Here is a 64822-nt window from a genome sequence, read left to right on the forward strand (position 1 = left end):
AAAAATCAGCATCCAAGCTAACTGGCCCACCCAGAAGCTTGACTCCATCCCTGGGGCGGCCAATACTAGGAAGGAAAAGTGTGGAATCGTAGCTCCTCGGATCAGGAGTAGGCAAAAAGATTTCTGTTTTCTCAACATTTAAATGCAAACCCATTGCCGGACCCTCAGTAGTGATCACCTGCAAAGCCGAAGAAACCAAAGCAGTGTCCCCAATAATGGTACCATCGTCGAGGTACCAAGCCATGAAATCAAGATTGCATTTTTCGTGGATCAGATGGACAAGTGGATGCAAGGTGAGTGCAAACAACAAAGGCCCCAAAGGATCACCCTGCTGAACCCCCTGGGAAGATAACAAGATAAAACCCTCATAATACAACCTAGCAGGACGTGCATAACAGAATTCAACCCAGGGATCGAGCGAAGGACACCGACGTCGGACTTCTCTAAGCATAGTACTACGGTCTATCATGTTAAAGGCATTGCTAAAATCAACCAGAAGCATAGACATGCCGCTCACATCCCCCTTGGCCTCGACCAACCTGTTGACAGCGTGGAGAATAGCCTCACTCCCGTGAGGCACACCTACACCTAACTGAAAATCCTCAAGATAACTGCCAACCTCCTTCCCGACCACGACAGCAGCAACCTTAGAGACAAGTCTCCTCCAGACCGTCCCAACAACAATGGGCCGAATACCTCCCTCAGGCTTAAGTAAAGGCGTAAGTGGGGCGCTAGCAATGAACTCACCCAAAGAAGCGGGATACTTACCAGCGAGTAACAGATTAACCACCGCTGTAATAGAGGTAGCTAAATCATCAGCCACTGCAACGGAAGCCTTCCCAAGCGCATCAACAATATGTTGGGCCCGTAAACCATCACGTCCACATGAAGTCCCCTTGGGGAAACTACGAACCCTACTCAAAACAACTTATTATTATTATTATTATTATTATTATTATTATTATTATTATTATTATTATTATTATTATTATTAAGGTCCAATCAGTTCCAACAAGTTTAGATAAGTTTAATTAGTTCTAATAAATTCCAATAAATTTAGATAAATTCAGATCAGATAAGTTGAATATAACGCACCTTATTCCAGAAAGCCTGCATAAATTATTTTGTTGATGTTGTTTCCATATGTTTTGCAGGTTCCATGAACGGAACCACTCAAAGAGAAATGAATTAGGTGGTTTTTTTTTTCTTGACATAAGAAATTAGGTGGCTTTTAGATGTCACAAAAGAGGTACTTAAAATAATGGCTCTTATCACAACCATGAAGTAACAAATTTATACGCCAAAATATTAAATGAAACAATAATTATGATAACTAGGGCGGAAAATGAGCCGAGTCAAATTAGGTATTAATTAACGTGCTTTGAACTAAGTTTGTTAGACATATTGTTGTTTGAGCATCCTCGAGCTTGAATGAGCTTTTAATTTCTTTGTTCTAGTTGATCGAGCTCGTTTAGTAAAATATCTAGCTACTCGGGTTTAACTTAGATTGCTTAATTGTATTTCGAGCTTGAGCTTCCAATCGAACGAGTTTTAGAAAATAAGCGCTTATGGCGATAAAGATTTGACGATAGATGGGAAGTCCGATAAGAATCGAAAATACTTGTTTTTGAGAAGAAGAAATCAAAATATGATTACGGACTTCAACTTCGTTAATAGAAAAAAAAAAAAAAATTAACAAATTTTTCTTAACTTTTGCGATTGTTAAATCATAATTGCTGAATTTTATTCTTGTAAAATTTAGACTTCTATTCTGGACGATATACTTCGTATTCTATGTACAATTGAATTATAAATATTTTTCTAAGGAATCACATACTCTATATTATTCTATCAAAATATATACGTGATATTAACTAGATGTGTGCAAATACTAACGAGTCAAATGCAGTGTTATTCAGGTAAAACTTGTTGAGTAAACGAACCTTAAATATTTATTCAACTCGTAAAATATTCATAAGCGAGATTTGACCGACCTTGTCACAAATGTATTGGCTCATTTGCTATTAAAAGGCGTTTGGGAAAACGTATGTGTCACGTAGGTAGCAAGGATCGAACATCAAACCTCATGGATTAAAAGTTTCACTTCCTACCATCTCAACTAGCTACAATGTTTGTCATATTTTCACATATAAATGTAAAATACAATATTTTAAAATTGGGCACATTTTTCAAAAACGTAAACCCGACTAAAAGTGAAACCCGGAGCAACGCTCGGGCCACACACTAGTTAATAAATAAATTTGGTTCTAATAAAGTTGATCAAATTGCCAAGTTCCTTTCCCCTACGTACGTCCACGCAACCAAGAGACGGCTAAAAAGATGCTAAAATAATTGAAACATGATCATAATTTTCATTTTGGGCGGTTTTGATTAGGTTTCTTTTGTTGTTATGCACTACTTTATTTGCATCAACCTGGTTAGTGACAGATACCAACACTCAAATCTTAATCAATATCGACTCATGCTTACATGGAAAATCAAATACTTATACGGAGTACTATGATTTTAATCTCAAAAGAAAAAAAAAATAACTTATCCAATAATCAAGTTTTGAATTTTTATTTATTTATAAAATTGACTGTAATTTTTTCATCTCTCTAATTATAAACACAAATTCTTATTTACAAGTGGTGTACAATAAATATTGTAAGCCGGAGTAAAAGTTAATTCAAAATCCTTAAAAGTTACTCTTATTATATGTAAAAGGTATCTATTTTTAACCAAAGTATAGTACAAGTTATCTATTTTATAGTGATAAAAAAAATTCATTTTAACAAAAATTATTTCTTCAAAATTACTACTAATGTATAAAATCATTTAAATGATAATCGATTTAGTAAAAGCATAGTTAAATACATATGGTTTTGCTGTAAATAAAGAGAATATTCGATGGTGGAAAAATCTGAGAAAAACTGCATGAATGATTCTGAACTATTTCTCAAGGAGCAGAAACATAGTACTCTGTAGGACAATTAAATATTCTGTTGGAATTTAGTGTGAACCATCATAATTATTTGTTGAAGCAAGCAGAAAGAGAATCACATTTTTAATCATCTCTAACTCTTTTGTTTACAAAGACAGTAGCCTCAACATGTCTGATATGAGTTCCTGAATCCGAGTCTTAATACTTAAAACACATAATCTGAGTTCCTGAATCCGAGTAACGGAGGTGATTACTGATTAGTATGTTACCTTCAGTTATAAAGTGGCCAGCAACATCATAAAACTGCAGTCTTAAAAGAAATATAGTCAGCAGAAACAATTGAAACAGCAAATAAAGGATTTTTTTGGATAAAACCACCTTTTAAAGTTCAACTTTTTGAAATAACCACCTTATATGTTTTTTTTTTTTAAAAACCACCTTAAATTTCCAAAGTTTAAGAAATCACCACCTTCTGTTAACTTCCGTCAAATGTTCCGCCAGTGGGGCCCACATCCAACAGTAGAGCTGGCAAAAGCTGACCCAACCCACCAACCCGACCCGAACCCAACCCGTTATTATTGGGTTGGGTCAAGATTTTTCAACCCGTTTAACTAAATAGGTCGACCTAACCCAACCCGTTTAATAAATGGGTTGGGTCAGGTTGAAAACTCCAACCCGAAAGCAACCCGCCTAACCCGTTTAATTATTGGGTCACAGGTCAACCCGCCAACCCGTCAACCTGTCAACCCGCTAACCCAACCCGCTAACCCGTTTAGATGTTTTTTTAAAAAATTACTAAAAATCTTTAATTATTTCGGGCTTCTTTTGTTTGGGCTTTAGCCTTTAGGTCTAAGAAAACCCTAGAATTTCTCACGCCTATCTCTCAATCTCTCAGTCTCTCTCTCACACACTGTCTCTCTCTCTAAACTGAAACGGTGAAACCCTAATCTCTCACACGGCGCCTCCTCCACTCACCACTGCGCCGCTCGTCGATCCCCGACGACGCTAGTCGATCACCCGCTCTGATCCAACATCCAAGTAAGTTTTTTTAAAACTTTCATTCGATTTTTTTGTATGATTAATAATTTATGTTGTTTATATTTGTTGTTAAGATGATTAGAGTTAGATGTTATATAATTGCTGAGAAATCTTCGTATTCCATTGTGATTTGTCTGAGTTTCATAATCAAACCAATTTTTCTTAGGGTTTTCGATTTTTTAGGGTTTTTGTCTGAGAATAAATTTTTTAATTAGATCAAATTTGACAAAACAGTGATGATGATGATTATTCGATTTGGTTGTGATATCCAAATTGGTTGCATATTTTTTATGTTAGTCTTTTTGTGTTTACAAAAATTAGTCCACCAATGATAAATCCTCTGTTGATGGAAATGGAATATCAACGTCATTGCCAATTAGGAGTTGAGATGTTACTATCTCAACTTCATTTGCTTTTTTAAAATTCTTTTCCATTATAAGGTGGAGTTGTAAGTTAATAGAGATTGCAAAGCCCATTAGACCGAAGGGGAGTAAGGCTAGCTTTTTTTTTGTTGCTTGAAATTTTCAAAACATTGATTTCATTTCTGACCAGCTTAAAGTTAAGCATTGTCATGTATATTACCAAAAAATTATGTGCTCAAAACTGTTTGTTGTAGTTGAACATGTGAAGGTTAAAAATTCAGATAATTGGAGGAGCTATATGGAGCCATCATGAAGTTGAAGGTGGAAGAACAAGTTGACGCGGTCGTGAATGTGGATGGAGTCACCCATAGTTGCTTCACCATGAACTTAAGATTCCAACTAGCTTAATTTCTTAAGATTCCAACTAGCTTAATTTGAACAATATATTGATGCGTTGTAATCTACTTGAATTTTAGTTTTATGTTGGATTTGGCCATGTATTAAACTTTAATTTAAGATTTGGTGATGTATTAAGCCTTATGACTTGTGACAGGGCATTAATTAATGGCAAATATAGCCTGTTTGAGACTTATTATTTAGCAGATTGGAAAAACAGGTTATTAGGTTAGCAGATTTTTTTTAATAAAAAAAAATAAGTAAACAGGTCAGCAGGTCGAAAACAGGTTGACCTGTTTATTTCCAGGTTGGGTTGGGTTGAAAATTTCAACCCGTTTAACTAAACAGGTTGGGTTCAGGTCGGGGAAATCTCAACCCGTTTATAAACAGGTCGACCTGATTTCGACCCAACCCGACCCATTGCCAGCTCTATCCAACAGCCAAACATTCGGAAGTTAACGGAACATTTGACGGAAGTTAACAGAAGGTGGTGATTTCTTAAACTTTGGAAGTTTAAGGTGGTGATTATTTCAAAAAGTTGAACTTTAAAAGGTGGTTTTATCCAAAAAATCCGCAAATAAATGATGTCAGAAATTAGGTAATTTAAGAGTAGAAACATAATACTTGATTAAGCTGCTTGTGTCCAATTAGAATGTAACTAATCAATCAGTGGGACCAGCTAACCAGCCAGCTCATCAAAGATAACACCTCTAACAAGTGGCAAGAATATTGTCAATTTAACAAAGTTTATATAAATGCTACATAATCTCATCTATAATTATGTGTACTAAACATTCTAGCACTTAATCAAAAGTATGCAGTAGTTACTTTGCCAAGGCTCCACTGCTTGTGAAGATTAGAAAGGACTCCCAAAGTGTGTCTGCCGAGTGCCGTGCCTCGGAAAGTCCTGCATGAAAAATGACATCAGAAGCTTATACTCCAGAATCCTTAATTGTGCAAGTAAGAAGAAATTTATTCATTATCTCACACTAACTGGCATCTATTCATTTTCCTGCGCTGACACTTTTTAGTATACCAAAAATAATGTGTTTCTGCTTTATCGAAATATAATCTGTGTTCATGGGGAAAACATTTCGGTTGATGATTAACTTCTGATCATGTTTAGAGCTGACAATTTGTTAGTGTGACAAAAGTATCAATAAATTCATACTGTCTTGAGACATTTGTGCATAGGTTCTGACTTCTGAATCCACTTCTGAAGTCCTGGTTTTTATTTCATCTTCTGTTGAATAAAACATAAGCAATATTTTCTGTGAAAATAGTGTTACTTGGATAGTTGGATGTAGGAAGATATGTAAAAGTATCTTATGAATATAGCAACCCCAGCATAGCAACTTTGTCAAATTCGATTACTCTAACAAGTACCAAGGGTAGTTTAACTTGTGCAAAATCACCCAGAGGAATCAAGATTCTAAAAATCATTCTTCAATTGAAGTTTCTTGAACAAAAAAAGTAGAGAGAAATAATGGTCTAACTCTCAAGCTATAAATTAAGAGATGAAAGGAAAGATGAAATATTCCTGAAATAAGTTGTGAACGAATCATCTTCACATGAAACAAACAAAAAAGAACAACACAAAAAGAACAAAAAGACCAGGTTTTGGCATTCAGGAATTTCTTTCCAATAAAGAAACAAAAAGACCAGAACAATGGCAAAGGTCCAGTAATCTAGACTAGAGCATTATGCCTTCGGACTGTCCATTACTGCTTATTTCATTCATTGATATCCTGATAAGAGACATTTCTTATGCAGTGAAGGCTAACCTAACATAAGTAAGTGTGGCATCATACGACTCTTCATTCCACCTCAACTACCCTTGTTAGATAGATAATTGACCTTGATATTGATATGACACTTCGACGCTTTATTTTTAGAAAAAAAGTTCATGAAATGGTCTTGTGTAAACACATACTCGTATCTAACATTTCTAGTCGTGTCTGAGTAACCCAAGGTATAGAACAAAGAAGACTTGCATAAGCCTTAGTATTGCCTGTAAAAAAAGAAGTTTTAACTCAGACCTGAAAATCACTGTACAAACAGGTTTCAGTACCAAGGCCATGAAACAGAACTGGTAGAGACTTGTTCCATGTATAGTTTGCAATCTTATGGACCTGAAACTAACTTGGGTAGAGCACAGTTTATAATTTGTGACTACTTTCATCATAGGTCTATTTTGTTGGGAAAAGCAAGCCTAAGTGTACTAAATGAAAGCTACCATAAAACCCGTAAGCAAAGTAATAAGATCATTTAATGTAATTCAATTTTGAGGAGTAAATGTACAAATGTAAAATAATGTCCGGGTACCTGAAACTGGAATGGGTTCTCACGATTCTGGGTTCATTTCCTGTCTGCAATGTGAAATTCAAATTCTTGCTTTTGTTTGGTGGTTCACTTGATAGAGATTCACATTCCTCCATACAAAAATAATGTTAATCAGTTTCAAGTCAAATTCTGATAATTGCATATAAGAGATATCTGTAGGGTTTGATTAAATGCATAAAGAAAATTGTGTACAGTATACTAACAAAAGACTAGGGTAATTATGTATATTGCTAACAGTTGCATTCTCCTTGAGGAATCTTCTTGTTACAAAGGAAATAACGAAAAGACGGAGGTTCAACTATCATTTTCCTAAGAAGAATAAAGCAACAACATTCAGTGACTTTAGTCCCAGAATAGGACTTCTCAACTTCACGAGTACTTTTTTACTTTTGGCAAGAAAGAAAGGAACCTGCAGAATTTACACCCTAAAGAGAAGAGAAGTGGCAGAAAACCACTTAAACACTCCTAAACACCTATATTACAACCAGCAATACAAACTGCAAAAAAGAAAAGGAAAAAAACAACTTCAGCAAAAGAACACCAGATTGAAATCAGTTAAAGCGACTGAAACCCTTCTGTACTAATCTTATCTGACTGATTTTCTTCCTTAATATCCCTTGCAAGTTGCAACTCTTTGTTTTACACTATACTTAACATCCTGGGTCACTTTTTGGACTGTGCTAATCTTGCCATTCCAGAGAGCATTATTTCTTTATATCCATATCTTGTACACCAAAGCTACAACAGCAGCCACTAAGACCTGTTTCCAGAACTTAGAGCTTTTGTATCTCTTCTGTATCCATCTGATCAGAACAGGAAGCTCGTTAGACCTGACCTGTACTCCTAACCAGCTCTTAGTCACTTGTATGCATTGCATACTGTATGTGCAACAAAAAACAGGTGTTTATGTGACTCAATCTGTCTGAATCACACACTAATTTTTTCTGAAATTTCTGCCTAGTCTGCAATATTCCATGCATACTAACCAGGCAATGGACTTGTGTTCAGGACAACCAAAATGATTCCACACCATTTTACACCAATGTAGCCTCTGACCAGGCTCCACCAAATCTTTATACATCTTGGCTATGCAGAACTTAGGTTGACTTAACCATGCATCACCCAAAGAAACTCTCAGATCATCCTGGAGCATTATAATTCCATATCCTATCCTTAATATAAACACTGTGCACCCGTTTAACTCATAGGTTTTCCACCTTAATTGCAATTTTTCCTGCTTGCTTTCTAATGGCCACTTTATTCCAAGCCATCACATTTCTAACACCCAAGCCACCATATTTCTGAGGACAACAAACCTTTTGCCAACTGATAATTTCTGTTTTGAATACCAGTTAAGAGGAATGATCTAAAAATAGAATTGATCTTTTTAATAACAGCTTTTGGCGTTAAAAAAAATCTGTGCCCAATACACAGTAATACTGAGCAACACTGAATAACCAACTGTAAACGTCCTGCAAAAGATAGGTTGCTAGTCATGAGTTTTGTCGCGAAAGTGGATAATGTCGCATTCATCGGTTTTTCTTCTAAGCGCAATTTTACTTTAAACAAAGAAATTATATTAAACGATAACAAGAGAAAGTAAATCAGCAGGGGACAAGGATTCTGTTCTGTCCCTGAGATGAGACTTTCTGTTTTGGTACTAGCATTTATATTGACCATCTTAAATTTAATGTGTCCTAAAGCTTAAGCTTCTATCATCTAACAGGCAAGAGACGAGGATGATATTGATAAACAAAACAGACAATGCATCATAGGCATAAAAAAACACCAAAAGGAGCACACTGATTTTGAAGATGTGCAGCAAACACAATATGAGCCAAAAAGGGATACAAATGATGACGAGCAAAGGAAAAACAATTTCAATGTAGGAAACGAAAACAGTGAACACACAGATGATGAATGTTTCTTGTACTCACCAAGTATTGAAGAGGTTGCTCACGATGACATGATTAGACAGTCAAAAGATTTCCCAGAAGGATCAGATGTCACAAAAATCACAATCTCAGAGCCCGATTACCAGCTGCAAGACAGTAAGAAGGTGGCAACTGCAGAAGAGGCAGATGAGCAGCCAACTAAAAGAGCTGGCATAGATGCCGAAAAAAAAGAGACTTCGGATAATGTAATATCTGCTGATCAAGCACTCGAAAGTGGACAACATAATGAAGAAGAGGTGAGCAACATCAAAGAGGACAACAATGCTGATACTAAACATCTGAATAACTTAAATTTACTGGAAAAGAAAACAGTGGAACTTCCAGTTTGTGTACTTGATCAACAATTGGAAGGCTTCAAAATAGATGCGAAATCAGAAGACTTTGAGAAGGAATCCACTGCAGCAGTCATGGAACCAGGTATAGATGCCGAAAAAAAAGAGACTTCAGATAGTGTGATATCTGCTAATCAAGCACTCGAACGTGGACAACATAATGAAGAAGAGGTGAGCAACATCGAAAAGGACAACAATGCTGATACTAAACATCTGAATAACTTAAATTCACTGGAAAAGAAAACAGTGGAACTTCCAGTTTGTGTCCTTGATCAACAACTGGAAGGCTTCAAAATAGATGCGAAATCAGAAGACTTGGAGAAAGAATCCACTGCAGCAGTAATGGAGCCAGCCATGGCAAAAAAAGATGAAGAGGAGAAGACAGAATCCAGTGGACTTACAGATATTAGCATGTCACATACATCTAGTTCACCAATTGACAGTAACAAAGAGTCAATCTCAGGAACCGTGGAGGATATTAAGGAGGTAGGTCTCAGTTCTTGGGAGAGCATTGATGCAGTTGAGGGAAAAAACGGATTACATGAAGCTGGCAAAGATTACAATCTAGAAGAGGCCTCTAAGTCATTCTTTGAAAAAGAATTCGAAGATATGACTAGATCAAGCACATCATTGAAGGACAAAATAGAAACTGAAGACAAAAACATAGAAAGCAATACTGAGAGCCAAGGAAATGAAATGGGGGCAGATGAAGGGGATCAAAATGTAAAAGATACTATCTCGTCTAAAGCTGACTCAGAAATAATTGTCAAGGGGCCAATAGAAGGTGCCGTGGAAAATCCTGAAGAATTCATAGTGAAGGAAACGACGTGGCGGAAAGAGAGAGAAAATCTGGATGAAACATTCACAATGATCTCGGAAAACATTGAGGCAGTTGAAACAATGGAAGAAATTACAAACTCCAAGCAGGGTGAAGCCGAATTAGGCATGGCTTATTCAGAGGATCAAAGAAACGAAAACAACAAAGTGGGAGCAGGAAATTGTGACACAGTTAGAATTCCCCAAGATGTAAGCCATCCTCAATTTGTTCAAACAATTCACTTTAAAAAAAACTGAGAGTCATCCCTCACTCTAAATTAAACTATTATGTAACATTTACTTTTCTTGCAGAATACCACAGACTTCGGAGAGAGTATTATATCCCTGAATGAATATGATTTACACCTTGGCCATAATACAGTAGCTATAAGGAGAGGGGATGAAAAGCAAGATGTATGTACTAAAATTCAACCACAAGAACAAGAGAAACAAGATATTGAAGTTTCGAAAGTTGAGAATTTCCACAATGAACAAGCCTCTGGACTAAGCAAAAACGAGGGATTCACAAGCTTAGAAGGAAATTCTGGTGAAGTGACAAAAAGAAAAGGTGTTGGCTGTACTACAAGCATAACAATAGAGGAAAAGATGTCAGAGTTTGTGGAGCCTGATCCAGAGAAGAGACAAAAGATCGAAAGTGAGGAAGAATTAACAGAGGCTGAAACCACTTCTGAAAGTAATTTACAAGAAAGCAGAACAACTAGTAAGTGATGTTAAAGCTTCATTTCTTACTTCATTAATGCCTGATTATAGCACCACGAACTTGAGCTCAGACATAAATAAAGACGAATACAATAAGCTATTGTAATAATAACCAAAATGATAAGAGTATATATGCTTAAATCAAATTAAAGTCAAATGAATTTAAACATTGGACAAACTTTGAGGATTCGTTCCCTTTGTGACTTTTTAAGTACCTCAAATACACTTAACTCTTCTAGAACATATCAGTGTTTGCACAAAGAATTTTTCGAAGAACATTAGGTATACGTTGACAGAATAATTGCATGCTTAATAAATAAGGACATCAACATCAAAATGAAGTGGTCATATCACATGGTATAACTAAATGTAGACAATAACTTCGTTCATAACTGTCTTTCTACTATGTCTAGGTACATGCATTTCAAGTGTGTATATGCCAGGAGACTTGAAACTTTTTGAGCCCTATAAACCAGTCAACAATCATGATGACAGATAAAACCTTAAAGTCAAGCCTGAACAAGAATTTTCAGATTGTACAGATTATCCACAGTTTAGATTCTAGAAGTTGCACATTCTTGAACATTGCGTCACATCACAAGATACATCACAATAAGAGTAGGTACACAAACAAAAAAAGTTAGCGAACCCCTCTCGCAACTCAAATAGAAAAAGGCAAAAAGTAAGCTGTATTGAAATCATAGTCATGTAATGTGCAGGTGACGCAAAGGAGGAGGCAATCCGCAAAGATGATTTTGCCACAGTCAGTATTTCTCCACAAACACCCGCTGAGAGAATTAAACAATTGATTTTTGAGGTAATTGAAGCAAACATCAGCAGTGAGGACATTGGTCAGGATGACTACAAGAGTAAAAATCCGTCAACTGAAAAGGTATTAAAGAGATAATAGAACTTTCATTTAAATGGACAGCTATTCCGTTCTCATGATCAATTTATCTTATGTTGACCATCATCCATCATTAGGGTAAAACTGATACTACACTCCCGAAGGAGGAACATGCAGACGATATTTCGAAGAACATGCGAGATTCTGTTGCCAGAAATATGGTCGGCTGCTTTTGGGATGAGTTACAGAATCAAATATCTGAAGAGAGTATCTCTGGAAAAGGAGAAACAAACCAAGAGTTGGTCGAAATCTCTCCAAGCCAAAATGAAGTCTCCAAGATCTATACCGATAGTGTGCCAGTTTTTGAAGTTGAAGCAACAACAGACAGACAGCAAGAAAATCCAAAAGATGAGGATTTATACAACATAATCAACGGTGTTTCAGCAGAACAAGTAAGGAAATATTTTTCATTTTACATAAGTCATGTAAATACATCATAATCATACCTACCTCCCTGTCCCCTCTCAACTTGAAGGAAACACCTCATATAATTTCATCTAGAACAGATAAAAAGGCAGATAATTTTGCTTCGGATAATTATAATAATATATCGGGCAAACACATTTGAGCCTCGTAATTCTTAATTTCTAATAAACAAGTTACCAACTAACCAAGGAAATTTTCAGGGAATAAATGCAGAAAACACTGAAGTAAATGAAAAGACACATGAACATATTGCTTCCAATGAGATTCAAGAAACAGAAACAGACGCCAGTGAGGATATTGTGAATCAAAGCTCCGAAGAGAGTGACTCTTGCAATGGAAAAGAAGGTCAAGAGATCCCTGAAACATATACATCAGTTATTGAACTTGAAGATCTTGTTCCAATGAATGATGAATGCACTAGGATCAATAATGAAGAAATTGAAGTCAGGGAGGTCCAGAGAGAAGCAGCAATTGATACACAGCAAAGTAGCGGAGAGACTAAGGATCCATATAATATAACAAGTGGTGTTCTAAACGTAGTGGAAAATGAGGATCAGGTAACATTATTTGCTAGTCTTCATTTACACTTCCTATTCACATTTCAAACTTCTCCCACGCACAGAAAGAGAAGGATAATATCTTCCTCACAATTCTATATTTTTTACGGAACAACTGACCAGCGGATATTTCAGGAAATAAATACTGAATCAGACAACATTGAAGAACTACAGGACAAAAAACCACATAAACAAACTGGTTGCAATCATGATCAAAGCCCAGAAGAAGTCAAGAATGAGGAGAATCAACGCTCTGAAGAAAGCAAGTTTTCCAACGGAAAACAAGATCAAGAGAAGGCTAAAGCATCCACACCAATTATAGAAGCTAAAATACCCATTTCAAGCAGAGATGAATGCACTAGTATCTCTAGCGAAGAAGTTCAAGTAAGTGAAATTGGGGAAGAAGCAGCCATTGACAAACAGCCATGTCCATCAGAAACGCGTAATTTACACGAGGTCGAAGTGGAGCTTTTACTAGAAAATGAGAATTCCAAGAGCATATTGGAAGGTGTAAATCAGGTAACTTTTATCATGCTTAACCTATTCAATCAGAGAGCTTAGCCACGTTCAACACTAGAAAAAGGATATTTTCTCCCTAAGTTTTAGTTTCTAAATTTTACAAAACAACTTTCAACGTATTTAAACCAGAAATTTTCAGGATATAAAAACTCAATCAGGCATCACTCAAGAAAAAAAGGATGAAAAAGAAAATGAAGAAACTTGCTCCAATGAGATTCATGAAACAGAAACAGACGCCAATGAGGAGATTGTGAATCAAAGCACCAAAGAGAGTGACTCTTCCAGTGGAAAAGAAGGTCAAGAGATCCCTGAAACATATACATCAGTTATCGAAGTTGAAGATCTTGTTCCAAGGAATGATGAATGCATTAGGATCAATAATGAAAAAATTGAAGTCAGTGAGGTTGAGAAAGAAGCAGCAATCGGTAAACAGCAAAGCCGCGGAGAGACTAAGGATTCATATAAGACAACAAGTAATGTTTCTAAACACATGGTGGAGATTGAACAAAAAAATGAAAACTCCATAGACGTAATGGAAAATGGGGATCAGGTAACACTTTTACTAGTCTTCCATGTAATCTTCCCAATCACATGTCAAGCTTCTCCCATGCACAGAAAGAAAAGGATAATATCTTCCTGATAATTTTTTTTTTTTTTTACGGAACAACTGACCAGCGGATATTTCAGGAAATAAATGCTGAATCAGACAACATTGAAGAACTACAGGATGAAAAACCACATAAACAAACTGGTTGCAATCAGAATCACAACCCAGAAGTAGTCAAGAATGAGGAGAACCAAAGCTCTGAAGAAAGCAACTTTTGCAACGGAAAACAAGATAAAGAGAAGGCTAAAGCATCCACACAAATTACAGAAGCTAAAATAAAGATTTCAAGCAAAGATGAATGCACTAACATCTGTAGCGAAGAAGTTCAAGAAAGTGAAATTGGGGAAGAAGCAGCAATTGACAAACAGCCGTGTACATTAGAGACTAGTAGTTTACACGAGGTCAAAGTGGAGCTTTTACTAGAAAATGAGAATTCCAAGAGCATATTGGAAGGTGTGAATCAGGTAACTTTTATAATGCTTCACCTAGTCAATCAGAGAGCTTAGTCACGCTCAACACTAGAAAAAGGATATTTTCTCCTTAAGAAGTTAAGTTACTAAATTTTACAAAACAACTGTCAACATATTTAAACCAGAGATTTTCAGGATATAAAAACTCAAACAGGCAGCATTGAAAAAGAAGAGGATGAAAAAGAAAATGAAGAAACTTGCTCCAATGAGATTTATGAAGCAGAAACAGTCAACAATGAGGAGATTGTGAATCAAATCTCCAAAGATAGCAACTCTTGCACTGGAACACGAGATGAAGAGATTGCTCAAGCATCAACACCAACACTAGAGGCCAAAATATTAGTTTTGAGCTATAATGAATGCAATATGATAGCTAGTAAAGAAATTCAAGTCAGAGAAGCACAGACTATGCAGGAGTGCACAGAAGAGAATCCAAATAAGATACAAAGTGGAATCTCTTCATGTGAGGTCACAGGGGTGGAGATTGTTCAAGAAAATGTGAATTACATGAACGAAATGAAAGATGTGAGTAAGGTAACTAATTAAAAAAAAAAAGTCATTCATGAACATTTCCTAGTCATACTTTGAGCTTTTTATTACAACAGTGAAAGAGGTAACTTTAGCCTCATAATCCTTAGAAATTGAACCTCACGGAACAATTGACCAAACTGGGCGCAATTTCAGGACATAAATAATGCTGAATCAGAAAGCATTGAAGTACAAATACATGAAGAAACTGGTTCCAATTACATTCACAAAAGAGAAGAGGTGAACAACGAAGAGGTTGTGAGTCAAAGATCTGAACAAAGAGAATATTGCACTGGAAAAGAAGATCAAGAGATTTCACACGCATTTACACCTCTTAGGAAAGATGAATGTAACAGGATCTTGAGTGAAGAAATTCAAGCCAGTGATGTAGAGGAAGAAGCAGCAATTGACCAACAACAATGTATGTCAGAGACTGAGACTCCGAATAAAACAAAAACAGATGCTTATTTACACGAGGAGAAAGGAGTGGAAGTTTTGCTAGAAAAAGAGAATCACACAAACATCCTACAAGATTTGAATCAGGTAACTTTATCAAGCATGATCTAGTACGTCAAAGAGCTTAGTCATTCGTAAACACCTGTTAGTCACGCTTAGTAATTCTCCACTTCTCCATTGCACACGTGAAAACGACATTGTTTGGCTCATTGTTGTTTCTATTTTCAATGGAACAATTGGCAATGTAACTAACATAACTAACCTGGTAAATTTCAGGACATAAATGCTCATTCAGGCAGCATTGAAGTACAGAATGACAAAACAAATGAACTATCTTGTTTAAATGAGATTCATGAAACAAAAACTTTCAATAATACGAATTTTGTGAAACAAAGCTCCTTCGAGAGCGGCTCTTGCAGCGAAAAAGAAGATAAAGATATTTCCCTAGAAACTAAACCACATCTAGAAGCTAAAGACCTTGATCCAAGAAATGATGAATGCATTCGGATATCCATCGCAGAAACTCAATACAGCGAAACAGAGGGAAAAGCAGCAATTGAGGAGCAAGACTGTTCCACAGAGAATGAACATACATATAAGGGAATAGAGGGTGTGCCTACAGATAAGCTCGTGATAGTGGAGATTGTACAAGAAAGTCCCAATTCTATGAACATAGCGGAAGTCATAGACCAGGTAACTTAATCAACATTAAGTCATCCATGCACAAGTCTTAGTCACATTTCGAGGGTTTCCACGCTGTGAAAGAACTTATCGTCTGCCTCCTAATTCTTAAATTCTAATCTTTACAAAACAATTCCCCAGCTAACTAACTTGGTTATTTCAGAACATAAACGCTGATACAGACAGCATAGAAGTACAACAGAATGATAACACATATGACCAAACCGGTTCCAAAGGTATTCATGAAACAGAAGCAGCCAATAATGCAGAGATAGTGAATCAAAGCACCACAAAGAGAAACTCTTACAGCGGAAAAGAAGAGAAACACTTTGCTCGAGCATCTACACCACTTCTAGAAGCCGAAAATCCTGTTCAAAGTAATGAAGAAATTAGTACAACCAGTGAAGAAACTGGAGTAAGTGAAGAAATGGGAAAAGCAGAAACTAAGAAGCAACAATGTAGCACAGAGAACGAGAATTCAAATAACACAAGTGGCTTGTATTCCAATGAGTTCATGAAAGTAGAGATTGTACAAGAAATTGAGGATTCCATGAACATAGTGGAAGGTGTAAATCAGGTAACTTTATCAACAAAATACTCGCATTTTGAGCCTCCCAACCTATAGGAAGAACATATAGTCTTCCTCTTGATTCATTAGGCTTATTTTTTACAAAACTACTTACCGTGTAATTAACTTGAGAAATTTCAGGACATAAATGCTAAATCCAACAACATTAAGGTACTTCAGGAAGAGAACACACACGAACAAACTTGTTCCAACAACATTCATGAAGCAGAAGAGGCCAACAATAAGGAGACTATGAATAAAATCACTGATGAAAAATACTCTTGCTGTGGGAAGCAAAATCAAGATACTGGTGATGCATCCACACCACTAATAGAAGCTGAAGACCTTGTCCAAAATAAAGATGAACGCCCTAAGGCCTGTTGTCAAAAAATTCAGGCCATTGCAGTAGATGAAGCAGCAATTGACATAATCCATTGTAGCTTAGAGACAGAGGATGCAAATAACACAAGAGAGGGTGTTTATTCAAACAAGGTTATAGGAGTGATGACTTTATTGGAAAATCAGAATTACAAGATCATAGGGGAAGATGAGAAACAGGTAAATTTAACTTTATCATGCCTGACCTAGTCATTCATTCATTATCATTACCCATCGCCTCAAAAAGGCTCCCGCAAGAAGCGGGGTAAGAGAGGGTCGGACGTACGCAACCTTACCCATGCAATTGCAGAGAGGTTGTTTCCAATTGACCCAAAAGCGATAATGGGACGACCATCTTCTACTTCATGGAAAGGAAGCGAAATCAGCAAAATTAATCATCATTAAAACAATACTTTGTCCCATTTAGTTATTCTCCACTGCCCATTATTCTTAATTTTTTGTGAGCATTGTTTACAAATGATAACCATGTAGCTAACAGAGGAGAAATATCAGGACATGAGTGCTCAATTAGGCTGCATTGAAGTACAAAAGGATGAGAAAACAAATGAAAAGAATTCCTTGAAAGAGATTCATGAATCGGAAGCGGTCAACAATGAGGAGATTGTGAGTCAAAGCTTCAAAGAGAATGACTCTTCCAGCGGAAAACAAGATCAAGAGATTGCTCCAAACTCTACACTGCTTTTTGAAATTGAAGACCAAATTTCTAGCAATGATGAGAATACTAGGATAACTAGTGAAGAAATACAAGTTAGTGAAGATGAGAAAGAAGCAGCGATTGTGGAACGGCAATTTAGTGCCCACAATGAGGATCCAAAAAAGATAGAAAAGGGCGTTTCTTCAATTGAGACGAGGGGAGTTGAGATCTCGCAAGACAATGGGAATGTCATTAACATAGTGGAAGATGTGGATCAGGTAACTTTATCATCGTTACCTTGTTATTCAGAAATTTCATCATCTGCCAATACTTCTAAATGACATTTGGACCTTGCACAATTAGGAATAATTTTCTTTTTTCCTTTTTAACTTTTACAAAACATGCCCATGTAACTGACCAATTATTGGACATTCCAGGATGTAAACGTTGAAGCGCAAAGGGATGCAAAAGCACATAAAGAAACAAGTTTATATGAAAATCATGACAGAAAAGTGGTCAACCATGAGGATATTGTGAATCAAAGCTCAGAATATCAAGGGAGCCCTGATGCATCTTCACCAGCAGAACAGGAAATTCGAAACAAAGATGAATGCACTAAAATAACTAGAGAAGAAATTCAAGTCAGTGAAGTAGAGGATGAAGTAGCATTTGAAAAGCAGCAACCTAACACAGGGACTAAGGATGAAAATAAGATAACAAATGATGTTTCTCCAAGCGAGGTCAAGAGAGTGCAGATTAACCATGAAAACAAGTGTTCCCTGAATATTAAACAATACATGGATCAGGTAACATTATAAAACCTACTCATCCATGAATACCTCCTAGTCACATTTCAAATTTATCCTTAGCAGTCATGGAAAGAGATAATATCCACCACATGATTCTCAGTTAATATGAAACTAAACAATAGACTATGTAAGTAACAAAGGGAAATTTCAGGAGATAAATGCTGAATCAGAAAACACTAGAATGCAAAAGGAAGAAGAAATACACGGACAAATTGGTTCCCATCAGATTCACAAAACAGAAGAAATCGACAACGAAGAGATTGTGACTCAAAATTCATATGGAAAACAAGATCAAGAGATTGTTGAAGCGTCTATACTACGAATAGAAGATGAAAACCTAGTTGTACACAAAAATGAATGTCTTGGGATCTCTAGTGAAGAAATTCAAGTCACTGCGGCCGAGGAAGAAGCCGCAGATCCAGATATGACAGAAAATGGCATTTCTTCATACGAGATCAGGGAAGTGGAGGTTGTACCCAGAAGTGAGAATTCCATGATCATAGTGGAAAATAATCAGGTAACTTTATCATTTAGATGTTCACCATAGGACATATGAGAAAAAGTAATTAATTCTTAGTTTTAATCTTTAACGAATTAATTGATCACGAAACTAATAAGAGGAACTTTCTGGACATAAATGTGCAGCAAGACATCATTGATGCACAAAAGGATGAAAAAACACATGAACAAAATGGTTTTAATGAGATTCATGAAACACAAGCGGTCAACAACGAAGAGTTTCTGAATGAATGCTCCGAAGAGAGCGACTATTGCAATAGGAAACAATATCAAGAGATTGCCAAAGCATCTTCACCTTTTATTGAAGCTAAAAACCCTGCTTCAAGCAAAGATGAATGCACTGGGATTTCTAGTGGAAAAGTTCAAGAAGTTGAAGAAGAACCAGCAATTGACAAACAACAATGTAGCTCAGAGAATAAGGATCCAAATGAGATGAAAAATGGTGTTTCATGCATGGTCAAAAGATTGGAGATTCTACCAGAAAATGAGAATAACATGAACATAATGGAAGATGAATTTCAAGTAAGTCCCTTTTACCTACCTGAGTCATGATAGTTAGCCATCCATTAGCAATTCCTCTCACAATTACAGTGTCTCCATTGTACATGTGAGCTTTATGGAAATACATATAGCGACAAGAAATAATGTACTAATGAAGTACTTTAGTACTCCATGTTATAGAAGAAGATAGGGAAAATGATAAGGTCGGTATAAAAAAAATTGTCTGGTGATCCTTAGTTTCTAAATTTTAGTAAACCAATTGACCATGTATTTAACCAGGGATCATTTCAGGACATAAATGTTCAACCATACACCACTGAAGTACAAAAGGATGAAAAAGTACATGAGAAAACGTGCAAAGCGGTTAACTATATGGAGATTGAGAATCAAAGCTCTAATAAAGGTGACCCTTTCAGCGATAAACAAGATGAAGGGATTGCTGAAGCATCTACACCAGGTATAGAAGCTCAGAACCCTATTCCAAGTAAAGATGAACGCACAGGAATCTCTAGTGAAGATTTTCATGTTAGTCAACTCGAGGAAGAAGAAACAATTAAGAAACAGCTACGCATCTCACAGTCTGAGGATCCAAAAAACATAAAAAATGACGTTTCTTCATATGAGGTCAGAATACAACTGTTCTCTCCTTTTGTTTCCTAAATTTAGAGCAATAAAACAGGATTTTTCAGAAGATGTGACAAAATTGAAACTGGTTTATGAAAAGCTCTTCAGATTATACAACAGAGTAAAGGAAGACCGATAGGAATCTTTCAAAATATCTATGCATGGAGTTTGAAAGCTTACATTCAGAAATTGATACTAATAAACCCTACCAAAGGTGGAATCTATAATTGTTGTAGATTTTTGATGTTTAGAAATTCCGTGCTCGATCTATATGTACAGTGAGTTGTTCCTTTTATTACTGCATAGTGCATACACCAAGTACGTTAAGGAAAATCATGCCTTGAAGAATGTACTAAGGACGATAATGTGTAGAATTTTTTTAAAGAGTAAGCACATAAAAGATACAGTACCTCTTGCGTTGTAGGGTACTGGGAGCAGGGGTTAAAAACTTTGCCTCCCCATAAGCTACTCAATCCGTCTAAGTTTAACATGAGACTATGTTCTACTACAGAGTACAGAGACATACCTTGGTAAGCTTAGCCAAGCGAACAAATATGAAAAAGGTCATGGACAACTCTACTGTGTTTTTTATTTACCTTAAAAATTAGTTTAAATTTTTAGTATGAATTTAATTTTGGTCTTACAAAATTTTATGCATTTCTAAAGAGTTGTGAGTTTTGAGTAATAGTATAGATTTGACAAAGCGCTCACAAGATCTCAAAGTGTTCGTAAAAAAAATATAACAATAAGAAAGTTGTAACTTGAATTAGGATTCAAGCCTGAGTCTAGAATTTTCAAACTCGCCAGGATTGAGCTTGAGCTAAGCTGGATATCAGTTATTTCAACCTGAACCAGAATTGAGCCAAGCATAGCTTGTTATCACCCCTACCAAAAGAATGGTTTGTTTGACTTTAGAAATGTCTGGGAGGATAAGTGGTGGACATGGCAAGATTTGAAAGAAAAAATCGGGAAAATTTTACGACGTTGAAAAAGGAAATTTAATTTTGGTTGAGGCATGGAGCATTGCGAACATCAAAAAAAAGTTCAGACAAAAAGTTCCATACAGCACAACTTATAACTTTGAATAACTGTTATTCACACAACTACACTACTAATACTGTTTCTAGTCTCTTACCCATCTATGTGTGAAACAGAATTTGGAGCAAGCTGCTACAATGGAAGTGCTTACATGGTGCTCAGAATTGATAGAGCTTAGAGAAGCAAACAGCAACGGCAATAATGCAATCAACAGGAATGTGGAGGATCATAATGCCAAATCTACTGGAAATATAATTGGGAATGGTTTCAGAGAGACAGAAACTGAAGAGATCTTTGAGGATAAGGGCACTACAAAGAAAGCAAATGACACTGATCAGGTAAAACCCAAAACTCATTGGTCATCTACCCGGAGCTAGATTTCTCAGCTATATACTACATTTAAGTCAAATGTCTTCTTAAGAGTTCACGGAATATCCAAGCATTGAATAAAAAATGTAAACATCTGGTGCCCAAGAATTTAAAGCACTAGAAAAAGCAAATGACAAGGTCAGCCTACAGAACAAAATTCTCATGTCCGTAGTTCAGTTATTTTCGAAGTAATTGACTTGTTGGGTAAATCAGGTGAAATCTACGCACACTCTGTATCCAGAGGATGAAAGAAATGTGTATGATACGCAGTTTCAAGAGGGGAACGAAACACCTGAATTGAGCAAGTCTTATAAGGTAGAAGAATCGCTTTCCTTTACACAGAACAAGACCATGTATCAGGAAATTCAGGCGGACAACTTCAGAGACAGAACATCTGATCAACATACGCTTGTTGGAACATCTGGAGAATATGGTAGTGCTGAGAATTTTGATCCAGGCCAGTCTGCTAAAATGTCTAATGACCATTCAAAATTAATAGAATTTAACAAAGCAGCAGGGTTTGAGTCAGAGCAGCACAAGCATGAAAATGAGGGCCCTGAGGACATGAACAGCTTGGGTAAAGAGGTAGATCCCCCTTTGTTTCAATACTCTTTTGGTTTACCACACAACAATAAAGAACTCATACGTCTACCAATAAGGAAAAAATGGTTTAGATCTAGTTAAGCTTCAGTACAGGCAACATTAGTTTTATTGGGAATCATAAGAAACTTCCTTTTTCATTAACAAGACAATACCACAGAGCAGGAAGTACCAATTCAATGTCAGACTCATCATTCTTTAAAAAGTTAATAATCTATCCATCATAAAAAGAAAAGGAAGTATCAGCAAATAGAGACAACTTACAGAGTCTAACTTATTTTCCAGTAGGGAATAGAATCCAGAACCAGCTTTGTTCGGAATACTTGAGGATTTTCAATTTCCACCTGTCAAAAAGCATTGAAAAAGCATTGAAAGCATAGAATCCAGAACCAAGTCAAGCTGGAAAACATTTCGGTCAGATTAGGGATGTCAATGGGGCGGGGCGGATGCGGATGTAGGTCCCTCCATCCCCATCCTCGCCCCATCACCCATGGCGGGTACAAAGTTCATCCCCATCCCCGCCCCAACGGGTGTAAGCTAAAATCCATCCCCGCCCCGCCACCCAACTGGGTATCCATCCCCGTCTTATCCCCGCTTCATACCCGCGCTAATACCCGCCTAATTTTTCTTATTTAGCAAACATTTGCCATATATACGGAGTAATCAAAGTTAACTATAGAAAAAAAATACCTTATGACTAAAGTAACTTATATAATCGAAAAAAATACTCGTCATAACAAAAAAAATCCAAACAAAAAATATAAAAATCTCACCTAAATTTATATTATCACCTAAAGATGCAAATAAATCCAAATTCACCCCATCACCCATTGCGGGTATGAAGCGGGGCGAGTGGGGATGGGGCGGGGAGAATGGGGATGGGGCGGGGCGGGGCGGGCGGGGATGGGGCGGGTTCAACACAAAATCCACACCCGCCCCATCACCCATGGCGGGTACGATTTTTATACCCATCCCCGCCCCATCACCCGCCAAACCTACCTCCATCCCCGCCTACTTGGGGCGGATGCGGGGCGGATCTCCCGCAAAACCCGCCCCACTGACATCCCTAGGTCAGATGCTATCGATAAATGGAACAGTGCCACCAGTCTGTTCTGTTCTGACTTCTACAAGTTTTAGGTGATACTACAAGTACAGAAGTAAAAATTCAAAACAAAAACAGGAGCTATATCATGTGATCCACCTATCAAAAAGCATAAAAGATGCAAGTGTGTCATAGTTTAGAAAGTTTTAGAATCTACATCGCTTCCTCTCCTTTTCTTCCTTCCCCACTACCACCATATTCCCCCAATTCCTCTACGAAACGGGGATTATTAATAACGATTATTACAGTTTTATTCATATTGCAAAATATTTCTTTGTATCAGTATTTTCTGACATTTTCCACCATATAGAGCTGAATGCTCAGTAAGCACTTGAATGTTATTTACTAGACCAGCAAAATTAGACCCTTTTGTACTAGTGACAATTTTCATTCCCTCAATAGCACACTCTCTAAAGATCTTACAGCCAGTAAATGCTTTGTCCATTTATTAGGTGCTTTTGAAGAATGATCCTACACTATCACAACAAAACCTACAGGAAAACGCGTCACTTGACAAAGAAGACAAAACAGTAATGCGGGAAGAACAAGAGAAGATTACTGAGTTAAGCGATTCATCTGCTGATGATGGAACAGATGTCAAGGCTACTAGAGAAGGATCACCTGAGCACAAGGTATACTCATTATCTTGTCTGTTTATATCTTACATTCTAATGAACAAAAAAGGGCAGAAAATAGGATTAACTACTGCTGCGCAGGACGCCAAAGAATTCAGCCAAATCCAGAATATAAGAGAATTTGACATTCCTCACATTCAAGAACATGAACAAGACCTCCAAGACAATTGCGATAAGCTTCCAGCCTCATCTCAGTTTCGAGGCTCGTGTAGTAATGTCTTAAAAGAGGAGGGCATTGGTAATAAAAGACAGCTACATACTGATACTGATTCTGATACTGATACTGATACTGACAGTAAAGAAGAACCTCAAGAGCACAATCAAATTGAAGCATGTGCACAAAAGGGCATAACTATAATCAACCCGAAAAGAAATGGAGTTTCCTCACAACCACCCAATGATCCTGTCAAAGGAAGCATAAAAAGAGCAGAACCATATAATATTTCCAGCATAGCAAGTGATGGGTATTCGGAACTAAAAGACGAAATTCTGAATATAACCCAAACCCATTCAATCACACCGGATAAAACCAACAAACAGCAAGAAATCATTCTTCACAAAGAAACAAACAAAATCGAAAAAGTTGCAGCAGAAAAACCCCAATCAGACGAGGAAAACGACGAAGAGTCGGAATCAAAATTATCTCTAATACCACAAGGATTAAGGGAAATTGACCCAAAAGCAACCCAGAAAAAATCACAGAACATATTATCAGGTGTTGGGTCAAAAGTGAAACATTCAATTTCAAAAGTGAAGAAAGCCATAACATGCTCATCATCTCAATTTACTCCAGAAGATGTCATAATTAAGCTCAACAAGAATAAGAAAAGCTCAAATCAGGCATAAAAATGGAGATTGGATTTATGGATTTCATTGTTTGTTCTTACAAATACATGTATAAGTGATACTAAAATTATGCTAGCATTGTGCAGAATGTGTAACTACGCAGAACATTGATGTTGAAGTTGTATAATTGACATTGAAATTACCTTTAAAACTTTATTATATACTTCGTATTTTTTTTGTCCTATCAAAAAAAAAAAAAACTTTCTGCAATTGTTCATTCAAAGTTATGATTATTTAATTTTACCTGGATTTAACAGTCAACGGTTGTCGTTGTAGTATAGTGGTAAGTATTCCCGCCTGTCACGCGGGTGACCCGGGTTCGATCCCCGGCAACGGCGTATTTGTTTTTGCTTTGATGAAAGGCAGCTCATACACGCCACCACAATATAGTGGGCATCCTTCCATTCCTAAACTCCAATTATTTGTCCCGACATACTATACTCCTCCTATAATTAGTACTTCCTTCGTCCCTGAATACTTGATCTGTTTTCCTTATCGGGCCGTCCTTTAATACTTGACATGTTTCTAAAAATGGAAATATTCTAACAATATTATATTATTTCTCACTTCACCCGTATTAACCCACCTACCCCCTACTCCATACAAAAAATAATTAAAAATTCAACCCCTACTCTCCCCCAACCCCACTCCTTCACACATTTCCCACTAACTACATTAAAATAATACTCCACTATCAATTACTACCTATTAAATTAAATAAGTCAATTCAAGTCCCTTAAACTCTGTGTCGGTCAAACCGGGTCGAGTATTCCGGGACGGAGGGAGTAATTTTAACATGGTAGTCATTTTCTTCTCGGTATTTTGGCGATCTAGCTAGCTTAGCATTAGTTATAAGGGAAAATTACTTTAAATAATTCAAATTTTTGACGATTTTCCATTAATAATCCAACCTATGAATTATTATCAAATAATCCAACATTTATACCCCGTTAACTTTTATTAGACTCAAATGACCGAAAACCGAAAAAGAAGGTCAGCATTCTTTAAGTCCACCCCCCCCCCCCCCCCCCCACCTCCTTCCTCCTAACTCCTCTACCTCCATAGCCTCTTTCTGATATCTCCTCTTCTCCTCTCCCAGCTACCGCCATAATGTCAGCCCACCAGAAAATCGCCCCCAGCTAAGAAATCCTACGCGCGCCTCCCTAAAACACCAACCCACCCTCAAAAATCGGCCTCTCTCCACCGTCTTCATCTTCATATGCAACCACCACCAACACCCTATTTAATTCCATTCATGGACACCCCAACTCCAACTCCAACCAATCTCCCATCAAAACCGACCAAGAACACCGTCTCTGCCACCACAACAAGCAGGAGAAGGCGGAGAGAGAAAACCGCAACTCCTCACACCCAAACTACCACAGGCATCGCATTCATACCTATCAAACTCGCCGCTATCAGCAAACCTAGCCGCACAACACTTTTAACACCCTGACTCGTTGGAATGTCGTACCCGAATAAGAAATTTCAGAATTTTTGAGTAAATTTGGAAATTATTCAGATAACCATTTTGAAATTTCGGCATGAATTACAGTAACTAGTGTTTAATATCAAACAAATTAAAATTACTCACAATTTAGCTTATGGAATCAAAGGTTTTACATCTAAACAAAAAAGAAATTGGGGCTTGTGGTGTTTTTGGTGTAGGTGGTGACTGAAGATGGTCGTAGTGGAGCTAGGAGGTGTTGTGGGGTGTGTTGAAGGGGGAGGAGAAAGAAAGGGATGGCGGTGTTGGAGTTGTTATCATCGATGGCGGTGGTGTTTGATTTGTTGTCATCGATGTTAACGGGGAAAGAAGGAAACGAAAAAAACCCAGAATGAACACAAAAGGAAAAAGAAAAGAAAAAAAAATTATACATTAAAAGTAAAAATAAATTATGATGAATAGTTGAAATGCACATGTACAGGTTACCTGTTATACATTGGGTTGGTGACCGGTTAGGTGCAATAAAAGTTAATGGGTTGCAGATGTTGGATTATTAAATAATAATCCAAATGTTGGATTATTAACGGATTGTCGTCGAAATGTTGGATTATTTAAAGTAATTTTTCCTAGTTATAATTGGGTTAAAGGTTCGTTTGGAGTTAATTATATATTTATGGAAAGAGATGAGGCTGAAATTAGTTGGGCTTCATTCTGTATTTTTATCCAATGTCAAAAGAAACAAACAAAAAATTAGTTGGGGTGAACTAGGAAAGTCGCACTTAACTACTCCGTACTTAAGAGTTAAGACGGAGACATAATGACAATTCAATTCTTTTGAAAAAAAATGTGCATGTTAAGTAGAACGATTTCCCTAAATATTGTTAAAAGCAAAATAAATTTCCTATTTTCATCAGTTTGAGAACTAATTCTCATAATATTGTCCATGTAGGAGCGGGTACTAACTTCGGTTTCTTTTTAAATCTATGAATAATAGAACAACTATCTCTCTAGCGGTTTTAATAGTTGAGCCGCTAACAGTAATAGCGGTTCTTCCACTCTTCTATTTCCCTTACTACGATGACGTGTGGCGTTGGCCCGATTGCTAATATGCCCCGTGTTGTGACAACGTAAGGTGTTCAATGGGAGTTTCAATGTGTAAGAGAGATCAAAGATGATTGTGCACACATAATATTTGATAAAAAGATGATGGGCCTAGATTAAATAAACACTGCATTTATTTCTCCTTCTCTCTCCTCAATTTAATAAAAAAATTAAAAATTAAAAATAAATTTGGTAGGGGAAAGAAGTAGAAGCGTTATTCTCATTAGCGGTTATACTATTAAAACCGCTAATGGTGATAACGGTTCTACTGTTTAAAAATAACAAAAACAGAACTATTATCCGATCCTATGTGGAGAGTATCGTGGTAATTAGTTTTAAAAGCGATGTAAATTGAGAATTTATTTTTCTTTTAACAATTTCTATGGAAATCGTTCTATTTTGAAAAATCTACTTGTTTCACAATATAAATTTTGCCTACTAAGTATTGTACCTCTCATCCCTGAAATTACAATGGAATCCCAACTTTACTTTCACATTAAATACATCTGATTCCACAAGTTTTATCTTTATCGTTCAACCTAATCCAACCCAATTCTAAATAAACCGCTTTTAATATATGGGCAAAACAATAAAGGACCACCAAAAATAGTAAAAAAAGAAGTACTCCCTCCGTCCCTTAATACTCGACCCGTTTTGACTTTTTGCACTATTCACATAATTCACTTTGACCCTATTTTATTTATAGTGTATGAAAACGAATGTTAGTATATAATATATTGTTGGCTTCATCTTAATATATATTTTCAAAATATTAATATTTTTATAAGTTTTTATAATATGTACTTAAAGAAATTAGTGATCAAAGTTATGCATTAACAAACGTGTCCGATCAAAACAGATCAAGTATTAAGGGACAGAGGGAGTACTACACGTCTACTCCAAAGTCTCAACTAGAAGCAAAAATGGCCAACCTTAGTAGTGAAATCACGTGGATTCCAAATCCAAATCCAAATCCAAATCCAAATCCAAACTCACTATTTCCATTTCCATTCTCCACTTCACCCTTTCCTCTTTCCTCTTTCCTCTTCCATTCCTCCTTACAATGTCCACCACAATCCACCACCTTCCCGACGCTCTCCTCACCAACATCCTCGCCCTCCTCTCCGACGTCCGCAGCCGCAACTCCGCCTCCCTCGTCACCCACAAATGGCGCTCCCTTGAGCGCCTCACCCGCACACACCTTACTCTCCGCGGCAACATCCGCGACCTTCTCTACCACCTCCCCACTTGCTTCACCTCCGTCACCCACCTCGACCTCTCACTCCTTTCTCCTTGGGGGCTCTCCCTCGCTTCCCCTATTGCTGATGATGCGCTCATACTCAACGACGACCCTGCTTTCCTTCTTGCTCATCGCCTTCGTATCGCTTTTCCTCTTGTTTATTCTCTTACTCTCTATTCTCGCTCCCCCTCTACTCTCTCTCTTCTCTCCCCTTTTTTCCCTTCTTTGTCGATTATCAAGCTTGTGCGATGGCATCAGAGGCCTAATCATACTCCTCTCGGGTCTGATTTTTTTGCTCTTTTTCAGAATTGTGGCCTTCTTAAGTCGATTGATTTATCTTGCTTTTATTACTGGACTGAGGATCTTACTCCCGCGCTTGATGCTCATCCGAACATCGGGAGGAATTTGATTGAATTGAATCTCTTGAATTTCTCGCTGTCCGAAGGGTTTAAGTCCCAAGAGGTTATTGAGATTACTAAGGCTTGCCCTAATTTGAGGGATTTTAGGGTTGGGTGTGTTTTTGACCCTAGGTATATTGGGTTTATTGGGGACGATGCGATTTCAGCGATTCCGTTGAATTGTCCGGGGTTAAAGGTTCTTCACCTTGTTGATATTGCGCAGGGTGATCGGGATATTGATGAGGATGGTTTTAGTAGTGAGGATGCTGGGTTAAGTCTGCAGAGTCTTGTGGGGTTTTTCTCCGGGTTGAGATTGATTGAGGAATTGGTATTGGATGTTTGGCGAAATGTGAGAGGGAGTTGGGCTTGTTTGGAAGCTTTGGCTTCGAGATGCCCGAATTTGAGGTCGCTAGAGTTGGGATGTTTCCATGGAATTTGTAAGGCAATTGAGTCTCACTTGGATGGGATTGCCCTGTGTCAGGGGCTGGAGTCGTTATCGATCAAGAACTCAGCTGATTTGACGGATTTTGGATTGATTGCCATTGGGAGGGGATGCTCCAAGCTTGCTAGGTTTGAGGTGCACGGATGTAGGAGGATCACAATGAGGGGACTAAGGACGATGGTGTGCTTGCTTAGTAAGACACTAGTTGAAGTAAAGATCTCGTCTTGCAAGTATCTTGATGCCCCTGCTTCGTTAAAGACAGTGGAGCCAATAAGGGATAGGATTAAGAGCCTTCACATTGATTGTGTTTGGGATGGTGAGAAGCCTGAGTACAAAGATGATGATGATGATGATGATGATGATGGAATTGAGGAAGAAAGTAGGGTCAACAAGAGATGTAGGTTTTCACAAGGTAACACAAGCAATGGATATCCGTTCAAGACATGGGAACGACTTGAATTTCTGTCACTTTGTATCGGTGTTGGAGAGCTCTTGACACCATTACCTGATGCAGGGCTTGATGATTGCCCGAATTTAAGAGAGATTCATATAAAGGTTGACGGAGATTGTCGAGAAAGACTGAAACCATCACAGGGAACTTTTGGGATAAGCTCACTGTGTAGATATCCTATGTTATCTAAGATGAAGCTTGATTGTGGGGATACAATCGGCTATGCATTGACTGCCCCATCAGGGCACATGGACCTTAGCCTGTGGGAGAGATGGTTCTTGAATGGAATTAAAAGTTTGATGCTGAATGAGCTTGATTATTGGCCTCCACAAGATAGGGAAGTTAATCAAAGGAGTCTATCACTTCCTGCTGCTGGACTTCTACAACAATGCGATACATTAAGGAAACTCTTCATTCATGGAACTACTCATGAACATTTCATGATGTTTCTCTTAAGGATTCCGAACCTAAGAGATGTTCAGCTGAGAGGAGATTACTACCCTGCTCCTGAGAATGATATGAGCACCGAAATGAGGGTAGACTCATGCTGTCGATTCGAGAACAGGCTCAATGCACGTCAAATTCCTGATTGAGTCAGTTCTCAGTTGCCTTTCCATTTTTCAATAAATTATATGGTTTGTTTGTGTATGCTAGTAATTGTCATTGCACTGTAATCTGTAAATGGCTGATATGTAATTCTTCAAATTTTACTGTAGTTCGCTTTGCAACTCAAACTATGAAAACTCTTTCTTCTTTTTCCATTTCATTTCAAAATTTGAAATATCATCCATCTACTGACTTAGTTTACAACAACGGGAGCCGGAAACATGATAACAATGGTAAACAACTCTAGTCCTCTACTAACATTCTCTCGCTATACAATAACATGAATTAGCAAAGTGCATATTCGCAATCAAGCAAGCGGGAAAGTATCTCCTTGCAGTTTGGCCGTTCATGTGGCTCTGCCCAGCAATCTGCAATTAAAATCAGGCAATGAGCTCCAAAGTCCCAACAAAACAACCCTTATGAAGCCAAAAAGTAAATCAACCCTTCAAAGGTTAGGTTATGTTAGGTTAGGTTAGGTTTGGAGTAGGGGTTACAAGGTTTAAGGTTTCAAAATTTCGTACAAGGCGAGTCCAGTAAGAAGGCTGACTCAACTACACGTCCCAGCTATGGTGAGTATTCTGTTTGGACTAGAAAATGCAAATCATTTGGTCATATCTAAGAGCACAAGGTTACATAGACAGATAGCATACATAAAGTATTCCTTTTTTTTTTTTTTATCAAAGTTCCATGGTCTAGGAACTTCTGCCTTTTCCCCAAAATACAGTGAACAAGGAATAGAGAACAAGCATCACACTCAGAATTTAACCAACTCAACACTTGTCCTATATGTCAACCAAACTGATAGCTGGAAAATATTTGACAGAAAATGAACTATAATAGCCTACAACTCACATGTAACTTTATGTAACTAGTTGGCCAGTCAATGAAAGATGTAACTATAGTCAAAAGAGTACCTGCAATAAGCCGTCCAAGAGGTCCTTCAGGAATTTCTAAACGTGAACCCTCGTTTGCAACAGTATAAACAACCTACAAAACAGTGTCTGGTTCAGAATCCAACCAAAAACTATACCCACTTCAGGTTTAACAAGCAACTTAGCGAGGAAAATACCCTTTCTGGTGGTACACCTTCCCATGGCCTGCTCAGGGTGCAGAGCTCCCACATAATGACACCGAGGCTAAATATATCACACTTTTCTGTGAAGGGTTCATTTCGAATGAGTTCAGGAGCCATCCATTCAGGAGTTCCAGCAGAAGAAGAGTCTCCATTGGGCGAGTCTGTCACTATCCTTGACAAACCAAAATCACAAATCTTCACTGTCCAATGCTTGTTCACGAGACAGTTAGCGCTCTTAAGATCACGGTGAACAATCTTCGTTCGGTGTATGCACATCAACCCTCTTTAAGAGGCACATGGAAACTACAGTTAGTTTACATTCATAAGATTCAACAACATTAAATAGACGAACGTGGTCCACCCCAAGACAAAAGGTGAACATAACCATTGCATTGCATCATTTTCTGATTTGAATACAATTTTAGCCAAATGTAAATATTAATGTCAGAAAAGCACGACTTTTGTTTCAGCTATCAGAGTCATCCGACACTAGATGGGCATGACCAGTGATGAATAAATAACCTACTCTGTACTAATTTTTTCTCTGAATAACACAATGTACATGGAACACTGAGAAATATTATCATAGTTATACATACCCCATATAAGTATGGATCACTCAGTTTAATCATATATACTGTATTTTGTCTGGATATTGGTAACACCGTAACATCTTCCAATTGAAATTCAATTCAAACCCTTATCAAACTATCCTGTGTCTGAGAAATTTGGTTTTATCCTCATGGTACACACAAGTAACAGTCACAGACTTAATATGAAGTAAAATACAGCGTCGGAGGAGTAATAGAAAAATCGAGCAAACCTGCATATATCACGTAGCATTTTCAATCTCTTCCTCCAGGTAAGCTTCTTCTTCTGACCACTCAAGTGGATCAAATAATACAAAGATCCCATTTCCATGTATTCTGTGACCATTGATAAGCGTGGTGGTTTTGTGCAAGCACCAAGGAACAAAATAACTGCAGGAAATGCCAGCACTAGTATATTAGCATATCGCAAAATAACCAACCATGAAGCTCATAGCCAGTGTTCGGTAATTGATTATCATGCGAAGATTTTAACATGGCACTATAAGCTTCCCAGATGAGTATTTAAAATCCCAATTTAAATGTTGCCACATTCTCCGGATCACTCCCTTTTATCTCAGATTGTTTTTAGTAGAATTGAATGATTCTGTATCTTTCCCATGTCTTATTGAGAAAGAGGAGGTAGAGACTAGAGAGAGTAGGGCCATGTTTAGCAAAATGATAAACCAGAAGCAGAAAATTTGCAATTGTAGCAGGATTAGAAGGTTACCATTTGGGTGTCGAAGGCGGCTGGAGGCATCACAAGGAAATCGGTGTTAGATTTCACACATAACGGATCATGAATGGAGGGGAAAATGTTAACAGTTATACCTTAGAATGGCTATTTCATTGCAGAAGTCCTCCATGTTTTCAGAAGTCAAATCCTGCTCCAGAAACACTTTGATGGCAACATCAGTCCCATTCCAGATTCCTCGAAAAACCTCCCCAAAGAATCCTAGCAATTGAAGAAAGATACCACAGTTAACAAAAATAGAGATTATAATTTTACAAAATATTGTAACAAAAAGATACGTCCATTTCCGATGGAGCCAAAGATTTATTTGATCTTTTGATTGTGGGATGTAATGGAATAAATCAAAATAGCTCTTAAAACCTCTTCGCTTCCTTTCCATGAAGTAGAAGATGGTCTTCCCGTTGTCGTCCCGTTATCGCTTTTGGGTCAATTGGAAACACCCTCTCTGCAATTGCAGGGGTAAGGTTGCGTACACCCGACCCGCCCTTACCCCGCTTCTTGCGGGAGCCTCTTTGAGGCAATGGGGTAATGATAATGATAATGATGATTGTAGCAAAAAGATATTTTAGAAGTACTCCCTTCATCCAAAATCAAAAGTCACCTTTTCTTAATATTTATGGTTTATGATTATTATTCCTACTTTTCCTCTACTTTAAATGATGCGGAATAGATAGAAATGGCACCAGTATTATAAAGGGTAATTTAAGCAAAGCCAAGTCATATCCCTCATTATGAAGGATAAGGGCACTAATAAAACTACTTCCAGATGGAGGTACATATTTAAATGCACGCACTAGTTTCATCCATATAATTTGATGGATACAATGTATCAACTCATAAATTCACATTGGGCATATAGCCATATTGGTGACGGATCATGTAAAAAATATCCAGATCTTGCTTGGGATCTAAAAAGATATAAGGATATCTAAATAAATACCAAGTATAAATTAATCATATTTGGTTTTGAAACTCACTTCAGATCAACAGCCATCTGTAGCAAATAAACATCAAAATCATTTAATCGTGGTCAAATTTTGCCAGAAAGATTTGTCAAGCAGCTTGGTTTAATAGATCAAAAGATCTTCTTCCCAGCAATATATTTCGATTTGTTTACATATTCTATTTTAGCCAAAAGGCACCAGTATAAAGAACTTTAGCTAAAGAACAAATGGGCTAAATAGACTACTTACAATCATAAACCAAGAACAAACCAAACCCAAATTTGACGTTTGATTCAACAATATCCATTTTATTATGAACCAGCCAGTTCGTCGCATCATTCATTAACATTACCCCATTGCCTCAAAGAGGCTCCCGCAAGAAGCGGGGTAAGGGGGGTCGCGTGCACGCAACCTTACCCCCTGCAATTGCGGAGAGGTTGTTTCCAATTGACACAAAAGCGATAACGGGAAGACAACGGGAAGACCATCTTCTACTTCATGGAAAGGAAGCGAAGAGGTTTTAAGAGCCATTTTGATTTAGTCAATTACATCCAAAAGAACAAATGAATCTTTGGCTCCATCGGAAATAAAAAATATAAAGTTCGCTCTTTATATTATCAGTTCGTCGCAGCATCAAAATAAAAAAATATAGAAGCAAGGAAATCCCCACTCCAGGTGAATATGGTGTCTAATACAGTGCTTATTGCACGAAGCATGCTCCAGGCCACCAAGGATGGATTTACCCTGATCCTTTTCTTTTCCACTTGGACAGCTAATTTCGGCCTGTGTATCTCTAGTTCTCTACATATATTCCTTTAGCACATCTATTATACATTTCTATCCATGTGTTCAATTTATCATATTCTGTCTTATATTACCTAGATTGATTAATCAATGTTTCCCCTCACCATTGTTACAGTTATACAAGCTAAGAGTACCAAATATAAATTTTGCTCTTTATATTATCAGTTCATCGCAGCATCAAAATAAAAAATATAGAAAAACAAGGAAATCCCACTCCAGGTGAATATGTTACTCCAACTCTTCATTTTGGCTCAAATACCCGTGTCAGATCCTCGACACTCCGACACTTCATTTTCGACTTAAATCTTGGAAATATTTCACAATTTAGCCGAGTCGGACACTTGGACACGTACCCATGTCCGACACTAGTACCCGAGTCCAAGTAACATAGACTAATACTATGCAAAATCAACAGTTCCTGATAGTAAAATAGCTCCAGTATGCAACAGGAGTGCAGGAGAAAGAGGCTTACCGATTCCTACACGAGTACCAACAGTCAACTCAGTAAAATCAATATTCCATTCATCATAAGGAAGCAGGGACTTGTCACGATACATGCGAGCTTCCAAAATCGAGTTCCATGTTGACACCATTTCATCACTTGGAGCTTGCCCTGATGTCATATTCTCTAATGTTCGAGTCCTATATTGATGAGGAGATGAAGGCAATGATACAGCCTTTTGAGAACTTTGTTCCCCATGGAGAGCATATAAAGCAGATCTGGCCCCAGAAATTTCATCTCGATTTCCAAGACGGAAATCAGAAGCCTGAATGTGCATGGATAGATTATAGTTAGTAACACTGACAAAATTTTATGCGGTCTAATTAAATTAATGCACTCTCATCAAGGATAAAATAGTTAGCCATGGTTAATCAGATATTCAAGAAAGTATCTAGCCGGGTCTTTTGAAATCTCGTGTTAGATATTCATCTAGGCTCAAATGGTCTCTAAAACAAATAGCACAATTCCATATTCCCATGCAGTGTTCCAAAAGGAAAGGAAAAAAGAAATTGATATACAGATAGCTAATGTATTATTAGATAGAGTATCACCGATCAGAATCCAACTCAGAAGTATCTGTAGTCAACAAAGTTATAGCACGTCTCTAACAAAAAACAGAACTTCGCAGGATAAAGAAGAGAGGGAGGGGGGAGGACAACAACGCATCATTCCCAAAAGGACGGGATCGGCTGCATGAACCAAGGGTCTATTTCTCGTAGTCATCCACAAAGATCCTCTTCCTCCTAACAAGATCTAACAAGATCATGTTTTGATGTATATAATAGTGGGAAACTGGGAATTTATAGCCATAATGTTCATACTTTGGACACATATTCCAAAGTGAACTATAGGTAGTACATTTCAACAAACAGAACACTCATGCTTTTTTTTATATCAAATAACAAAAATGCCACATTTAAGAAAGGAAACTGTACATTAAAGAGTAATTTCCATGAGATTAACATACATACAGTCTACCAGAAAGTGAAACCAACATACATTTGTCTCAGTATTGGCACCAATAGTGCTGCTGGGGGAAGTGGGAAGAGACCTATCCTCTCCCCGCTCTCTCAAAAGACGATTCTGCTTCAATGTCTCATTCATTGCTCGCACAGCCCTGAAAAAACAAGGCAATTGAACATAAGAACGTGAACCATGCCAGCAACATTATTACAGCTCTTCCATAGTCATCAAATTCTCTTTATAAAGAGCCCTTCTCAAGCAAGAAACCAACAACATAAATTTCGCAAGTAATAAAAAAAAGCATGATATGTTAGGTTTAGGGTTCTAATCAGTTTAGCATTCAATAATGTAACTGCCACGTCTCTGAATGGAAAAATTGTATTTGATAACTTGCTGTCTGACTCGGAAAGATATAGCATGACAAGAAAATGCATTTTGGCAAGAGCTGCTCAACTTGCACCCATCACAAAAGATGACTGTCAGATTTTCCCCAAAACAGTTAATGAATAACTTTTATTAGTTGGCGACAGGAAACAATAATACCTAAATAAAGGAATTTTAGATAATTTCCAGCAATTTAGATTGTTTTATTAAAAAACCATAAAGTTAATCCAAGTATCATTCACTTGAAAACGCTAATCAGCTTTTTCCTGCACTGCATAAAGTCATATCATCACTGTGAAACAAAGTTTTCTCTGACTAATAGATTTGACCAACTTTATTCTACAATATTCACTAAAACACTAGTTACACCACAAAACACGAACCTCACAATATCGTCACCAATTTCTGGGGTGATGCTGATGCTCCTTCGTCTTAATCTGCGAGCTTCTGATGTTGGTACACCAACTGATCTGTACACCAGAACCAAAAAGAAAAATAAACAAAAATCTTGCTCGGCAAAACTGAATAAAAGCCAACCATCACTGCATCCAAAAAAATAGAGACAAAAGAGAGACCATGTATGACATTATATACAATAACTATCCATCCTAAGATGTATTCCAGTTTTCATGACCCTTGACCAGAAAGAGAGTTCAGAGAATTGAAAACTATGAGACTGCAAACTTTGACAGTACTTGAACCAAATCCCTAATCAACAAAATTCTCCTACCTTCACTCTCTCAGGAAAAGGAAAAAAACTGTTTAAGAGACGGGCAACCTGGTAATGGTACAGACCATGGAATACCTCTATCAAAAACATTCCAAGATGTATTCCTAGTAATTTCTATTGCTGTGAATATCTACAAGTTGTTCCCTTGATAGGTTATGCCATCATTAGAATGGCTATTCCAAAGAGAATCACAACCCATTTCAGGATTCTGCCTTACTCAAAAGTCATTGAATTAACCAGAGAATGATGCAGAGGCTTCAAATGTTATATAGGTGTAAAAAAATACAAAATTCTAACAAAACCAGATCATGTTAAGAACCAAGCCACAGAAAGTGATACAGCAAGCTTTTCTGTACATTACACAAACATTCAGCCGAGTAGAATTTATAAGTTACAAACCTTGATGAACCAGCATCATCAGCAAAATCTCTGAAGGATTTTCTTTCACCTCCAAGCATAGAACGACCTCGTGCACGGAGTGAAGGATGCTCAGGACTACAACCATGAAAAGTATAGATTAGCAAAAACTAGAAACCATATATTCATCATAATTTCTGAAAGAACACTGACATTGTTGGCAAAAACAAAGGTAAACATATTTTTTGGCTAAAAGTATCATCAAAGATCACCACAATAACACTTAGGTGACAAAAGGATAATCTTCTAGACTTTGGAGCAAAAGAAAACAGGAAAAAGGAAATTGGGAAGATAGGATTAAAGTTCCCGTAAAGAAGAGATGCTGATCACATTACAAGAGCAGGCAGGACCTCTTTCCTTTTTCATTCTTCCTCTTTTTTTGACAGAGAAGGGTGTGAAAATAAAGCTAGTAGACAGTTTCCAAAGGACATATAAAAAGAGAAGACCTACCATGTAAACAATGCGAAATAATGGGTTTTGAAAATAAACATTTGCAATAAAGCAGCATGGTGGATACATGGTAAGCAAGTAGTGACATCATTCAGCTAATCACAGGAAAATCATTTCCATAGACGTCTGTCACACATGGTTTATTTGGACATGTTATCCACAGTTAAAAGACATTTGTGAGAAGAAACAACTGGATAGCTTTCACCAAACACTAATTTTATTTCAGGCAGCTGCAACCTTTTAGAGGGACCCTTACTTTAAAAGGCACAGGTGCACCAAGATGCGAGAGATCCTTGAAGCCTAGGCGAAGGCGCGTGCTTTCTGGAAATTTTTCATTGGCTACCTTTTATGAACAGTGTAATTCAAATAACTACATTTTGTAAAATTTTGTTAAACACCTACCAATTATATACCAAATGTTTATATTTCATGACCTAGTAACAGTCTCCATCCAATCTTCTGGCGCATTGACCCCACTTTTTCCCTTTCTCTTTATTAGTATTTTGTTGGTAATAGATGGGTACGGGGTACCAACAAAGAAGTCTATTGAAAAAGAAACAAAGCCTAAATTCTAATTAGTATTCTATTGGTACCCTAGCTAGCACCAAGTAAGCACTATTTACTACCAAATACGGATTTCTCTCACCCATTTTGGAATGCCAGCAATTAACACTCATCTTCACCCCTTTCCTCCTCGTGATCTATACAAGCACCAATTTCCTGCAATTCCTCCCCATTCCCTTTTCTTGCTGCATCATCACCTCCACATCGCCGTCGCTACCACTTCTTCACTTCTATTGATCTGGAATTGGGCCAATACGATTGAATAGTTAAGGTAGTCGCCAGGTAATGGGCTAGAGGAAGAAAATTCCTCTGTCCACGCTGGACTAGACCGATTGAAAAGATTGGGAAGTCGGGCCAGGCAAAAGACGGGTATGACTCTCCTAGAAGAATGGACGAGTAGAAGCATCTCGATCAGTTTATACAATTAACAATCACAACTACACCCTGTATCCTCGAAAATGGTAAAGCGGTGGTTCAAACCATTTGGGTCTGCTGCTTACAATTGGAATTCAAGTTAATTTGCAACAATAAAGTAATTTGTTTAAATTTTCATAGAAAATCCATCTATTTCAACTAAAAATCTGTAAACTCTAGTTTAAGAAATGAAAAAACTTATCAAACAGATGCTTAAACGAATCTATCTAGCTACTAATAATGCTTACTTGGTACTAGCAAGTAGCAAGGTAGGTACAATTAGAAATTAGGCTGTGTTAGTACCAATAGACTTCTTTGTGGTACGCATTTGGTACAAAAAAAGAACTACTCCCTCCGTCCCGGAATACTTGAAACGCTTTCCTTATCGGGCCGTCCCGGATTACTTGAAACGCTTCTAAAAATGGAAACTTTACATAATATTTTATTATTTTCTCACCTTACCTAAGGGCCCACCAACAACCCTACTACCCCAAATAAACATTAAAAAATTCATGACCCCCCACCACATCCCACTATCTATATTAAAAAAATACCCCACTACTAACTACCTTTCAATTAAATAAGAAGTCAATTATAATGAATTAAACTCCGTGCCGGTCAAACGGTTTCAAGTATTCCGGGACGGAAGGAGTAATAAAGAAAAAGGAAAGAAGTGGGGTCCATGTGACGGAAGATTAGAACTGTTAGTAAATGGTGAAATATAAACATTTCGTATATATAAAAAGTTAGTTATTTAAACAAAAATTTACAAAAATAACTTGGTATGCAAAAGGTAGTTAATCACAAATTTTCCTATTTTCAAAATCACACATGAAAAATGATGATGAGAAAAATCTCACTTCACTTAGTGTTTGAGGACGCTAAGACCTCATATTACCTTATTTTAAATTACTGGGACATTATTGATTATGGTGATATCATGTTATGCAAGAATAAATAACCAAGTGTCAACAGACTCCAATCACACTACATATTACAATCTCTGTTCTACAAAAAGCAATAGTAATCTTCCTTATACTTCTTCCGTCTCAAAATAGTTGCACCATTTTGACTTTTACGTTAGCCAACACATAACTTTGACCATCCATATTTATAATTATGCATTAGCAAAAGTTATAACAAATTGATGTATTTAAAATATACAATGAGACAAATCGAATAACATTTTATATAATAATATTTGTTTCTATTTATTAGAAAATTATGGTCAAAGAAAGATAAGTGAATAGTGCCAAAAATTAAATGGTGCAATTACTTAGAAACAGAGGTAGTAGATTTCAACAAGGATGCCAAGCAGCCAAAATTACGCAATCAACATCTAGTAGCTAATTTAGAAACCCAATGAACAAAAACTGCAGAATTAGGGTGCATTTTTAATAAACATATCAGTAGAAAAAATAATCCTATCACTTGAAGATGGAAGTGGAACCAAGGAACACCTTGAACTAGCAGTCCGCTGTTCAGCAATGACCTTCCTCCGACTCCGTCTCCAAAATGTAGTCGCAATGTTCGGTTCACTATGTGATAAACTGAGGAAGTTAAAATATCAGCTCAAAAGGAGCATTGAAAGGCAGAGATATTGAACATGGAAGAGGCAAAAATCCCAATTGGTATAAATGATCCATTCCAAAGCCCCAGTCCCCTAAACCCCCCCACCCCCCACCCCCCAACCCCATCCCCCCTTCGCAAAAAAGCGAAAAACTCAAGTCCTTGGCAAAAAATGTCGAAACACACGGAAAGGGATCATATACCTCAATCTTCTTTCAAGTGTGGCAGTTCTAAGCACTCTATTCTGCAAGGAGGGACCAGGGACATTCATATCAAACCTCCTCGCGAATTGACCAGTATCATCTTTCTCTGCACTGAAGCAAATAAAAGAATATTGACAATATGTATCTAGGAACTATATCTACGTATCGATGCAGTGGAACAGTACTCTTCATCTTTATGATACATACAATAGAAGGAGCTAAAGATGCAAAATGCACAGCTATGCCTTAATCTTGCCGAAACTTCAGTCATTTTAAGATTTACAACTTCACATAAATTAACAATTTTCATACCACACCTTAGCAACTACAATTTAGGCACATTATCAGATTACTTTGGTAGGAAACATCCATAGTTCCAAACGCTTCTCCTTTTGATAGTTGAAATTAAGAATCAAGATTTTTGGAGGAAAGTTGGAGTTCAATATCAAAGATAAGACAAGGGAGAACAAGCGACGTTCATTTAGGCATGTGAGACGTCCAACCAAAGATGCACCGCTTAGGAAAGTGGAGAGTTGGAATTATAAGGATTTAAAAGAAAAAGGGCAAGGAAGGCCAAAGACACTGGGATGGAAGGATTAAAAATGACATGAAGAAAATGGGCTCGAAGAGCAAGTAGCACTAGATAGAACTCGTAGAAGTGAATAGACAAAGAGGATATGAACGACCACAAGGGATAAATTCTTGGTTCATGCAGCAGTCCCTATCCACTTAGAACAAGGCTTTGGTATTGTTGTTATTTTTGATATACTTACAAAGCATCTTTTGGGTAATACTTTTTAAACTAAGTAAATTTCTTAGTGTCCAGTTTAATTTGCACCATGTAACGCAAATCATCTCAGCTACGCCAGTGACTTAGCCTCCCCTAATCGATTTCACAGTAATTTCATCTAAGTGGACTCTCAGAACCCAGGTAGACATACATATTCTATCCATCCTTTGCAGATTCTTTGTGTTTGTTCAGTTACTTGACAGGTCACACAAATGTTTTAGAAGGAAAAATAACCACAAAACCAAGAGGAAATCACTTAACACATATCTAGACTGATCATAGTTCTAAACAAACCCTTAGAACCCGGGAGTTTTCTCTATACATAAGAAACAATCCACCGTCAAATTTTGTTGCATCACTTAGAAACTCAAATACTCTCTTTCAAATTATAGACCTCAGCAGCAACATCAATGTCTAGATATATCTACGAATCACATAATACATATGCTCAGAGTGAGAAATTAGAATAGTAGCAATAGAGAAATAAAAGATACTAAAAAAATCTCTAATTGCTTAAAAAGAAGATACAATTGTCACATAAAGATGCATGGCAGCTAAACATTTAGTTAGAATCACGTGCAATCATATAGCACAACTAAGTGTGATAAATTTCATAATATTAAACTTCTATAGACGCAATATCAATGCCAAAATTACCGATAATAGAACAATTGAAGATTATCTTTAACACACATTAGGGCATAGTAATTTTGCTCCAACTAACCTGTCTTGATCAACTCTTTCAGAAAATCCACACATAGGACTGTTGGGCTCAAGTGGAGAGTCACAAGAATCATTTTCTGCAGAGTCACTCTCCCCTGCTGCAGAGATATGGGTTAAAAAAATAGCCCTGGTGGATCTAGGTATCAGTTGACCAGGAAACCTCATGAGATCAACCAGAAGTTCCACTGAATTCAATACTACTACCACAGACATATGCTTCGATGAATCAGCGCACTCGATTCTTTCATCATTTGGCAACCCCTGGAAAAAGAAAAAATGAAAACAAAGAGAAAATTTATCAAGACAGCAGATAGAAAAACCTTTTAAACCCGGTCTCAAGATGGGGCACATACCACCATAAGCTTACTCTCCAGACCTACAGTATCCGCCAGAACTTTGAATAAGATTGCGCGAGGACGACATGAACCATGCTTTATTTGTCCAAGCAACTGAACCCCACGAGACATGGAACCTTGAGAAGCTTCCTCTAGAAGAGATTTCACAGGACTGGATTCCATATTAGGACGTTTGTAAAGATCGGAAACCTGTCAGAGAGTAACAGCGGGAAGAAAATATATTATTAACATATAGAGGGGGAAAACTAAAAATGGAAACACAATATATAGAAAGAAAAAACCATGAACCTCCAAAACTAAAGTAAAATATCAAAATAGCCACACAAAAGATACATGATCATAAATGGAAGCAGCATTATTACCATAAATAAGTAATACAAATGAAGAAACTAGTTGAAGAACCTAGTAAGGAAAATGCATCTCCAGGGCTCTGTAGTTACGTATATTAAAATGCCAGCTAGTTGTGGAAAACTTATAAACCCTTAGGTCCCTTACTTATGAGGCACAAACCAGAAATGTTCTTAGTAGCAGAGTTAACAAGAATACGTAGTCCTCCATATGGTGCTTTGGAGAGGAAAACAAGTACACTCATTGTCAATGTACTCCTCTTAGTTTCATACATCGAGAAACATGTCCTTTGTACTACTGCGTGCCCTTTGTCACTTATATGATACACTTATAAGTTAACTCTATTATACACATGCTGAAAGCGCTGACTGCATTCAGCATGCATTCACGTAAAAGAAATTTCAATAATGGACTGGAGTTTCCAAAATTTTAAAATTCAGCCAAATAGTGCTTCGGACTTCAGAGAAATGCATGAATATCATGGAAGAAATTAAAATGATATATAACAAGCTGATGCAGCATATTAACACCACCTCCTCTGGCTTTGTCATGTCCGACCAACCAGTACTTCCGCCTCCCTCTAAAGCCTTTAATGCCATTCCCGATCATATAACACAACAGAAGAGTTCATTCTCTTGTGGTCATTCAGCCTTACTGATCAGAAACAGTATCCAACAAAGTCCCACATTCAACCATGGATTTTTGCCAAACCACAGTTACCACACATGACCATGACAATTATGATCTTAATTTTCTATGACTACATCAGCCATCTGATCTCTTCACAAATATCAAGACATGCAATAGCAAGAGGGGAAAACGAAGTAATGGTAGTAACATGAAGTTGTAGAGAGTAAACAGATGTATGGTCATATACCCAGCAAACAACATGGGCAAACAGCAATCTAGATTGTAATGGTGGTAGCTGGTCTTAAAGAAGAGATAGTACTATAGGTGCTAGGGGTAGGTTGCCTCTTTGTAGATCTGCGGAATTTGGTTCACCCCCATCTAACGGCAAATGCATTAATTTATAGGATTGCGTAACCGAATGATTCCGCAGCATCAAAGAGAAACAATGAACAAACTCTTTTCAAGGGATCATCATTATGCATTAAGCAAAGAAATGGTAACTTTTGAAAGAAATACTGAAATCGCGAAAAAAAGTCTTGTCAAGGGGAATTATTCACTTATACTGATATTCAGAGCCTGTTTTGCCTGGCCCTTGATTCTGACTTAGATATATAGTCAAAAAAAATGGGCAACCCAAACATAAATAATAAAGGCCCAGAGGTAAAGAAAATGAAAAATATAGCAAGCAAAAGGCCAAGGTAAAGGAGATGGGAGTTACAAGACTGTTGTCAAGGAGTTCTTACCAATCCAGCAATCTTCTTTATTGTAGCAGCCGGATTTGAGTTTAATCCTTTCACTAAAGCCGTAATTAGTTGCTTTAACATATGAAGTTTCTTATCCCTCTGGACATCTACAAGAATAATATCAGCCCTTAGGCCATCAGTTTCCAAAGCAGAAAGCTCGTCAAGCGTAGGAAGACGATCAAACATCTCCTTAAGCTTCTTATCCTGCAATGTATTAAATACCAAAAGGTTAAGTCTCAACACTAATGTGATAATCATGTTTTAAAAAATATTTTTTCCATTTCTTCCTTAACCACACTTGCAAAAACCCAAAAAAACGGGGAGATTTTTATTGCTGTAGGGATCATAACTGCTCTGACAACCAACATCAATAATAACACATATGACCTACCTTATTTGCATATTTAAAATTTCAGAAAATCTATAACGATAATTGAAAAATAACCTATGACCTACCTTGTTTGCACATTTAAAATTACAGAAAATACTATAATCACAAATGGGTTGGGGGGGAGGGGGGGACAAGGAAGCAAATAGCTCTAACAGGTAGTAACAAGTTACTAACCGGAACAACAGAATAAAAGCCATTTGGAATAGGTTCAGAAAGCACTCCAGTGCTCCAGAGGATCTGAGATGCGGTCTCAGAGTACAGCTCATCCTGCTCATTGTGTCTACTGGCTTCCTTGCGACTCAATCTGTCCTCTTGAGAAGTCAAAGAAACCGATCCAAAACCTTCTACAAAATCTGAAGCCCACCAGGTAGAACTAGAAGGCCCCTGTCCTGTTTGCCCAGTATCATCATGTGTCTCCTCCATGCTGTCAAATATTTAGAATGCAAAACCATTTCGCCCCCACTTATCACCCCATAAAAACCCTTTCCCGTCCAGATGTGGTATAAGAACAACAAATCATTTGCTTGATTTCTTGTAGTTGGCTTCCCATGATCTTGAGGCACACAGCCTGCACATTTCAGGTTACTGAATCAAATCATTTTTCTATTGTTTATTTCCTCAGATCACCTATTATGGTAAGCAAAACAAAATAGAGCTAGAATTAAAGATGCCAATGACACTATGTAAATGGGTTTCAGGATTATTAATATCCTTTCCTATTTAAAGCAACAAACTTCCAGCAATGAAAACTTGAAATTTGAATTTTACCACAAAGCACGTCAATTATTTCCCTCATATATAACCAGATAGTCATAATTAATCATCAACTGAAACTTATATGTATATATGGACTGGAGTTCTCTGGCAACTAGTTAGGCTAGTGAAACAATAAAACAGGAGTGATTCATTGCCTGTGCAACTAAATAGCATACAACTACAGAAATGACCAATAAGAATCATTAAGTTGTATACAAAATACAAGTTCACAGCCTTAGAATGTTAGAAGTCTTAGAACTATTTTCTTCCTATTTTTCAAAGTCATTTACCGCAGATCACAATTTCTAATGTCATTGACCAGATGCAATCAACTCTTTTTATAAGAGAAGCATTGACAGGGTTATAATGTGCCTTCAACTACTATCAAGACAAAAAAACGTGCCTCACTCGTTCTTCAATTACAGAATGGAAGACCCTCGCAGCCAAAACTCAATGGTTTGAGACCATATAACAACATACTAGGCTAAGATCACGTAGTTTCCAAAAATATACCCCCTACAACGAATGCCTGAACCACTAAAACCCTAGAACGAGCAACAAATCTCGATTTAAGTCACCGAAACCTACTAAAGGTCTAAAGCCAGCATATCTAGATAAACGGATAACCCTTGTTAGGCAATCCAGCCGAAAACCTAGTCTCAACACTGCAAGAATCTAATCCACTGCTAATCGAAATGTTAGAAACCTCATTAATGCCATCCATACCAATTACATGATCACAAAAGGCACACCTAAATCCATACAAGACATAATTAAGCTGAGAGCAATTCCACCAATACGTAAAAATTAAACACATTTGAGATTTCAAATCTAGTATCACCCAAAACACAACCTGCATTCTTAAAACAAACACTCAAAAACTAAAATCTAACTCATCCAATATCCAATCTAACATAAACCCACCTCAAGAATCACATAGAAAAGTCCAAAAAGATCAAAACAAAACATTATTTCACATAAATTTATAAAAACAAATAATAAACTGATCAATCAGAAAAATGCAAGAATCAAGGGGGGGAAAGAATAAGAGAAGTACCCCACCAGCAGATCGGAGAATTAGGATTAGAATTAGAAACTCAAGTATACCATGTCTTAATCAAACCATAACCCAGAACACCCCACAATTTTCTTTCAAAATCTTTCGACAGTTTAGAGAGAGAAAGCGGAAGAGCGCCGCAAGAAGAGGAGAGAGAAACAAAAGGGTTTTTGATGAAATCTTTATTTATTTATTTTGTTGATTGAGATTTGATTTGATTTGATTCTGATTTTGATTTTTAATAAAGAAATAGGGAAAATGTGCACCCAAAAAAGAGAGAATCTGGGAAATTTTGACTGAATTTTGTTGTTGTTGATGTTGTATGATGATGATGATTATGATGATGATAGAAGAAGGGGAAATGGAAATGATCGAAAAGAAATTGAAATGGAGAAGAGAGGGATTGGGGGGGTGGGGTAGGGTAGGAGAAGGGTGTGTGTGAGTCACGTGCTGAATGAGGAGAGAGAAAATGTGGTGTAAGATCTTTAGTGGCCAAATGAGTCTGTGTCCGACAGCCAGCTGGCAACGTGGTGGCTCACCAACATCCACACACCTTCGTCCGCGTTTATTTTTTATTTTATTTTTTTTTATTATGATATTTGGGTGAAAATCATTGTTAGGTAGAGTAGAACAATATTGGTTAGAGCCAATATTTTTAAAACTTAATGAACAAAAAGACTTCACAAATTCTTATTTACAAGGGTTGTACAATAAATATTGTATATCGGAGTAAAAGTTAATTCAAAATACTTAAAAGTTAAGTTTATATATATAAAAGTTATCTATTTTTTAGTGATTTTTTTTTTTCATTTTAATAAAACTTATTTCTTCAAAATCACGAACAATATATAAAATTATTCATTTAACCCTTTAAAATATTTATCTATCAACTTTTTTTTACTAATATAAAAGTTAATCAAAACTAGGTTAAAGTTACTAAAAAATGAGTAAAAGTTATCTTGGTGTACAATAAATTTATTGTACACCTTGTGCGCGCAAGACCTTTTGAAAAAACTTTGAGTAAAATCACATACCTTAGTATAAATCACAAGTCAATAATGCTTGCTTACTCTTCATGACATGGGATTACTCATGTATGTCATAATATGCCGTGGTGCATGACTTGTATAATAGGAGCATGGCGAGATGTTATTAATTTCAAAACTGAATAAAGTGAGGGTCAATCAAGAGAACATATAAAAGTATCTTAAAATGAACGAGGATACATTATTGATCTATGAAGTGAATTGAAGATGTTATAATCGCATAAGTGTTATGCCGATGTAATTTCACAAACAGAAAAGGTAAATTTTAATGTTTGTGTGGTTTTATATTTCGATTTGATTATTGTAAGTTGTAACACCCTCATTTTCCTCTCTTTAATAAATACAATACCTTTTTTAGAAAGAAAAAGAAGAGAGAATATAAGGATGTTATGCCAAAAACAATAATTAGAAAGGTAATAAAAACTAATTTAACTAACTATGAACATAAAATAATTAACGTCTTTAAATATAACTATCTTTTTTGTTCTTCCTAAATATGGTATTTATGTAAGAAAATGCATCCTACACCCTTTAAAAAGCAAGGAGTGCATCTACTATTCACACAATAGTGAAATCTCGGATTTACCCCTATTTTCCTTCTCATTTTTTTGTCTTTATTCTTATAAACAGTATAATAATTGTTTTGCCCTTTATTCTTATTTTCCTTTTTTTCCCCGAAATATTGTTGCTTTGATGAGCTCTCCCCTCTTCTTCTACCCTAATACTCTGCTCTTTTCTCTCTCCTCATTTTCTCAACCGCCCCCTCTCAGCTATGGCAACCATAAAGCAGAAGAACAATGACGATCGATGATAATGGTCAGGCTTGCGACAACCACTCTTGGTGCTCACTCCTTCATCTACAGACTATTTTCCTTTTTCTCTCTTCACCAACCTCCATTCACTAATTCCCGTCTCACTTCCCTCCATCTCGCCTAAGCTTCATTCATTCATCATGTCAGCAGGTAACATTTAAAAAAAAAAATGATAGTATTTTTCATATCAATTCTTGTAAATTCTGGGTGATAATATTTCTGCAGAAAGTATGCATTAGGGTATAGAAATTGAGTAAATTCCATTCGCCTTTCTTCCAAAATGCAGTCTTATGATGTATTTCCGTATTATTTTATTTAATAATGCGTTAGATTATCGAAATACAATCAATTTCGTATGGGTTTCCTCTAAAATTCAATCTTTGATTCAATTTGTACAAGTCTAATGAATTTTCCTATTTTTAAAAAAAAAAAAATTAATTTGTAGACGGTGGTGATGGATTGGAGAATTAATTTTTTTTTCAATTGCAAGATAGATGAAACCTGCCATGTTTGGAGTTAGTGATACGAAACACAAATAATACCGAGTTAGAGATTGACAGGCTTAAGTCGTATCACCTAATCAAAAATAACCTAAGTCCACTAGCTAGGTAGCAAGGGAAGTCAGGATCGAATCTACAGGGAAACAGTGTTCTTTCTACTATTAATCAATCAGACTAGACTATTGGGAACAAGAGTTGGTTTGATGGTTTGCTAAGACTACTACGATAATTAAATGAATAAGAATCAATATATTAAGGAATCTAGGGTATAGGTTCACCAACAATTAACAACCCGGGACAATAAACAATCGCGATAATCAACAAAGTAATTAATTAGACTAGCATGCTCTCTCGAATCGTTACTAATCATAGACTTAGAATTAACGGGCTCTCGCTACGTATTAACTCTAATTCCACCTATTGACACAAGCCTAAACATCAAATTGCATCTCTCGAATCTTAACTTGATATTGCATAACTACCACAATTAAACCTGCGCAAATCTAATTGTATAGTGAAATAAACCAATCAATAGGAATTAATTACAATGCCAACAATCACAATTATTCAACGTCCCTTCATATTATTCAAGGATCCTCAAACCCTAGAAAATAAATTACTCAAGCATAATAACAAATAACAAAGTAATCAACATAATGGAAAACATGATCAAAAGTAATTAATAAAGCAAAATAGAAAGCAATACCTAAATGTAGAACAAAATAAAGGATGAACTAAAAATTGGAGCTTTGATTGAAACTAAAAATAAGTGCTTGGAACAAATTTGAGAGAAAACTAGATTAAGAGAAAATAAACTAAGGGTCTAATACGATGTCTGCTAAAAATAAAAGGGCTAGTATGTAATCCCCCGTAAATTTATAAATTTTATTAATATATATTAACGTACATTATTTATATTTAAATAGAATTTATGAATTTTAAGTAATAAATATATAATTAACGTATATTTATTTTATTTAATTACGTTCTAAATATTTAACGATTTGAGAACTTTATTATATATTTAATGTATATTTAATTTTATTTAAATATATCCTAAATATTTTAACGGTTTGCGCAATCAAGAATAATTTTAGAATTTTATGTTGAAAAGAATTTGAATTACGAAATACATTGGAATTTGGAAAATAATCATAACCGGTTTTGGAAGTTTAAATGCAAACTTAAATCTAATCCTAGCCCAAATTGGCAAAGCCCAATACAATGAACCCATAACCTTCCTATACTCCTATTCCACGTGAAAACAAAAGAAAAACAAACCCTTCCCTCTCAACCACCATTCACGTAAATTGCAAACCCTCCTCCTTTCTCACATTGCTTCCCCTTACTGCTACAACTCACGCCGCCAGCTGCCGGCCACCTACAACCGCCGGACCACCGCCAGCTTCCTCTTCCGTTCGGTAATTTCGTCTTCCTCCCTCTCCCTCTTCTTCTTGCTTCTCCTTCGTTCTTACTCTTCCCCTCTTTCTCACTTGCTGCTCTGTGTTCGAACCAGCAACCACCAGCCCAGCACCACCGCAGTCACCGTCGGCTCGTCGCTAACCTCTTTCCGCCACCCCTGCTCGCCGCCGCGCAACCCTATCGCCGACCAGCACGTTCTCTCTCCACTCTGTTTCGTCACTACTCCACGCGGGCCATCACCACCTTCGGCAACCAGCCCAACCGCAACCTCCACCGCGCCCAGCCGCGTCTCCTAGCTCGCCACCACTGCCGTGCCTGCACCACCGCCGGCCAGCACTCTCCTTCCTCTCCTTTTGGTTATTTCTTAAACCCTAAGTTATTTAAATATTTTAATTAAGTTTATTAATTTGAATTTATGTTCTTGAATTTAAATTATGTTCTTGAATCTAAATTATATGTTTTTATGATTTAACTAGAATTTTCAGATTTACATATTATGTTTAAATAATGAATTTAATAACGTTTTAATAATTTAAATTGCGTTTCTTGAATTTAAATTATAGGCTTTATGATTTAATTGTGGATTTCAGAATTTTAGGTTTGCATAATTAAATTATTAATTTTCAGATTAGGTAATTGAAATGAAATAATGATTTTAATTATTAAAGTGTGAATTTTTAAGGTTTTTAATGATTTAAATCATAATAGAATGGTTATATATTATTAAAGCTATTATTTTTATGATTTTAAGAACATTGATTATGCTTTAGAGTAGTTTGGAATTAGTTTATATTGCCGGAAATTAAAGTATGATGTTTGTAAAGAGTTTTCAACGAATTTCAATCACTAATTCAATAATTATGATGCTAGGAAATCAGATGTTCAAGTTTAACGTTAGGGAAGGTTCTGAATATGTTTAGGATGTATTTAGAATGCTTTATTATGGTTGCGAAAATTGATTGGGAATATGTGTTGGTTGTGTTAGGCGAAGAATTCTCTTTAGGCGACTTTTGAAAGTGTTAAAGTGGTCTATCAGTTTGTTTACACAAGGTACGTACATACCTGCGTGCTTGGAATGTGTGCTAATTGTTGAAATCATGTTGATATTATTGTTGAACTTGGTGATGTTGATATTATAGACAAACTTGGTTATATGGAATGTGCATGTTTAATACTGTTGGACAAACTTATTGAACTTATTTTGCACTATAAGAACTGTAACATGTTAGTATGGATGTTTGATACAAACATGTTGGTTGGGAACACTAGATTATTCTATATGATTGGGTTGGATCAATTGGTTGTTGTTCCCTTTCTATCTTTTCACTACTTTATAAGGGCGGAGGACCTTGTTTAGTAAGTTGAAACTTTATGCCCATATACAGGGTCGCTCATGGTTAAAGGAAAGGTTGGTTAAGTTGGAATGAGTCTTGATTGATGCTTTTATGATCACTTACTTAATTCCAAGATAAAAACAGTTGTGAACAAATGTGAATTGTCTGTCTTATGTAATGGTTGAGTCATAACGAAATCTCAATTTGTAAATCATGTAAAGTGAAACTGAATAGCAATAGCTTTAGACTGTGCACGTCTGAAGTGACGGACAAACAGGAGTTGGGGTTCATGGTGGTAGCCCATGGCCTTTTCTGGGACCGGATTGATCACCGTGTCCTATTTTTATTTAAACGTTCCTCGATATCGCAGGTCACTGAGGTTACGGAGTCGCGCCCGTACCTCGTCTTCCTTAGTGAAGACTTCTGGATGGTCAACTCGGTCCATTGTCTATTTCAACTAAAATAATATTATTGCTAAAAGTCTAGCCTAGTCTAGTCTGGTCAAGTATGGTCGTCAAACTATCATGTTTTGTCTGCCCTTGTTTGTGTTCATTAGTATCATGTTAGGGTTGTTCGTTTAATAGAATCATGTTAGGATTATTATTGATTCAGTATGTAGTACTCAGCTTTGCTGATTACGTGCTTTTGCTTGTGCATGTTGATCATGGCTATGCCTTATTGATCCTGTGATGACCCAACTTTGGTGAGCAGTCTCTAAGGATCAATAAGCGTTGCCCATCTACAGGTTTGAAGATGATGCATCATTGGGATCGGGATTAGAGAGCTCGTAGTTATATTTGTTTTATTAAGTGATTTGGGTTGTTAACTTATATTTGGAAGTTGTCGTACTATTCGTATTTCCTTATTTCCGTTAATTGGTTTTGGACTTAGTATGTAATCGATTATTTATGAACCTAAAAGTTAGTTTTATGTTTTCCGCTGCAAAATTCTGAATAAGCCGTACGTTTTCACACGGGCGATAATGCCTTGATAATTCTCTATAGTTATATTTATAAAAGGGTTGTTTTAGAAAAAGGGAATTGTCGGGGTGTTACAAAGTGGTATCTAGAAGCTAAGGTTTTACTTTAATAAATTTTTAGGCGCCTAACTATCTAGTTATTTAAAATAAATTTCTTAAAAATCGAGATTCTACGTATTATAGTGTTCAAAAATTGGTACTTTTTTTTGGGGGGGAAGATCTCCTTTTATCTTGTTTGAAAGTATATAATATTTCTTATTTAAGTTCGAAATCAAATTATTTATTCGAATTAAATTGACTTTCGAAATTTTTATTCTTTTTCTTATTAATTATTATTCAAAAAAAAGGAGTACAATTTTTTTTTAGAAGTTCAATTTTTTTTTTAAAATTGTTTCAAGAGTTAGAATTCGTTATTTAAAAAAAAAAAAAAAAAAAAAAAAATATATATATATATATAAATCTTCTTCGAATTAATAACTTTATTTTCGAATTTATTCGCTACGCATTTCCTTAATTTATTTTACTTTATTTATTTTATATTTTTATTCTATGTTATAATTTAATTATATTATCGTCCTTTTAATTTGTTATTTAAACTATTTCAATGCTTTAGTTTATGAGAGATGGGTAGTATAAGAAAGGCATATAAGATAGAATTATATGTGCATTAGCAGCTAGTCAATGCTAGCATAAGAAATTGATTGTTATGTACGTGCGTATGCTAATTGTTTAATGTTACATTTAAATGTGCATAAAGAATTGTTTGCTTCCACCAAACTTATTGCATTATTGAACTTTGTTTATGATTTGGCTGGAAAATCGTTAGTGAGACTTTGAATTGTTTATTCCAGGAATAAAATGTTTCTTTCCAAGTATACTAACATAGGATCCTTCGAGAAACTTGATATAGAAACCCCTGATATTTACGTGAAGAAAATTGTGTTTGGATGTGAATATTATGCTAAAGTTCAAGGGCAACCTATCTTAATGAGAAAGGATATCATAGCAGCCACAATCATTAATTGCTTACCTAACAAATTTCCATACCTAGAACTCAAGGAAAAGTTTAAAGACATGCATTCTGATAATGGGACTCCAAACTTGACTAAGTATGGAACTTGGGATGGTAGATGGAAATATGATTCAGAAATTCTGACCACCATTATTGAAGCGGCAGAAAGTGGGTTTAGAGACGGTAAAATCGTAGGGAGTCATGTTGGGGATTCAGTTACAGAAGAACCTATGGGAATTAGTGTAAATAATGACCTAGAGGAAAATGATGTAGCTGTGGAGAATGAGAATGTAGGTGTTGAGGCAGAGTATCCTAACCCAGCGGCTCATGAGCCAACCATTGAGATCTCTAGTGATTTGGATGCAGAGCTCGAAAGTGAACAGGAGATGGCAAGTGAGCCTAATCAAGATGAAGACATGGGTGAAGATGCAAACCCTGAGGAAGACCCCGATGAAGACCCTGAAGAAGAGTTCGATAATCTTGAGATCTAAATTTCACTTCGCAAGTTTCAGGAGCAATGGATAGGCAAGAGGCCACAAATATTTTGAAGTCATAAATAGTTAATTTAACTCTTTTATGTTTTAGAGAATAAGTAGCGAAGCTACAATAGTTTAAAGTTAAAGTTTATTGAAGTTTGAAATGTTCTTTATTATTTTGAAGGATGTAATAAATATTTATGGAGTTAGCAATAAAAGTTAAAGTTTTCAAGGAATTGTTCTTTATTCTATTTTGAGGATTCCATAATACCCCAACCTTTAGGTAACACGTCATGGATTAATTTTCCATTGGTTGCATACTCAGTGTGAATTGTGGATCAATTTAATTGCCACAATAATATTAAATGATTTGAGTACATAAAGAAAGTGAGGGCCAATCTAGACCCTCATGACCAATATGATTCAAAAGGTTATGCCATATGTGCAGTGTGTGAATGTCTTTCGTGAATTATCGAGGATGATTATTTTTCAATGATTATTGCATCTTGTAGACGATCGTTGCACCTTCATAAACGATTGTCGTGCCTTCATAAATGATGTGTATTAATGTGAACATTGTTGGTTGAGGCGAACTTTATGGTCAATTCAAGTATTAAATTGTATGGGATAACGTATAGGTGATGTTTCAAACCTAAAGTAGAGTATACTAATTGCAGGCCGCGTTCTAGAATGGCCAACAATAATGACTTAGTTGTTGCTATTCGCCTCTTGGCGGAAAAGATGACCCCACCTTTTTAGAAAACCAGATTGGAGAGTTTGAGAAATTGTTTGGGGATTTGAATTGTCTTGAGAATATGAGAGTGGGTCAAGTTGTCATGTATTTGAAAGATGAAGCCGATTTACAGTGGAGAGAAAATGGGGTTAGACTTAGCGTTGTTGAGAGATTCAATTGGGATTCATTTGTTACCGTCTTAAGGAAAAAGTTTTATCCTCTTTTTATGAGAAAACAAAAGGCACAAGAATTCATAAACCTTAGGATGGGATTGGCTAAGTTTGTACAACGCTAAGATAGACGTACTGTGAAATTCAGAAAGTAAAATTAAGGAACCATATTGGAAGATTGACCTCATATAGATGTTTTGAGAAGACCAAGAACCTTTAGTTATTTCGGAAATGCAAGTGAGAAAATTGATGAATAGGGAGTGTGAACTATTTTTCCGTAGTGTGTTAGAGGTGAGTAAAGAAGTTGGAGTGAAAACCGAGGATGTTGCCATTATGAGCGGATTCATTGATGTGTTTCCGAGTGAAATTGCAAGTATGTTACCTGTTAGAGCCTTGAGTTCACTATAGACTTAGTTCCTGAAACGACGCCTATACCTAAAGCACCATGTAGAATGACACCTCCCGAAATGAGGGAATTAAGACACTATTGCAAGAGTTGTTTGGTCAAGGAATATATTTATTAAGTAGAAACATAAGAGTATGGAATTATGCATCGATTTTAGGGAACTAAACACCGTCAAGAATAAATATCATGTACCTAAGATAGATGACATATTGGATCAATTGAATTGGGCGAGTGTGTTCTCGAAAACTGATTTGTGTTTGAAGTACCACCCATTGAGAATAGCTGATAAGGGCCTAAGACCTCATTAGCATTCGTCATTGTCATTATGGGTTTAGAGTAATATATTTTGGGTTAACCCATGCACCTGCCATAAGTATGTATTTGATGGATAAGATTTTCCATGAATTCCGAATTAAGTTCATTATTATGTTATTGATGATATCCTGATTTATTCAAGGAATGAGAAAAATCATGACAAACACCTGAGGATTATTTGGAGACGCTTAGAAAGAATCTAGTTTTATTAAATGAAGTATACAAATCTTGAAGTCATATGTGTATAAGTGACACCGACAGAAAAGTGAAGGACTAAATTAATTGAGAACTATGTTACGTAAGGGAATAAATTTAAGAGAAGATTTGAGTGGTCCAGGATCGTTGGAAATCATTGTTGGCTGGAAAAGATGAAAAGAAATACATGAATTGGTGCAAGAGCTAAGAGTTAAGCCCAAAAGTTATACACCCATGAAAAGTGTAATGAGGTTCGGTATCAAGGAAAAGTTGAACAGAAGGAGTTTCTGTAGATCATGCTAAGATTCAAGCTGTGAGTGAGTGACCTACTCCAAAGAACGTGTCCGATACTTGAAGTTTTATAGGCCTAGATGACCATTATAGGAGGTTGTGAAAGACTTTTGGAAGAAAGCAAAACCAATGACCAACTTGTTGAAAAAGGAATCGAAATTCAAGTGAAGTGAGAAATGTGAGGAAACTTTCTAGATTTAGCTGTTGTCGCGTCAATTGAAACCTTATAAGGCTAATTACCAAACCCATGACCTAGAGTTAGCTGTTATGGTGTTATCTACGAATATTTGGAGACATTACCCTTATAGGGCAACATATAAGATCCTTACCGAGAACAAAAGTCTGAAATTTTGGCAATAAGGTCCAGGTGAATCTTGGGGACAACATTGAAAATGAATATTTCTTTCCGCCCTGCAACCAATAGACAGATTGAGATTACTAACGGAATTTATGTTGAAAACCTGTGTTATTGACTCTAAGGGTAATTGGGAAAGCCACCCAGGTTCGATTGAATTTTCGTGCATCAATAGTTACCATGCAAGCATTACGATGTCACCTGTTGAGGCATTGTGTGGAAAGAAGTGTAGAAATCCCACTTGCTATGATTTTAGTGGAAATATAGCTTTGGGGACATGATTCGTTGAAGTAGAAATATCCAAAGTCATTCCCTGGGGTGAGTTACGAGGGCGTAACTCGTTTTCTTTAAGGGGGTAGAATGCGATAGAAATTCGCGCTTTTTACCTATTTTTATGGTATTTTTATGCATTTTATGCTTATTTTTAGCAACCTTTACAAGTTGATGCAAAGCAAATAGATTCTCCGCATAAGAAAAGGTGTTCATGAGTAACACAAACAGCTTTGAGTTGGCAAAATAGTGCACTTAGGTGGCACAAATACTTCTTTAGTATGAATAAGTTGAAAACTTTTGAAAAAGGTGTGAATTTCCCTGTCAAGTTTCGGGACGAAACTTCTTTTAAGAGGGGTAGATTGTAATCCCCCGTAAATTTATAAATTTTATTAATATATATTAACGTACATTATTTATATTTAAATAGAATTTATGAATTTTAAGTAATAAATATATAATTAACGTATATTTATTTTATTTAATTACGTTCTAAATATTTAACGATTTGAGAACTTTATTATATATTTAATGTATATTTAATTTTATTTAAATATATCCTAAATATTTTAACGGTTTGCGCAATCAAGAATAATTTTAGAATTTTATGTTGAAAAGAATTTGAATTACGAAATACATTGGAATTTGGAAAATAATCATAACCGGTTTTGGAAGTTTAAATGCAAACTTAAATCTAATCCTAGCCCAAATTGGCAAAGCCCAATACAATGAACCCATAACCTTCCTATACTCCTATTCCACGTGAAAACAAAAGAAAAACAAACCCTTCCCTCTCAACCACCATTCACGTAAATTGCAAACCCTCCTCCTTTCTCACATTGCTTCCCCTTACTGCTACAACTCACGCCGCCAGCTGCCGGCCACCTACAACCGCCGGACCACCGCCAGCTTCCTCTTCCGTTCGGTAATTTCGTCTTCCTCCCTCTCCCTCTTCTTCTTGCTTCTCCTTCGTTCTTACTCTTCCCCTCTTTCTCACTTGCTGCTCTGTGTTCGAACCAGCAACCACCAGCCCAGCACCACCGCAGTCACCGTCGGCTCGTCGCTAACCTCTTTCCGCCACCCCTGCTCGCCGCCGCGCAACCCTATCGCCGACCAGCACGTTCTCTCTCCACTCTGTTTCGTCACTACTCCACGCGGGCCATCACCACCTTCGGCAACCAGCCCAACCGCAACCTCCACCGCGCCCAGCCGCGTCTCCTAGCTCGCCACCACTGCCGTGCCTGCACCACCGCCGGCCAGCACTCTCCTTCCTCTCCTTTTGGTTATTTCTTAAACCCTAAGTTATTTAAATATTTTAATTAAGTTTATTAATTTGAATTTATGTTCTTGAATTTAAATTATGTTCTTGAATCTAAATTATATGTTTTTATGATTTAACTAGAATTTTCAGATTTACATATTATGTTTAAATAATGAATTTAATAACGTTTTAATAATTTAAATTGCGTTTCTTGAATTTAAATTATAGGCTTTATGATTTAATTGTGGATTTCAGAATTTTAGGTTTGCATAATTAAATTATTAATTTTCAGATTAGGTAATTGAAATGAAATAATGATTTTAATTATTAAAGTGTGAATTTTTAAGGTTTTTAATGATTTAAATCATAATAGAATGGTTATATATTATTAAAGCTATTATTTTTATGATTTTAAGAACATTGATTATGCTTTAGAGTAGTTTGGAATTAGTTTATATTGCCGGAAATTAAAGTATGATGTTTGTAAAGAGTTTTCAACGAATTTCAATCACTAATTCAATAATTATGATGCTAGGAAATCAGATGTTCAAGTTTAACGTTAGGGAAGGTTCTGAATATGTTTAGGATGTATTTAGAATGCTTTATTATGGTTGCGAAAATTGATTGGGAATATGTGTTGGTTGTGTTAGGCGAAGAATTCTCTTTAGGCGACTTTTGAAAGTGTTAAAGTGGTCTATCAGTTTGTTTACACAAGGTACGTACATACCTGCGTGCTTGGAATGTGTGCTAATTGTTGAAATCATGTTGATATTATTGTTGAACTTGGTGATGTTGATATTATAGACAAACTTGGTTATATGGAATGTGCATGTTTAATACTGTTGGACAAACTTATTGAACTTATTTTGCACTATAAGAACTGTAACATGTTAGTATGGATGTTTGATACAAACATGTTGGTTGGGAACACTAGATTATTCTATATGATTGGGTTGGATCAATTGGTTGTTGTTCCCTTTCTATCTTTTCACTACTTTATAAGGGCGGAGGACCTTGTTTAGTAAGTTGAAACTTTATGCCCATATACAGGGTCGCTCATGGTTAAAGGAAAGGTTGGTTAAGTTGGAATGAGTCTTGATTGATGCTTTTATGATCACTTACTTAATTCCAAGATAAAAACAGTTGTGAACAAATGTGAATTGTCTGTCTTATGTAATGGTTGAGTCATAACGAAATCTCAATTTGTAAATCATGTAAAGTGAAACTGAATAGCAATAGCTTTAGACTGTGCACGTCTGAAGTGACGGACAAACAGGAGTTGGGGTTCATGGTGGTAGCCCATGGCCTTTTCTGGGACCGGATTGATCACCGTGTCCTATTTTTATTTAAACGTTCCTCGATATCGCAGGTCACTGAGGTTACGGAGTCGCGCCCGTACCTCGTCTTCCTTAGTGAAGACTTCTGGATGGTCAACTCGGTCCATTGTCTATTTCAACTAAAATAATATTATTGCTAAAAGTCTAGCCTAGTCTAGTCTGGTCAAGTATGGTCGTCAAACTATCATGTTTTGTCTGCCCTTGTTTGTGTTCATTAGTATCATGTTAGGGTTGTTCGTTTAATAGAATCATGTTAGGATTATTATTGATTCAGTATGTAGTACTCAGCTTTGCTGATTACGTGCTTTTGCTTGTGCATGTTGATCATGGCTATGCCTTATTGATCCTGTGATGACCCAACTTTGGTGAGCAGTCTCTAAGGATCAATAAGCGTTGCCCATCTACAGGTTTGAAGATGATGCATCATTGGGATCGGGATTAGAGAGCTCGTAGTTATATTTGTTTTATTAAGTGATTTGGGTTGTTAACTTATATTTGGAAGTTGTCGTACTATTCGTATTTCCTTATTTCCGTTAATTGGTTTTGGACTTAGTATGTAATCGATTATTTATGAACCTAAAAGTTAGTTTTATGTTTTCCGCTGCAAAATTCTGAATAAGCCGTACGTTTTCACACGGGCGATAATGCCTTGATAATTCTCTATAGTTATATTTATAAAAGGGTTGTTTTAGAAAAAGGGAATTGTCGGGGTGTTACATAGTATTTATAGTTTGCCCAAAATGCAAGCCAAAAACCGGAAATAAAACTAGCGAAATACGCTGGAGGTTGGCGTGGCCCGATCGGGCGACGCTTCGCCCGATTGGGCGAACTGCTCGATAGTCGGCCCGATCGGGCGAATTTCCGCCTGATCAGGCGGTTGCAAAATGCCCATAACAGCGCCCAGAATGACCGCCCGATCCAGATCATGCGAAGCCCGCCCGATCGGGCGCGTGTTGAAACTGCACGATCTTCTATCTTCAAAACGCCATATCTCGTTATTCGTCGGAATTAGGAGAGTGACCACTTGTTGGAAAGAAATTGAAGTCTAAAATCCAACCCAATTGGAATTACTTCATTTGGAGTTGTATAACTTGAGTTATGATTAAAATAGTGGACTATAGTCATTTTTCTACTTCTTTCGTTATTCGCTTTGCTTCAAAACTCTTCCAACTTAATGTTTGTGCTCTCGAAAATACATAATCTCTTGTATTGATTCAAATGAGTAGGAAATGCACAAAAATATGCTAATTCCTACAATGATGAACCTGAAACTACAAACACACTACAAGGAGCACATTAGTACTAAAAATCGCTCCGAAGAGCTAATTTGAGATCAAAAAGTACTAAAGGACGGGGGTAAAAACACTACAAAATATGAAAATATCAAACTCCCCCAAGCTAGATCTTTGCTTGTCCCTAAACAAAGAAATCATCGATGAATACATAAATCAACTTCACCCCAAACACATCCTAAAACAATGGATACGATTCAAGGTAAATTTCAACAAGCATGCATAATGCCAACCAATCAAATCCATTCGACCACAAATCCTCCCTAACAATCGTCACGCAGAGCGAACTACAAGTGCACAATGGAATTCAAGACTAGTCCTCACACACTCTTCACTCATTTATGTGGCGGGTAAAAGATGTACCCGTTCGCTCTCCTCCCAATATGTATGTGAACAATGCCCCCTCAAACTCACAACACTCGTGTGTTTAAAAGAACATGCACTCAACCTAATAGTCGACTCGGAATATATCATGTCATAACTTGCATTGATAAACAACTACTTTCACATTAATATGACTCTATGCACAAAGGTTGGAAGGTCTTCAAAGCTTGTAATGTTAAGCTTAGGTAAGGGTGCGGTAAATTTGGGTAAAATGTGAGCTTAAAGCCTTGGCTTTGGGGAGCATAAATCCTAGCAAAACCCATGATTAATCACAAGAGATGACCACAACTCTCTCACTCAACACATGATGAAACAACAAACAAACTACACCATGCTTTCTTGCCTTCTTTCACAATTATAATCAATCACTCATAAAGATAAGAAATTACAATACTTGAGTGAATTCATGCTTTGTGTAACAATATACTACGTTGTGGCTATAATACACGGCGGCACATATACTGCGTTGTGTTTTCTTCAAGTGGAGACTAGGGTGTAATTTGCTTTGGCGGGTTTGAATCAAGTCAGTGATGTATTAATTTGCTTCATCAATTCCTCATTATTGGGCTTTCATGTGTATTTAATATTCTAACAACATTTTCCAAGAAGTAATGTAACTTTTTTTTACAAATATCATTTCAATCAATTATATAGTTTGCATCTACTAGGAGGTGGTGATATATGTAATTAATTGATTTTGTAGATAATACTCACTTCTTCTACGAGTATAAGATGTATAGAGCACCGGGTACTTATTATTGGTTGGATTATAAACATTACTTATAGTCGACAAAAAGGCGCTTGAGAATTTGGATTTATCATTTTGAAATAGAGAAATCAAAGGTAAAGATATATTTATAGAATCAACTAGGTTTGATCCCGTGCAATGCACGGCTATTACTAAAATATTTTATTATTTCAATAGTATTTAAATAAAAGACTTGTGATATTAGTAAAACGTAAAAGTAAAAAGAATATATGCAAAAGTATGAATTCATAGTGTACAAAATAAATATTCAAATAAGCTAAATATGTATATTAGTTCGATACGGAGTAAAAAGTTAAGGATTATTTAGTTGTATACTTACCACTTATCATTATTTTAATTAACATCCGTACGTACTCACCGTGTATTATTATTAGACTAACATTAGAAATCAATTCTTCAGTATTATATAAATTAATTAAAAAGTTATAACAATACATAAATAAAATCAAATTATAAAGGAGAAAATAATATTGATTCATCTTTCCTCCAATAATATATCATGTACTACGTAGTTACATTTATGGTTGTGAGAAATAAATCCCATGACTTTCATTGATTGCGTATTGTCAGTATATATATACAAACTATCTGTTGCACAAAAGCGTGATATGAGGCTCCTAATTAGGAATCTAATTAATACATAATATTTACAAAATAATCGCATATTCTATCACACCCCTGCAGTCGAAGCGGGAGGTTGTCGTACGCCGAGATTGTCCCGAAAATCATTAAAAAATACGCGCGGAAGATCTTTTGTAAAAATATCAGCAATCTAGCGGTGGGGCTGTACATGAAGAACATCAGTATATATACAAACTATCTGTTGTAAAATAGCGTGATATGAGGCTATTAATAAGGAATCTAGTTAATACATAATATTTACAAAATAACTGCATATTCTATCAATGGTAATTCAATGATACTTTTATTTCATTTTTATCTTAGTTTCCTAAAAAATATGCAAAGTAAAATCTTTTAAAAAAGGTAAAAGATATATATTTTTTGGCGGGAAAAATAACACCAAGAAATGACACGTGTCATTTCCCGGTGTCTCTTTTAGTATATAGTAATAGATGTCAATATTTTGTAAGGCACTTGCACGTACATACTCTATAATTGTTAAGTTACTTTTGTATCGATTGTTTATTATGAGTTGTTTGTAAATTAATTGGTTATTTTAAATGCTTTAAGAAATCGTAAGAAAACTAATGAGTAAAAAATTCTAAACTGGACGACATTGTCAAAATTAAACGGTAAAAAGAAAAAAGTAAGATGCTATAGATTTGATTTTAGTAATATTGATATGTCTGTTTTATATAGAGTTTTTACCCCCGTCCCTTAGTACTTTTTGATCTCAAATGAGCTCTTCGGAGCGATTTTTAGTACTAATGTGCTCCTTGTAGTGTGTTTATAGTTTCAGGTTCATCATTGTAGGAATTAACATATTTTTGTGCATTTCCTACTCATTTGAATCAATACAAGAGATTATGTACTTTCGAGAGCACAAACATTAAGTTTGAAGAGTTTTGAAACAAAGCGAATAACAAAGGAAGTACAAAAATTACTATAGTCCACTATTTTAAGCATAACTCAAGTTCTACAACTCCAAATGAAGTAATTCTAATTGAGTTGGATTCTAGACGTCAATAGCTTTCCAACAAGTGGTCACTCGCCTAATTCCGACGAATAACGAAGGAGATATGACGTTTTGAAGATAGAGGATCGTGCAGTTTCAACACGCGCCCGATCGGGCGGTCATTCTGGGCGCTGTTCTGGGCATTTTGCAACCGCCCGATCGGGCGGAATTCGCCCGATCGGGCCGACTATCGAGCACATCGCCCGATCGCGCGAAGCATCGCCCGATCGGGCGACGCCAACCTCCAGCGTATTTCGCGAGTTTTTATTTCCGATTTTGGGCTCTATTTTGGGCAAACTATAAATACTAGCCCCTTATATTTTTAGTGACATCTATTATTCTAGTTTCTAATACTTAGTTTATTTCTAGTTTTCTCTCTAATTGTTCAAATACTTAGTTTTTAATTCCAAGTAAAAATTTCAAGCTTTATTATTTATTTGTTCTTCAATTCGGTATTGCTTCTTACTTTAATTTATTTTATTGCTTTAATCATGTTTTTCATTATGTTAATTGCTTTGTTATTTATTATCATGAGTGAGTAGTTTAATTTCTAGGGTTAGGGGATCCATGAATGCATGATTGGGATTATATGTGGACTTGATTATTGATTGATTGATTGATTATAATTTCTATAGCTTATTATTATTGCTCGTCAATTCTGTTCGGCCAGACTATTTTGATTTGAGTTTGATTAACCTTGGATTATGCGCCGAGAGGTATAAATCTGATGTTTTTGGTCTGTGGCTATTAGATAGGAATTATTTCTAGTACGTAGCGAGAGCCCGCTAGTTGTTCTATCCTAAGGAATTCATAAGATTCGAGAGATGCATGTTTTCCTAGTTATGATTGTTAATTGATTGTCATTGTTCGTTGTCCAATCCCGGTCTGCATTTATGGTGAACCGCTGCCCTAGATTCCTTTAATATTGTTATTTTCCGATTTGATTATTTGCTTTAGTTTAATACACAAACCAATCCAAACTCTTGTTACCAGTAGTCTAGATTAGTAATTTAATAGTAGAAAGAACGCTTGTTTCCCTGTGGATACGATCCCTGCTTCCCTTGCTATATTTTTAGTTGGTGAACGTTAGGTTTATCTTTGGTAGGAGTGCGATTTAGCCTGTCAAATATTCATCTACTCTAGCCTTCTAGCGTTTTATATATCCCGTGCTTATGCACGGGCAAATACTAGTTTCTAAAATAGTATAGTAACTATTGTACAACATATAGTAACCTTTAAAATAATATAGTAACTATAGTACACATAAAGTAACCATTTAAATCACAT

General features: G+C 36.3%; 4 protein-coding genes, 2 long non-coding RNA genes and 1 other non-coding gene across 17 annotated transcripts; 5 read left to right on the top strand and 2 right to left on the bottom strand.

Annotated features, from left to right (window-relative positions):
• The first annotated feature begins 3329 nt into the window (after positions 1–3329).
• On the top strand, positions 3330–4936 carry LOC110782603 (uncharacterized). The gene is made up of 2 exons (XR_002531954.2): positions 3330–3982; positions 4599–4936. It is a non-coding gene; the product is annotated as an uncharacterized lncRNA (long non-coding RNA).
• A 403-nt stretch (positions 4937–5339) lies between these two features.
• Positions 5340–23673, bottom strand: LOC110782669 (uncharacterized). The gene is made up of 4 exons (XR_002531964.2): positions 22383–23673; positions 16365–16425; positions 7066–7172; positions 5340–5647 (listed from the first exon to the last, which is right to left on the bottom strand). It is a non-coding gene; the product is annotated as an uncharacterized lncRNA (long non-coding RNA).
• LOC110782668 (uncharacterized) lies at positions 5521–24871 on the top strand. 5 transcript variants are annotated; one of them, XM_021986864.2, is made up of 23 exons: positions 5521–5700; positions 8810–10396; positions 10499–10907; positions 11626–11798; positions 11891–12205; positions 12440–12796; positions 12932–13315; positions 13455–13865; positions 14003–14386; positions 14528–14926; positions 15077–15463; positions 15653–16069; positions 16221–16634; positions 16767–17183; positions 17517–17936; positions 18096–18464; positions 18619–18984; positions 19113–19508; positions 19767–20111; positions 21266–21487; positions 21732–22103; positions 23673–23852; positions 23937–24871. In XM_021986864.2, exons 1-23 carry the CDS (start codon positions 5659–5661, stop codon positions 24699–24701), a joined length of 9531 nt encoding a protein of 3176 aa, XP_021842556.1. In that variant the 5' UTR covers positions 5521–5658; the 3' UTR covers positions 24702–24871. The 5 variants fall into 5 exon arrangements, with proteins under 5 accessions (XP_021842556.1, XP_021842558.1, XP_021842557.1 ...); XM_021986866.2 differs by having other exon boundaries at positions 5535–5700; positions 19779–20111; XM_021986865.2 differs by having other exon boundaries at positions 5535–5700; positions 14528–14917.
• A 96-nt stretch (positions 24872–24967) lies between these two features.
• Positions 24968–25039, top strand: TRNAD-GUC (transfer RNA aspartic acid (anticodon GUC)). Its single transcript has one exon. It is a non-coding gene; the product is annotated as a tRNA-Asp (tRNA).
• A 3157-nt stretch (positions 25040–28196) lies between these two features.
• On the top strand, positions 28197–30539 carry LOC110782672 (F-box/LRR-repeat MAX2 homolog A). Its single transcript, XM_021986874.2, has one exon. The coding sequence runs from the start codon at positions 28313–28315 to the stop codon at positions 30371–30373; it is 2061 nt and encodes a 686-aa protein (XP_021842566.1). The 5' UTR covers positions 28197–28312; the 3' UTR covers positions 30374–30539.
• LOC110782670 (serine/threonine-protein kinase EDR1) lies at positions 30516–46924 on the bottom strand. 6 transcript variants are annotated; one of them, XM_021986870.2, is made up of 17 exons: positions 46546–46924; positions 44902–45295; positions 44337–44540; positions 42613–42804; positions 42261–42520; positions 40747–40857; positions 40435–40524; positions 37529–37624; positions 36783–36869; positions 36052–36169; positions 35023–35317; positions 32880–33003; positions 32779–32798; positions 32285–32441; positions 31456–31744; positions 31301–31373; positions 30516–30754 (listed from the first exon to the last, which is right to left on the bottom strand). In XM_021986870.2, exons 2-17 carry the CDS (start codon positions 45148–45150, stop codon positions 30672–30674), a joined length of 2448 nt encoding a protein of 815 aa, XP_021842562.1. In that variant the 5' UTR covers positions 45151–45295; positions 46546–46924; the 3' UTR covers positions 30516–30671. The 6 variants fall into 6 exon arrangements, with proteins under 6 accessions (XP_021842562.1, XP_021842563.1, XP_021842561.1 ...); XM_021986871.2 differs by having other exon boundaries at positions 40435–40512; positions 46541–46924; XM_021986869.2 differs by having other exon boundaries at positions 46541–46924.
• Positions 46925–49802: 2878 nt separating this feature from the next.
• LOC130472427 (uncharacterized) lies at positions 49803–54986 on the top strand. 2 transcript variants are annotated; one of them, XM_056843347.1, is made up of 4 exons: positions 49803–50319; positions 50415–50676; positions 51306–51370; positions 53485–54986. In XM_056843347.1, the coding sequence occupies exon 4, from the start codon at positions 53492–53494 to the stop codon at positions 54134–54136; it is 645 nt and encodes a 214-aa protein (XP_056699325.1). In that variant the 5' UTR covers positions 49803–50319; positions 50415–50676; positions 51306–51370; positions 53485–53491; the 3' UTR covers positions 54137–54986. The 2 variants fall into 2 exon arrangements, 1 of the variants encoding a protein (XP_056699325.1); XR_008932657.1 differs by lacking the exon at positions 53485–54986 and adding an exon at positions 52366–52601 and having other exon boundaries at positions 49862–50319.
• Positions 54987–64822: the final 9836 nt, after the last annotated feature.

This window comes from Spinacia oleracea, chromosome 4, assembly GCF_020520425.1.
Source record: "Spinacia oleracea cultivar Varoflay chromosome 4, BTI_SOV_V1, whole genome shotgun sequence".
Classification (NCBI taxonomy): Eukaryota; Viridiplantae; Streptophyta; class Magnoliopsida; order Caryophyllales; family Amaranthaceae; genus Spinacia; species Spinacia oleracea.

Excerpts from the sequence above, each read along its gene's own strand:
- LOC110782668 (XM_021986864.2), top strand. The coding sequence starts at position 5,659 with ATGACATCAGAAGCTTATACTCCAGAATCCTTAATTGTGCAA. Across the intron at positions 13,316-13,454 it reads TATTGGAAGGTGTAAATCAG|GATATAAAAACTCAATCAGG; the intron begins GTAACTTTTATC and ends AGAAATTTTCAG. Across the intron at positions 20,112-21,265 it reads ATGACGTTTCTTCATATGAG|AATTTGGAGCAAGCTGCTAC; the intron begins GTCAGAATACAA and ends TGTGTGAAACAG.
- LOC110782670 (XM_021986870.2), bottom strand. The coding sequence starts at position 45,150 with ATGGAGGAGACACATGATGATACTGGGCAAACAGGACAGGGGCCTTCT. Across the intron at positions 42,805-44,336 it reads TAAAGAAGATTGCTGGATTG|GTTTCCGATCTTTACAAACG; the intron begins GTAAGAACTCCT and ends ACTCTCTGACAG. Across the intron at positions 31,745-32,284 it reads ATGCTACGTGATATATGCAG|AGGGTTGATGTGCATACACC; the intron begins GTTTGCTCGATT and ends TGCCTCTTAAAG.
- LOC110782672 (XM_021986874.2), top strand. The coding sequence starts at position 28,313 with ATGTCCACCACAATCCACCACCTTCCCGACGCTCTCCTCACCAACATC.
- LOC130472427 (XM_056843347.1), top strand. The coding sequence starts at position 53,492 with ATGTTTCTTTCCAAGTATACTAACATAGGATCCTTCGAGAAACTTGAT.